The following is a 71,211-nucleotide window of genomic DNA, read 5'->3' on the forward strand; positions in this document are numbered from 1 at the left end:
TGCTGGGATTAAAGGCCTGTACGCTACACCCAGCAAACCTCATTCAATTTTTTAAATTGCATATCAGAAGTCAGTATTAATAAAGGGAATGAGTAAGCCACAAAAATAAAGAAAATATATGCGAATCACATTTCTGATAAAGAATCAACACTTAAAGGTCTTCTAAAATCCAACAACACTAATTAATGAATGGACAGACTGCTAGGTGTGGTTGTACATGCCTCTAATCCCAGGATTCTGGAGGCTGAAGCAGGAGGTTCCCGAATTCATTGCCAAGGTGCCCTACATGTGGCAAAGTATCCCGGACTAGCCTTGGGCTACAGGGGAAGCTTTGTCTCCACACAAAGGAACCTAGGGGAAGACGCACAGAGGCCTTGCCTGTTAGGTTTTCCTACTGTTTGTTTGCCAATTTTACACCAGTGAGGGACAACTAGGAAGCAGAAATACCATTTAAAATGTCTCCATCTGATTGGCCACTGGGCAATTTTGGAGAGCAGGTTTTTGACTAATGGTCTTTGTGAGTGGGCTTAGCCCACTATGATTTGTGCCACCCTTGAGAAAGACACTGGGAACAAGCCAGTAAACAACGTTCCTCCACGGCCTCTGCTTCAACCCTCCATCCAGGTTCCTGACTTGAGCTCCTCCCGTGGCTTTTCTTCACAATAAACTGTAAGCTGTGAGCTGAAATTAGCCCTCTACTCCCCAAGCTGCTTTTAGTCACGGTGCCTATCGCAGCAACAGAAGGCAAACTAGGACATTTCTCCAAAGACGATGCACTGGTGGCCAGCAAGCACATTAAAGGATGCTCAACAGCACTAACCATTAGGAAAATAGAAATCAATACGCCAGTGAGATGCTATCTGATATCCATTGTGATAGCTACTGAAAGCAAAACAGCCAAAACCTGTTGGTGAGAACGCAGAGGCTGTGGAAATCTCATGTACAGTATGTGGGTGTGCAAAATGATATGACAAGGTGGCAAACTGTGTGGCAGTTTCCCTAAAATCAAAAAAATACAATTGTCACACTGTCCAGGAAAACACATCTTCTGACCGCCCTGGCTCGTGCTCACTTCCCCACCACACATATGATAAATAAATGTAAAATAATAACAATGAGGAAGCCGCAGGAAATAGAACAACACAGTACATTTCAGGTTGCGTGTGTTTACCTGCGCTGAGGAAATCCAAGGGGAAAGAGTCTCTTCCCCACCCCCCCCAGGTAACATTTTTGAGTCTCTCCTGTCTGATATTAGCTGCATAATTTACACTACCTTCCTATTGCTTCAGAAAACAAATTGCACCAACTGAATGGCTTAAATAACAAATTTGTTACACATTGTGGAAGTCAGAAGCCCAGAAGTCCAGGGTCCTCTGGGAGACTCTGGGAAGGATCAGTTTTCTTCCCCTTTCTGACTTCTAAGACTGGTGCCTTCATCCGCTCTGGCCTCTTTCTCCACCTCGGTTCAGCACCCAGCATCTTTCCTCTCTCCTTTGCCTGATATGTCTGTCTCCCCACCCCTTCCCTTCCAACCTGTCTCCTTTGTTTTGGGTTCCGTGTCTTCTCTGTGTCTATCTCTCCTGCCCTCCTTTGAGGTCTTTTAATAATAATTCAATTTGATCAACCTTGATAATCTAGGATTATCCCTATTTTAGGGATCCTTTAGCTAATTACACCATTTTAATCAGTTTGGCATATAAAATAACATCTCCCTAGGTTCTGGGGTTCTGGGACCTTTTGGGGAGCCATTATCCAACCTACCAAAGCACTTCAGCTCTATCACAGTTCCTCTTTGTACGATATACGGGTGAATTTTGTGGTTTTATATTTTGTTAAAACATAGGATACACACACATACACACACACACACACAAACACACACACACACACACAAACACTTCTTTACTTCTTTCCCAATGAGCATAACCATTGTTCAAGTGTCAAGGTTTAGGATTTGTCATTATCCTGGTCTTCCCACTCTGCATGCCTGTGGTGGTTTGAATAGGTACGGCCCCCAGAGACGTAAATGTTTGAATGTTTGGGAATGGCACTATTAGGAGGTGTGTCCTTGTTGGAGGAAGGGTGTCACTGTGGAAGTGGGCTTTGAGGTTTCATATATGATCAAGCCACACCCAGTAGGACAGCCCTCCCCTTACTGCCTGCAGATCAAGATGTAGAGCTCTCGACTGGTCCGTCTCCAGCACCACGTCTGCCTGTATGAACACCACCATGCTTCCCACCATGATGATAATGGACCAAACCTCTGAAACTATAAGCCAGCCCCCAGTTAAATGTTCTCCTTTATAAGAATTACCATGGTCATGGTGTCTCTTCACAGCAATAGAACCCAAACTAAAACAATACCTAAAGATGTCTCAAGGGTGGGGAGGGGTTCACTGTAAATTAGTAATCTACTAATCTACTTGTTGAATACTTGCTGCCTACATTCAACAAACCTGTGAGATACGTGCTGTTTGTGTAAAGGAGAACACAGAAGCACTGGGTGTTTACAGAACCAGCCAGGATCTTACATAGGAATTCCAGACCTGAGCAGAGGGGTAGAGCCTTAGTCCTATAATGCTCATTCCATTAACTTCAAACCGACTCTGCTTTATAATGGGAAAACAAAGCACATGACTGCACAGTGAAACATTGTTTCTCTCTCTTCTCCTATAGCCTTGCCCTTGCCAGTCAATCTAAGGAGATACCAGGAACGGCATTTTACCCTGTGGGGACCATAGTTTATTTCTCAATGATGGAACATTTTTGCTTGTTTATGTTTTCTTCATTATTTGTTTTTATTTTCTTCTCCTGACTTTTTCTGATGAACATCATGATGTGTAATATTGATTATCAACTTGACAAGATACAGAATTACTTAGATCTAGATGGAAAGATCAGTGGGGGAGGGAGCTTCTAGATGGGTTAATGGGGGTAGGAAGCCCTATCCTCGATGTGGGTTGCTCCATCTCATGGGCTGGGTCCTGGAACTGAATACGAAGGACAAAGCAAGCAGTCTCTGTCTCCGCTTCCTGACTGCAGATTCAGTGTGAACTGCTGCCTCACAGCTCAGACTTTCCCCACCATCGTGGACTGCTCCCTGGAACTGTGAGTCCAGATAAATTCTCCCCTCCTTAAACTGCCTCTGTTGGGTACTTCCTTCTTCACAACAATGATACAAATTTTACACCATAAAATTCACTGAATTCATCCATCTTAGCATGTTAATGGGACTGTGAACATATCAGTCCAATCTAATTTAGGAGTACAACTGCTTAGTCTTTTAGTAAGCCTGTGCTGGACTTTTAAAGCAACTGCCAAACTGCCGCTCCATTTTATATTGGTACTTACGGTGTTTCAAGAGCTCCATGTTCTTAGCAGGACTTGTTATTGTCCGTGTGTGTGTGTGTGTGTGTGTGTGTGTGTGTGTGTGTGTGTGTGTGTGTGTCAAAGGGCAACTTCAGGTGTCATTCCTTAGCAGCTATTAGCAGCAATCGACCTTGGGTTTTTTTTTTTAAAACAGAGTCTCTCCCTTGGCTTGGAACTGGTTAATCAGGCTAGTTGGCTAACCAGCGATCCCCAGGGATCCTCCCGTTTCCACTATTCAGCACTGCGATTCCAAGTTCACATTATCATAAGGGTTCTAGACATCAGACCCAAAACCTCATGCCTGTGTGGCAAGCACTTTTACCCAATGAGCTATCACCACCCAACCTAGCCCTTTGTTAGCACGGAGCTTCTAGTTTGTGTGGGGTGGTATTTAATTATGCATTGGTTTGCAGCTCCCCGTGGTCGATGACTCTGAACGTCTTGTGTTAATTGGCAAAATGCATCACTTTTATAACCACCCACATGAGGCTGGAGATGTAATTCAGATGGTAGAGCACCCATGTAGCAAACACAGAGCCTGCACATAAGAACACTTATGATTCTGCATCCAGACCTGCAATCCTCATGCTTAGGAGGGTTAGAAATCCAAGATCATCCTTGACTGAATAGGGAGCTTAAGGTCACACATGAAACCCTGACTGGAAAACTAAAAACAAAACAACCAACCCCACTGGACAGTGGTGGCACACGCCTTTAATCCCAGCACTTGGGAGGCAGAGGCAGGAGGATTTCTGAGGTCGAGGCCAGCCTGGTCTACAGAGTGAGTCCCAGGACAGCCAGGGCTACACAGAAAAACCCTGTCTCAAAACACCAAAAACAAACAAACAAACAAAAACCAACACTAAGAAATAAAAAGATTGTGATATCCATTATTGTATATAATCATCCAGATGACCTTTGACCAGCTGTCTGCTGTAAGTGAAGCTGCCTTTGCCTGCACTCTGCATTTCACTAATGCTGTCAAAGCTTTGGGCTAACTCCTGCAGCAGCCGCATTTCATCACTGACTAAAAGGAAACTATCAGCCAACTCACTACCCTGCAATTCTGTTCTTGTCGACCACTGTGGAGCTAGTCTCTCTCATTCTCTCCTGACACAATGATTTTGTTGAATCTTAGTGCTGGAGTTAATGTTTAGCCCTACTGAATTCTATGCTGTCTGTTTAGACCCAATATTGTCACCTATAAGCCAATATGTCATCTTTTCTTGCTCAGGTAATCTACTTTTGCATGTCAGGAATATCAAGAGACGGATTTTAAAAAGTTATTTGTGTGTACATGTAAGTGCATGAGTGTGTGTGCATGTAGTGTGTGTGTGTGTGTGTGTGTGTGTGTGTGTGTGTGTGTAAATACCCTCAGAATCCAGATCTCCTGGAGCTGGAGTAACCAACAGGTGGTTGTGAGCAGGCTGGGTGGGCTCTGGGAACCTAGCTCAGGTTCTCTGGAATAGCAGCAGGAAGTCTTAACCAATGAGTCATTTCTAGCCCCTAAGGGGTAGATTTTTCACTATTATATTTTATGTCTTTTCTGAATCAAAATGAAGCTATTTTCCATAAGTTACACAAGCACTCAATTATGATACATGAAAATCTGTTTCTTTTAAAGTGTTTCAAACATTTAAGTGTTTTAAAAATTGCTGGAGGCAACTTTGTAGCCTCAGTTTCTTCAGCATAGGGGCCCAGTTTTAATACATTGAAAATTGTTTCAGGTGATCACTACCTTCAATTTGGCCTCAGAGTAAGAGCCACTTTCAATATAATATTCTGTTAATGAGGAGAGCAAGCATGTGTATAATGTGATCAAATTTAAGACATGCCCTTCTATCATTCAAAGCTAGCTTATGTTTTGTCTTTGTCAGTTTCAGTCACATACACAACACATCCTGATCATATCTACTCCCAACCCTGTCATCACATTTTGATCCCACTTTCACTCTCAGTACAGAATTCTTCTTGCAATTGTGATAACTTATTGTCACCTTTTTGCATGGATGTCTTTTTAAAAATTGTTTTAGATTTATTCATGTGTAAGGGTATTTTGCCTGTATGTATGTGCACCATATGTGTAGTACCTGTGAAGGCCAGAAGAAGGCATCAGTTTCCCCCTGGCAATGGAGTTACAGATGGTTATGCACCATCATATGGGTGCTAGGGACCAAATCCAGATCCTCTGCAAGAACAAGTGTCCCTAACCACTGACCTCTCCAGCCTCATGTGCCTGAATTTCTTTACCCATAGTTCATTCATAAGCTATCTCTTCCTTGAAGTCCCTGGGGTCTTCCTAAACTTGGAGTCATTTTATTCTTTGACATTCCTCCGCATATGCTTGTCAGTTGGTGTAGATTTCTGTTTTATTTCTACCCCTTTGTTTTCCTCAGATATCCTGGTTTGCTTTTCTGTTGCTGCAGTAAACACCATTACGAAAAGCAACATGGAGAGGAAAGGGGTTTTTTTGGCTTATGAGTTACAGTTCATCATCAAGGGAAACCAGGACAGGAACTAGACACAGGAACCTGAAGGTAGAAACTGAAGCAGAGGCTTACTTACCCCTCGATCCTGGGCTCACATTTAGCTACCTATCTGACAGATCCCAAGGCCAGCTCCCTAGAGATGGTACCACCTCTACATCAATCAGCCCTCCTACACCAATTAGCAATTTTAAAAATGCCCCCAAAGACATGCCCAAGGTCAGTCTGATGGAGACAGCTCCTCTTTGGAGTGTCAAGAGGACAACTGAAGCCAATCGTGGCACCCCCCCCCCCATCATCCTCAGTCCCTGGGGTGCTCTCTGCCTCAGCTCTGAGTCTGGTATATTCCAGTCTCCCTGCCCGGCTTTGCCTGAGTTTGCTTAGGCAAATGTGCACTCAAAAGGGACTGTGTGCATGTCTATGTTTTAAAATATGTAAATCAAATGGGGGCTATAATTCCTGTTTGATTTCTTACTCAAACATTGCTTATGAAAACTATCCATTTGCTACATGTAAATCTAATTTATATTTCTGCATGCTGAATTCTACTCCATCACTCACCAGAAGTTTTTGTCTATCAAGGCAAGAACCTTGCCTTGCTTGAAATATCACTTTGTGAACAACTCTGTGAATTCTGTATCTACGCTGCTCTAGATGGCAGAGAAATTTCCCACAAAGAGGAATGTGCAGTCTCTGCTAGTGACCAGCTCCTCTGGGGTGTGTTTACAAGAAGGTGATTACTGAATTATAGGCTCATGAAGTTGTAATTTCTGTAAAATCTGCTATGCCACTCCCTGTCTAGTAGGGTAGTGTTCAGCAGTACTCAGAGGCCTTGCTTCGTCTTCTATTCTGTAACACTTACTTCTGGCTGACTGCATAGATTTTGCCAGGCTCGTGAGGTAAAGTGGCCTCTCAGTAGTGCCCTGTGGCATTCCTCTGTGATTGCTGGTCCTGGTGAGCATCATCTGTTCATAGGATATGCAAATTATCTATGCTTGCCTACTCTTCTGAGTGTGTGTGTGTGTGTGTGTGTGTGTACATGTGGAAGCCAGAAGTCAACCCCAGGTATTATTCTTTAGGTGCTGTACACCTTGTTTTTATTGAAACAAGGCCTTACAGTGGCTAGAACTTGCCAGTTCCGCCAGGCTGTCCCACCAGCTGCTACACTGGGATTACAATCCCTCACCCCCAAGCCCAGTGTTTTCATGTGTGCTTTGCAGATCAAACTTGGGTCCTTGTGCTTACATAGAAAGCATTTCACCAAGTTCTCACCCCAGCTCTTACTGTCCTTTTAAAAAAAATTATTTTTTTTAATCTTATTGCCAATTGCCATTAATTCTCTGCACATGCTGCTACAGATACTTCAAAGGTTTCATGCCTTGTAGCTATTTCTCAGAGTGTCATCAGCCATTTGTTACTGTCCACTTTGTCTAGGATGTCCTTCATTGGACTCAAGTATTTTTGCTTTTGATTGTTGTTGAAATTCAACCATTTGTTTCTTGAAAGCTTGTAATTAGAACTTTTACTTAAGAATTTCTCTGCCATCCAAGGGCAAACAGATATCCCAGTCTTTCCTCCTATTAGCTTTAGAGTGTTCCTTTTCTATTTTAACATTAATCCATCTTGAGGTTGTTTGTGAATTGGTCAAGATAGGACTTCGACTGTGTGTTTTTCTCCACATGAGACTTTCTCCAAAGCATAGTCCAAATAGCCTCTTGGTTACTATTCTATAGCTATGATAAAACACCATCACTAAGACAACTTATAAAGGGAGGCATTTACTTGGGGACTTGCTTATAGCTTCAAAAGGTTGGCCATTATCATCACGGCAGAGAACTTGCAGCAGACAGGCAGGCAGCAGGCAGGCAGGCAGGCAGGCAGGCAGGGCACTGAAGCAATAGTTGAGCGCTTACATCCCGATCCAGGCAAGAGGCAGAAAAGGCGAGACAGGGGCCTGCTGTGGGCTTTAGAAACCTCAAAGCCCACCCCTAGTGTCACCCCTCCTCTACCAATGCCATATTTCGTTTCATAACCCTTCCTAAACAGTTCACCAACTGGGGACCAGACATTCAAATACATGGGCCTATGAGAGCCATTCTCATTTAAACTACCACACTGTCCATCTGCCATGCTTGTCAATCTGTTTCTCACTGTTTTGTCAACCCTTTCCCTAGGGAAATAGACCAATGACAAACCCAAGCTCCATCCACCAAAGTCCAACTTGGAGAGTTAACTTCATTCACTCACAGAGTCTGGGTGAGGAATTCTGTAGATGTCTATTAATGACCCCAAAGTAGCCACACAACCACTCTGAATGCCAATGATGGGTGACTTCCCCACTGCTGCATATATGGAGTCACTCCCTTCCACTAGCCTGCCACAGACTATGAGACCATGCGCAGGCGGAGCAGAACAGAATTACATACAACTGGCTGGGCGGTCCAGGAAGGCGTGTGAGCTTCCCTGTGGCCTCTCTACCTTTTCCTCCTATGAGGGGACATCAGTGGCCAACAGCCCCAGTCTTGAATGGCTACTGCTTTTCCACGGCCACAGCTGTCCGATGAAGAAGCGTGTTGAGTCATGTCAGGACTCTGCAGCCTGAACAGCTCCTTGCTTTTCGTGTGATCTTGCTTTTGGGATTCTCCATCAGTCTATTTGTTTGTTCTGCACCTAAACCTCGCAACTGACCTCACCGTATCCTTCCTTCTCCAACGTGTCATTCACTAGTTGAATGCTCCCATTCCTGTTTTCCTTTTTCAGAGATGATTACTCAAAAGCCTTTATTACTTTCATAGAAAACTTAAAATACATTTATCCCAATCCCACAGATTCCTGCTATGACTTTTATTTTGTTATGAAATCTATAAAGTAATTTAGAGACAAATGCCACCAGAGTAATACTATATTTCCCCAATCACTTGTGTAGATCTGTTTTTTCTTTCCTTTAATAAAAAATTCTGTGTTTTATTAGTATAATGCTAAAAATTTGACACTTGTTGCCAGTATAAATAATGTCTTTTATATACAATAAAAATATCATGTATGATTACACATATGTAACTTTATGAATATCATATGCTCTATTTGAACGTCTGTGTCCTCTTCAGAGTTGTATTAAATATAAGAGAAGTCACTGGGTGGTGGTGGCGCACGCTTTTAATCCTAGCACTTGGGAGGCAGAGGCAGGCAAATTTCTGAGTTTGAGGCCAGCCTGGACTACAGAGTGAGTTCCAGGACAGCCAGGGCTATACAGAGAAACCCTGTCTCGGAAAAAGAGAGGGGGGGGTCAAGATGTGAGGGATACACCCTTTTGTCTGTAATTGTATTTAATGTATGCCATGAATACTGTAAGGTTCATTTGTGACCAGTGGTCCCAATGAAACAAATCTTTACAAAGATGAATACCTGCACATTACATTTGACCTCGGTTTCCTTAAGATGTGAGTCAATGCAGTGTATAAAAACACACTGGACCACCAAACAGGCAGCATACACCAGCTGATATGAGGCCCCCAACACATATGCAACAGAGGATTGTCAAGTGTGTCTTCAATCAAAGAAGATGCACCTAACCCTCAAGAGACTGAAGGCCCCAGGAAGTTTAGAGGTCAGGTGGGGTGGGGTGGGGGTGGGGGGTAGGGCATAGGGGTGGGAGGTTAGGACATCTTCGTGGAGATACGGGATGGGGAGGAGGTATGGGATGTGGAACAAATGGAGGGTAGAAGGGGGCAGGGGGGGGGGAATCTGGAGTATAAATAAATAAATAAAAGGTAGAGAGCTTCAGCCTGCAAGGCCATGTACTAGGGTCAGAAAACTTGCCCGTGTTTCTTCCTCTACCTTTGACTTTGAGCTAGCCCCTAATCCACCTGAGCCTCTCCTTCTCTTTCCCTAACATACAGTAACAAAACCCCAAGGAGATATGTCTTACATAGTGCTTGGCAAGGAGAACCAGTAATGGCTATTTGAATCTGAAGGCAACAGATACCCACATTAGCTACAATAAAGAGATGAACTGAAAACTCCCAACCTATCTCTAATGATTAGAAATTATAACTAAGCTAGGGATCTCAAAGACATTTGATAATGGTGCATGCAGATAGCACCTGCATTCATGAATCATGACTAAAGAGCAAGGTTCTCATCGCTGTCTCGGAACTTTCTAGAACAGTCTAAGGAACTTTATTTTCTGGGAATCTGTTCTGGGTGAAGGAGGAAGCTGATGTGGGTGGTGAGATACTCTTCCTCTGCAAAGAGATAATTTCAGCAGAATCCCAAATAGTAAAATGAAGTTAGCTGTACTGAAATGTAAACCTTATGCATATTAAAAGATGCGTGCCCTCTTATCCAAGAGAATCCATTCCAAGACCCCCCCACTCCTTCACAGCGGATGCTTGAAACCCAGATAGCATCAAATCCTATATACACTCTTTTCTCCTATAAACAAAATTAATGATGAAGAATAATTTATAAAGCACACAGATTACCAGCTAATAACAAAATAGAACCTTAAAGTGATATACTATAATAAAAGTTATTTAAATTAATAAATTGCTTATATCTAGAAATTTTCCATTCAATATTTTCCCATGACGATTGACCATGCATAACTGAAATCTTAGAAAATGAAGAGGAGATTGCTGTGACTGAAGCAAATAGGAATCACTCAGTGCCAACTTCATCCTTGTGTCTGTAATGAGGGTGCCGGAATGAAGGACCATTATAGAGTGCGGGTTTATAAGCAGTAGGAGAGCATATGGCTTGCTGTGGGAGTCTCTGAGAAGCCTTCCTGGGGTCCCACAGCTGAGACGGCAGAGGAAAGGCACTAAGATCAAGTCATGGGAGCCATGATACTAAGAAATGGGCCAAGAAGAGTCAAAACACGGGCCCTAGGGACGATGTCAAATACTTCCTCAAAAGCTGCCTTCCCGACCACGGGCAGGCATATTCTCCTTGGCCCCGGGGTCCTCTGCTTTATGGTCCTCACTGGGCTAAGAGCTGTCATCACGTATTATCCTGCTCATTCATGTTTGTGTGTGTTGGGGCTGGAAACTCTGTAAGAGCAGGAACCGACCCTGTCTTGTTCCTATACCTTCCTTGTTCCGGCATCTTCATTATAGATCAGTAGTAGGGCAGAGTGGATGTTCGATCCATGTCATGTTAGTTAACGAAGAGAGCCCAGATCTAGCAGAAATGGGGTAACAACTTGGGTTGGTCACTTTCCTCTTTGCTATGACAAAATGCCTGGAGAACTTGACTCAAAAAAAGAAGTGTTTCTTTGGGCGGACAGAGGGGAAGGCGGCCAACCACAGGGCATCTGCAGTCAGAAGCAGAGAGAGACAAACGCTCACATGCTCACTCTTGCTCAGCTTAGTTTCTGCCTCTGAATCGACTCCAGCTCGCTGAAACTTCACCTCAGTGAAGCCACTCTGGAAACTTCCTTACAGACATGCCCAAAGGTTTGTGTCCTAGGTGATTCTAAAACCTACCAGACTGACAGCTAAGAATTAAGCACCACAGGGCAGTTTCTTGTTTCTTCTCATCAAACAGTGATCTCTGTGATGGAATTAAAGTCACATTTGGAGCCTGGTATCAGACACTTTGGTGGAAGAAATAACCTCTAGGTTAAGGTCTATCTCACCCCATCTTCCTGGAACTTTATTCATAAGGCATCCCTGCCCTGCCTTAACACCCTGTGAATCCACACGTTCCTGATTAATGTTTAAATAAACTACTCCTAAGAATGGAGAGATGTAAGACTCATGGTAGTGACCTTGAATGAATGAGTCATACCTCAGGATATAAAACTCCATAAAGTTCTGTTTATTGCATGTGAAGGGAGGGCTGTGGGAAAGGGATTTATCTGAAGAAATACACAAGTGTTTTGTTCTTGTTACTGCTACCTCTCAGTTGTCATTATCATTATAATAATTATTACTGACAGGTTCTTCAAATTCTCCTATAGCCCAAGCTGACCTTGAACTCAGCACCCCCCTGCCTCATCCTCTGGGGTGCTAGGATTATAGAGTTGTGCCATTAAATCAACTTCTAGCTTTATTTATTTATTTTCACGGAGAATGAAGACTCCAGGGAGTAGAAAGGTAGAAGACGACTAATAAAATTTTTTGAAAAGAACTTTAAAAAAAAAAAAGCAATAACCCTTAAATCATCAGGCAAGCCAGTAGGGGGTGTTAAAGATAAAAATCACCACTAAGAAGTCAATGGGAATGTAGTTACAGCTATTACTGCATGCTCTCGGTTTCCCTGTAAGCGAATGAACTGACCTTTAAAAAGAAAACTGCCTTGGTTTTTGCTTTAATTCTCATTTTCTGTGTTTCTGACTTTGTTTCCAACTGCTGCTTATATAAAACAACAACAACAAAAGCCAACCTGCAGCCAACTTTGGGAGCTTGCTTCCATCCCAAGCTGAGGTGGATTTCCTGTAAGTTCAAGGCTAGCCTGGTATACAGGACGAGTTCCAGGCCAGCGTGAGCTATGTAGAGAGATCGTTTCTTAACCCCCTCCCAAAGAAACAACAACAACAAAAAAATCCAACAATACTGTTATAAATAAAAGTAAACTTTGTTAAAAAGTCTTGTATTATTACTTCTCTTATATTTTAGAAAATTCATATTATAGCCCTTGTTACAAATATATAAACTATGATGTTGTAAAAAATTAAATAGTCTTGGGCCCACAAGTCTGTATGTCTTAAGCCATATTTTATAATGACATTCAGAAATGTTCACTATTAAGTTCTTCTATTTTTAATAGCCTAGGAAACTAAAGATAGAGAATGTTTTTCATTGTACTTCATTACATTTAAAATGATTATGGGCTTCTGGGTGTAATTATGGTTGAATTTTACTTCTTCTCTTTTGTAACAGCTCCTCCACTATTTCTGAATTCTGGTCAGTAAATGTCACCCTTAAAGTTCAAAAATGTTAATAAGAATGCTGAGATAGTTTTGTGGGGGAAAAATTGTGTTTAACATATCTTTTGAGGTAGGTGGGGGATCAATTTTGCCCTTCTGTTTTAAGAGGGAACTACTGAGACGTTGGGGCAGTGTAAAACTGCTCTGCCTGTGATCACAGAGTTCATTTCAAGAGCTGGAAACTGAAAGGGAAACTGTGCTCCTGCCCTGACAGTGCAGGTCTCCCAGCCCACACTCCATGCACTGGCAGGGACAGCCTGGGTGGACACTCAGCCTCTGGAAGGACTTGGTCTTTGCCCTGACTGTACCCGCAGGAAGTCAGAGGCTGGGCTTGCTGAGGTCCCTCTATGCTTCAGCCGGGGGAAGGGAAGAACCCTGAGATGTCGTCAGCTTTCAATGGTTTGTCTGGCTAGGACAATTTCAGATACAATTGCTGTTGTATCTGCAGAAGCAGAATTCCCACGCTTCCAGATTACTAGATGCCTAACTCCAGTAACACCATGCTCCTTTCCTCTTGAGACTCCTTGAGAACAGGGTCTGTGCCTATTCTTTTTCAAAGACTCTAAAGTTAGACAAACTTTAGATATCAAGGCGTATTTACCGGGACTTCTCGTGGACACACAATGACTACTCATCAACTTTGGGAACTGGTACCCAAATGCATTCAGCCTGGGACCGTGGATACGGAAAGCAATAGTTTACTCACTGTTCATCGAATGGGGTGGGATGGGTCTGACTTTCTCCCTAGAGAACCAAAATTAACTTGTCCCTTTATTTTCTCATCCAAATTGTTTTTATTTGTTGCAGTTTTTAAACATTAAATATGATGACATCAGTTTCCTCCTCCCTTGTCATTGTTTGCATGTGGCTCTTCTAATATTTTAAGTGCCAGTGACACCTTTCCCTTTGTTATCAGTTCTTAATAAATAAAGATACAATCCTCTAAAAAGAAAGAAAAAAACAAAAAAAACAAACAAACAAAAAAAAGAAAAACATGGTTACCTGGACCCACCCATGGAAATCTGGCTTCTGCTGGGTCCCAACGGAACCTAGACATCAGTATTTCTTACTCAATCTCCTTGGACAATTCTGATGCTCAGTTGAGTTTGAGAACTACTGATTTAAACTGTGAATCTTTGCCTCTGTGACATATTTAGTATCTGTGATTTATCTGATGCCAAGTCTTTGGTCAAGAATGCAGCATCCAATTATAACACAGATCCCACGGGGAAGATCAGTTTTAGGATTTTCCATGTGGCTTCCAGAAATGTATTGCGGCGAGAAGCAAGTATTGTTGGGTATTTTATATTTCCCCAATGTCTCAATGACCCCCAAAAGAAGTTCCTGAGAGAACCTCGTTTTCTGGATGTTCACGGAGGCTGTGGGATCGCACTCTGCCACAGTCACCATGAGTCTCCTACAGTAACCCAGTCTTTTATTATTGGTGGGATGCTGTGAGAAAAAGAGCAAATAAGAACACCCAAACTGAAAGGCGATGTTGAAACAGAACAGCTACATTGCTAAGAGAGCAGTTCCTGTGTCTGGGATCCTGGGACTCATGGGTCCCTCCAGCCTCCTTCTAAACTCAGTATCTCCCCCAGAACTCCCATATTCCAAAGTAAAAAGGATTTGATTTTCTGGGCACCATGCATGGATCCCAATGTGGGAAGACAGAGTCCTAGCAGTTTCCAGACCAGAGAAGAGGCCATTCTGCATAAATGAAGAGAGAGGCAAGGCTCGCTGCAGCAGGAGCATGGCCACTTGATACTGCCCACTTGGTGAGAGCATAAAGAGACAGCAGTCTCTCCCAGACTCAAAATGAGAGTGACTAGATCAGCAGTTCTCAACCTGAGGGTCGTGACCCCTTTGGGGATCCTATAATAGACATACTGCATATCAGATATTTACATTATGATTCATAACAGTAGCAAAAATTACAGTTATGAAGTAGCAATGAATAATTTTATGGTCGGGGGTCGCCACCACATGAGGAAATGCATTAGGAAGGTGGAGAAGTACTGCTTTAGATGGGTACTGAAAAAGCCGGACTGGACAAAACTCATTCTGCAAAGGAAATTTGACGCTAAAGGACAAGACACTATGGATGAAATAATATTAAGACAGCTTTCTAAATTTAAGCAAGTGACCCTTTATTAGATTAAGAAGGGAGAGCCAAGGCTTCCAGAGCACCAGAGAGCAGCTGGCTGGCAGTTGGTACTGACCAGACCCCACTCCTCAGCTAACCCACCTTCTCCATCCCAAGCTCCAGCTTGGATGTGCCAAGCATATCCCCGTCACCATGCCACTGCCCACCGTATCCTCCTCAGAGGCTCCTGTGGGCTCCTTCTTCAAGAGAAAAGAGGCTCTGATATGGAAGGGAGCAAAGGCACCCAGCAAGGTGGGGCACCTCCCTGCAGGTGTGAGGTGGGGCCCAGGGTTCTATGCTTGTAGGGAGAATCATCTTCCAAAGAAGGAAGCAGGGAGGACTCTTGCTGAGTATGTAGATCGTGAAAGTCTCAAGCTCACGCTGCCTCCAGAGTTCTAGAATTAAAGTGATGCATAACCCTGGTCCTAGTGGCTTTGGTCCCTGAACCTAGAAACCCTGCCAAGGGTTTTTTTTTGTTTGTTTGTTTGTTTGTTTTTTTGTTTTGTTTTTTTTAACTTAGTTTTACTTTGGTGTCAAGTTGAAATGAGAAAGATGCTTTTTTGAATGCTATACAGTTGAAAACTATAGTGTTCATTTATGTATGCATTTAGATATATGCATACATAACTCCATATGTGTAACAGGGAGAGAAAGAAAGGAAGGAAGGAAGGAAGGAAGGAAGGAAGGAAGGAAGGAAGGAGGAAGAGAGGAAAGAAAGAGATGGAGAGAAAGAAAGAAAAAGAAAGAAAGAAAGAAAGAAAGAAAGAAAGAAAGAAAGAAAGAAAGAAAGAAAGAAAGAAATTTCTCAATTTTTTTTTTCTTCTAGACACAGAGCCTCTCTGTGTAGCCCTGGCCACCCTGGAACTCTCTATGTAGACCAGGCTGGCCTTGAACTCAGAGATCTGTCTGCCTCCTGTGCTTGGATTAAAGGTGTGGGCCACCACACCTGGTTCACTTTTTGTTTTGTTTCCTCTTGGTTTTCTCTTTCTGAGATTAGGGTCTGGCTATTTAGCCCATGCTGGTCTTGAGCTCACCCTGCAAACCACCCCCCACCCCAATAGATGCATCTCTCCAGAGAAACAAGGCTTTTAAGATGCACTATATGAATACCCAGGCCATCATGGAAAACTCGATTTTAAAGGATTTGGGTTTTTTTAAATTGTGTGTTTTAGATAACCCTCTGTTTTCTTTTTCTTTTGTTTAGAAGCAAAGCATTTCTGCCCTCAAAGCTGATTCTTTCCTAGTTGCTCTATGGAGAAGGAAGCTGTATGGTGGCTGGACAGGGAAAGGGCAGGGAATCTTTGCAATGCAGCATGGACTCTGTGAAGGCAGCAGGGAAGCCCTTGCATTCCTCAGCCTTATCCTGTGCTCTAGAAGGAGGTGGGGCTGGTTATTTCTGCCATAATATTCTTATTCCATAAACTCCTTAGTAAAACTTCAAACTGCCTTGTAGGAAGAGCTTCATCCGATGCAGAGGCCCTCTCCCACCTGAAAACCAGATGTTGACTACACAAACCACCTGGCTGCACCCAGTTCTGCTACAGACACTTCGAGAACAGAGGAAACAGGCTGAAACACAAGTTCTTGCTCGTGACCATCCAAGTTCCCAGAAGCCCTGCTCCTTGCTCTTCCTGCCTACACCAACCCTTCCTCTGGACATCAGCAAGGTCACTCCATGTAAATACAAGACTTTCTTGGCCCAGACAGCCCTGGCTGGGAAGCCATACATTTAGCGCGCTGGTTCCTGCGCTCTCTGAGTGTGTGGTTCTGAGGTGGGAGGGGGGAGTCTGGGCTGCCACCCCCTCATGCTGCGCCTGCTGCAGAGCTAACAGGGGTGGGCAGCTCCATGGGACATAGCAGGGTAGGGGAGACTGACCCTCCTCCAGGACTGCTCACTGCTCCCCCTATTCGAAAACAGCAGACACTCAACTCCCTGACTCTTCAAGGAGAGTGAAGTGATTTAAGTCACTTTGTGTGTCTTTGACATGGATGTCCAAACAGGAAGTCAAAGGGAACTGGCTTTCCAGTTTGGGGTTTATAAAGAGAGCATGTGACCAGGAACCAACAAGGCCAACCATTTGTGCTGTAATTCTCAACTGTCTGCAGCCAGGGAAATCTCCTGCGCATCGAGGTAACATGATATAAGGCGGCTGTCACTGCTTAGAAATTAAGGTCTCTCCACTGCCCGCGGAATGTGAGCGAGCCTGTGTTTAGAAGTCAAGGCAGGGTTTGTGCAGATACTTCCATACCTGCCAAGAGCAGCTGATGTGAACCAGGTGGCCTGCTTCAAGCAGAATTCAATTACCCAGATGGCAACTGCTTCTTAACTCAAAACTTTCACAGCGCCTTTTCTTTTTTTCCATTATGAAAAATGAGAGGGCGAAGAGAATATATTGAGTTTGAGCACTTCTGGTTTATGAGATTAGAGCCATGGGAGGGAAGTGTGTCCCTGGCCTGTGCTGGCTCCCTGCAGCTCCAGCCTGCCTGCTATGGCCTGGCTGCTGGTTCCCGGAACACAAGTGACCTGCCTGGAACCCAGCTCCCTCTTGGGTCCATTCTTAGGAGGCTAGAATAGCTTTCCCCAGCTAATTAGCAATTTTATTAGCAGATGGCATCTTCTTTTGGGGAGTGGGAATAAGGAAAGGAAAAAAGAAAATAGGTTTTAAATTGCATTTGGAGACAGTTCGACAATATCTTTCTCCCTCAGGCTGTCGGCATCAGCCCCTACAGTGAGGAGCCTGGGTTTTCAGGCTTCTTACTCTGAGAGTGTCTTGTCTGGATGGCCACTGCGACATTTTGGTGGCCTTATTCTCATGGTTCTTAACAGGTTCTCTAATAACCAACCATTCAGACAAGCAGGGTGATCCGTGCCACCTGACTTGGTGGGACCGGCGGGCTGTGTGTCAGCAGCTAAGTTGCTGGTTGGATGAGAGCTGGAGATAGGGAGGAAGAGAGAGCAGGAGTAGATTCTGCTCGCACTCTCTCCTCTTTTACATCAATGTCTGTGGACCCTCATCCTTCTTGGGCCTTACATCTCCCAGGCTGACTAGGTGTTTGGAATCAAGATAGTTCTTTAAAGTTATGGACCTGTTAGTTACTGTTCCGATCGCTACCACTGTGAGCATCACCACCGTCATCTGCGTCTCTGTCACCTCCATCAGCACCTCCATTACTTTCATTATCATCTCCATCACCACCACCACCACCACCTCCATCATTATCTCACCACTATCACTGTCTCCACCACCTCTACCTCTACTGCCATGCATGTCTGCAATCAGATATCAAACGTCAAGTTGGCAGGAACCTTTCAAGAAGGAAAACAAACGCTAAGATTCATTGCCGCAAGGAACAAATACAACTTGAGCTCTTTGGGCGATTGAAGCTAAATTATTCATTAATTTGGACTCTTCTTCCTGTTTCTATCCCCTATAATGCCAATCTTTATTGTGAGATTGGTTGCCAGGTGGCTTAAATTTTCTTTAGTCACTGCAATTGCATTAAGCGCTGGTTTCTGGCAATGCCAACAACAACAGAAAGCCTCTGGTCTATTTGGGAGTTTCATTTAACAACACGAATCAGGAAACCAGAAGAAAGGCAATGCCCTGTCTTCCCAGAAAATTGAGCCATCTTTGGGTTGGGGGGGGGGGGGGGCGTTGTATGTTAATTGATTGTGAAATGTAAGCTTCAACTCTGGTCGGTTTCTCTTCCATCCTCAGCAATTTGGAAGGCGTTGTTGGGAGGAAGTAGTGAAGAATGGGGATCATGCTGGAAATTAAGAGATCTTGTATGTGCTTTAAAATAAGACGAGCAGGCCATCGCGGGAAGTATAGGGAGGAACAGATGTCTTGAGATTCTGAATTCGACAGGGCTAGAGGAGCGTTGATAAGCAGACTGGCCGTGGAAACCTAACTCACTTTCTTTCCTGCCAAAGAAATCTTTGCAAAGTCACACCCCTTCTCAAAACCCTGCCACATCTTCCTGTGGCCTCCAGCCCCTGGGTGACTTCTAAATCCTCAACAAGTTGTTTGATGTCATTTCCCCAAGCCACCCCACCTCCTCTCCCTCCTTACCCAGACTCCAACCATTATGAAGTGATAACCCATCCTTCACAGACCAGGTTTATATTCTGAAGATTTTACCCACGTGCTGTGTTTGATTTGAGTCTCCTTGATCCTCCTGATATGCCTCTGAAGGTTCCGTCAGGGATGTTTCCTGTCCTTCTGCAGAGATGGCTGCTACTCCCCACCCTCCCCACCCCACCCCCCACCCCGTGCTCTGGCATCTTAAGATCCAGCTCCTCTCACCATGGTACTAATAGTCTCTCCAGTGTCTTTCTTTCTTGCTTCATGTTCAGTTCTTCAAGGATGGAGAGAGAATTCCTCTTGGTCTTTACACATTAACACCAGGCATTGTGTCAGGCTCTGGAATAAGCCTGGAGAGCCAGTAATAGTTACTCTGGGGGCATTTGTGGTTTTAGGTTTTGCTTTGAGGGGGTGTTGTTTTTCTATAAAATGGCTCTTATCACTACTAACTAATTCAGGAGCACCAGAGTCACGGATTGGGGAAGGCTCTTTATGAGAGAGGACATACAAGAGGGAACACATCCTGGGACTTCCTTGTAGGAGTTCATACGCGGGGGTTATCCATCACTAAAATGGCAGCCTCCTGGCTAAACAGAAGCTGTTAGGAATTGAGCTGGTTACTATTTCCGAACCTGACCTACTTTTCTGTTGCTTCTATGACTACTACAAAAGCTTCCAGACTTTTATAAATGAATCAAACTACACCAAGATGGCCTTGTATTCTCTCCTCTTAAGGTAGCTCTTTCCTAAGAAAGCGTGTGCGTTCTCCGACACCCAGCTCTGGCATCTGGCATCTCTAGAAGATGTTGCTGTCAGTAGGACCAACCTCCATACAACACTTTTGATTGGTTTTGTATAGAAGATTTTCAGGTCAAGAAACAAACCATCTGGGTCAGAGATGACACTTGCGTCTGTGTGGCTTTACCCTCCTGAAGTCAGTCGCCCGTGTTGCCTGTTCTAGACTCAGAGCTTGCCGGTGCTCAGCCTGCCTGGAGCTGCAAATCTGGATGGCTGAAGATGAAACTCTAGGAACAAAGTATTTCCAAGTCCCAGACTCATTCCTTGTTGCCACTTGATTTTTCTTTGCTGTGTATTGTAGATCTATGTAAACAATGAGTTTCTCACTGCAAGGATGTTACACTGTTTCACAGTGTTTGGGGTTGAAATGAAGGGACTAGAAGTCTTAGGTGGCAAGTGCTAAAAGGTAGCTGTCTTTTTGCTACTTTGTGGGTTCTTTTTCTTTTCCACCCTTCTCTACCCCCTTTCCATCCTTTGAATACCCTAACACTAGATAGGAGAGAAAAAAGGATACAAAGAAAAGGATGTGATTACTCCCTGATGATTAGGGGCATCTAGTTTCTTGGGGACAAGTTTGATCTTCACTGCCGTCAAGATACCTAGTATCATCTCCTTCTCCTTCTCCTTCTCCTTCTTCTTTCTCCCTGTCCTCCTCCTTCTTCTCCTCCTCCTTTTCTTCTTCTTTTCTCCTCCTTTTCCTTCTTCTTCTCCTTCTTCTTTGCACAAGACTACCTAATAAACCTTAACCAAACAACAACAAACCAACAACCAACCTCCTCTGGGATCCTAGCATTTATTTTGTTTTTTGTTTTTTGGATTTGGTTTTTTCGAGACAAGGTTTCTCTGTGTAGCTCTGGCTGTCCTGAAACTCACTCTGTAGACCAAGATGGACTCAATTTCAGAAATTCGCCTGCCTCTGCCTCCCAGAGTGCTGGGATTACAGGTGTGTGCCACCACCGCCCGGCAGTCCTAGCATTTATATACCCTCTGAAAAGTACCCAAAATTTCAAACATCATACAATCACAGAAACTATATGCCACTGGCAAAATCACAAGGCAAACCCTAGTCAGCTGTTGTAGACAATCTTAAGGAGCCCCCATATCCCACACTTGGAATTAAAATAAAAAATATTCTTATAATGCTTCTGTGTTTTTAAAGAGAACAAAATTCTCCCTATACCAGAAAACAGAATCCTGATTAGTAAATTCAGGAATCAAAGTAGAACACAGAAGAAACAGCTAAAAGACCTTTATTACTGTTTTATTTTTAAATGTTGCTCTTATTGAGAGTAAATTATTTAAGTGACAGTTTCATTAAAAGAATGGTTAGTAAAGGACCTAAAATTTAGACTCTGTTGTGGTTGGCAATAATCTATGACAGTCACCAATTTTATGCTGAACCTTCAACATTCCCAGAGGTATAACTTGAAGTCATCTATAGCCATTAGTATGTGAAGGTATACCAAAGAACTTTCAAAAGATACACCAAGGGGCTTTCAAAAGGAATTAAGAGCTCAGTAGGAAATGGAATTTGGGAGGAAAGCTTACAGGAACTGGAGTTATTTCTCTGCCAATTGGGATAGCTAGCTATGTACATGGACTGTGCTTTTAAAGTACAGTAATAGGGTTGTAAAATAACTTAGTGGGTACAGGTGCTTGCTGCCAAACTTGACAACCTAAGTTCAATCCTTGGGACCCACAAAGTGGAAAGAGAACCAACTTCTGCAAGTTGTATGTTGTGGCATGCCCTGCAGCTTAAAAAAAAAAACAAAAAACAAGTAGGTGTGATTTTTAAAATTAAAAATCAAGTAGGAAACAATGTATCTGCTGTCAAAGGTGAGACAAAGAAATGGATTTTCCTTGGAGGGGTAGAAATGAGCTAGGAAGAACTTTTCAGGCGATAAAATGGTTGGTCTGAAGGAAGGAGAGGGGCTCTCCCAGGGAGCCTGGGAGAGAGCCAAACATAAAGAGGGATGTTTCTGTGTGCTCACATGCTATCTCTAGCACAAGTAAGGCCAAGGAAAATCTCATCATCCCAAATTCCCGGCTCATTGATGGCCCAAATATTTGCTTCCTATAGAAAATGCTAATTAGCTGTGGGCTCCAAGCCATCTCCTAAAGTCCTTAATTGCAACGTTGTGTTTATTCAACTCTGCAAGTGCTCTCACTCTAAGTGCTAATGTTCTTGGCTCAGAACCCTGACTTGCATCACATTTTTCAGACATCTGCTGACTCTGTTCACAGTGATTGGGTCAATCCTTCTTAGCTGGGATCAGAAGCTGCCTCCTGGAGGCAGCCACACCTGGCAGCCCTGAGGTCTGCAAATGCTGAGTCTGAGCCCAGCCATTTAACAATGCTCCAAGCTAGCAGCTTTAAAGCATTGCTAGATTAAGAAGCAGGGAGGTCTAGTGTTCATTACTCCCTGGATCTCAGTCCGGTCATCACGAAGAGAGGAGCATGTGCATCTTTGATTTCTAAGATTTCATTCAGAAATCTCTCCTAAGAATAGCAGGGAAAATCCCTTTCAAGAAGAGACCTTCAGCCTCCTTCCTCAGAAGGTGTACTTCTTATTCCTGAGACCTCCACAATTCTATCTTAACCATGCCTTGATTTTACTTGGTTCTGGTGTTTTGTTGTTACTTTGTTTTTGTTGTTGTTGTTGTTGTTGTTTTGTTTTGTTTTGTTTTATTTTTGAGACAGGATTTCATTGTATAGCCCTGGCTGTATAGCCCTTGCTCTGTAGACCAGGCTGGCCTCAAACTCAGAGATCCACCTGCTTCTACCTTCTGAGTGCTGGGATCAAAGGCATGTGCCACCACTACCTTTACTTGGTTCTCTACCACATCTATAGCTTTGCATTTCAACAAGGCAGCGAGTCTTCCCATCACTTTTTCCATGGGGAGTAGGTTCTATGTTCATATACCAAAGATGGTTTAAGTTTCCAAATTAAAGTCACCCCATACAACACGCTTGTGCACACATATAGTCACATGCGTGCACGTGTACACATGCGAGGAAGCAGCTGTGGAGATAAAACAGTATGTTGACCTATTAGGCTTGTCTTGGTGAGTGAGTGGATGAGTGAGGAGGACCACAGCTCAGGCTTTGCTTTCTATATTTTAGTTGTTGTGTTTTCCCATTTAGATCAGAACCTATCAGTAATTAATCTTAAAGTAAGGTCTTCAGCAAGCAAAACCTCCCACACAGCGGCACTGGCACAGGAATGCACTTTCTTAAGTCTAGCTAACACTGGGTGGCCTTCGGTTGAACTAACAGGGCCTGTACTGGAGCTCTGGATTTGGAGGGTCTTTCACCAGAAATTGTGAGTTTTTTGTTGTTGTTTTTTGTTGTTGTTGTTGTTGTTTTGTCTTTTTGCATTTCGAGACAGGGTTTCTCTGTGTAGCCCTGGCTGTCCTGGAACTCACTCTGTAGACCAGGCTGGCCTCGAACTCAGAAATCTGCCTGCCTCTGCCTCCTAAGTGCTGGGATTAAAGGCGTGCGCCACCGTTGCCCAGTTCAGAATTGTAATTTTAAATTTTGCTTATAGTTCCTCTTCTCTCTAAACCCGGAGCTGATTTAATCAAGTCTGTAGATCCCTGGAAGAGATAAAAGCAGCCTTCTGCTATAAGCAACAGTTGTATAGGCAACAGTTGCTTCTAAGAAGTACTGAGAATTGTTTTATGGAAGAACTGATAACACAGTGGCTAGTTGTTTGCCTGTTTCTCCTTCCTTTACCCTCCCCCGCCCCTATTTTGCAAGCTCTACATCCTACAAAGCATTGACACTTGAAGTTGATAGTCTAGATCTAAGAAGTTAATGTTTTCCTTGCTTCTCCTAGGTATTTCCAGAGATGGAAATCGAGTTTCTCCTCTGAATCCTAAGCTTTCCCAGAGTGCTTGCTTGCTTGCTTTCCTGACACTGGTAATTATATAATAATAATAATAATAATAATAATAATAATACTTTGTTGTTTCTAATGTTAAGTTTCAGCCATCACAACGGCTGCTTAGCCACTAAAATGAGAAGCCCCGCCCTACAACTCTGCCAGGCCAAGAGTGGGATGCTACTGTACTGAGTGAGACTGATGAGCCCCTCAGGGTACCCAAGAATGCTTGCTGTAGATGATGTGGGGCTCTGCTGTTGGGAAGTGCAGAGCTGCAGAGCTTTCTTCAAACCGCTTGAGACACCTCTTTTACTAAAGATGGGTGTTCTTTCGGGTTTCAGGTTTCTCTATCATAAAAAGGAGACTCTCCAACAAACAGGTTAACACCCGCCCCCTCCCCTTTTGCAAGAAGATTTCATTCATACTGTGCTGTGAATGGATTTCTTACTGGCTTATTTATTTATTTATTTATTTACTTATTATTGATAGTCATTTGGGGTCATAAGGAAAAGGGAAATGTAAATGATGCGCGCACGCGCGCGAGTGTGTGTACACGTTCTGAAGCATTTCTCTAGTGGTGGAGTGCGAAGTGGTAAGAGGACCCCAGGACCAAGGAATCAAAGGGAAGGCCCCAATCGCTGATAGGTGTCGGCCTGGATTCTGCAGAGAGAGGAATCCCTCCGAGTCGTGCAGCTGCTGTCCAGCCTCAGCCCCTGGAGACCCCAGACGCTCCAGAAAAGCTGCCCTGAGCAATTGGGCTAGCCCCGACTGCGCCACACCCACTGTGGACCTTCTGCACCCTACTCCGCAGGCTGCTCACTCAAGTCCCCAGTGTCCTGCAGGCAGGCGTGCTCCTTAGCCCTCGAGAGACCCAGAGACTCGCGTCCGGGGCCCCGGCGCCCTCCAGCCGGGAGTCCCGGGCGAGCAACAGCAAGCACGGTCAGGGCCGGGCGGGGAGGGGTTAGAGACGGAGGCGGAGCCAGCTAGAGCCGGTGTCAGGTTGCTCCGGTAACAGTGACGTGCACGCGTGGGCGGAGCCATCACGCAGGTTGCATATTTTAGGAAGTGAGGAGGAGGCACGGGCTCGAGCTGCGGCTGGGTCTGGGGCGCGGAGCCTCGGCGGGAGGAGGCGGACACGTGGCAGCGGCGGCAGCAGTGGCGGCAGCAGCGGCGGCCTCGGTCCGGGGCGCCGGCCGTCCTCCCTCTTTCCTCCCGCGGCAGCCCTAGTTCCCGCCTCTCGGCTCCCCCGGCTCCGCTCTCCCGGCCGGGAGCTGCTCTCTTTTCTTTCTAGTCTCCAGCCACAGGACCCGGCGCGGGGCCCACAACGCCGCCACCATGGGGAAGGGGGTGAGTGTCTGGCGAGCCCGGGCCGCGGGCGGGGGCGCGGAAGGAAGCGGCTTAGAGACCGGGCTCTCGGCAATGGGGCGGGTGCTGAGCGCGGGCAGCGGCCGGGGAGGAGGAGCACCCTGGGCGGCATCCCTAAGCCGGGCGTCTGCCCTGCCCGAGCCCTCCGGTCGCCTTCACCGCGCGCCTTGCGCTTCCTTTCTCCCTCCTCCCACCGTGCCCAGGGGAAGGAGCGCTCCTCCCCTTCCCCCGGGGAGCTCCGCCAGGGCCCCCTCGCGGTGGCCGTTCTCGCCACGGCCCGGCGCCGGCGAGGGCAGCCTCCGGGTCGAGACTCCTTTCTCCTGGAGGCGCTGGGGCTCGGCCAGCTCCCCGCAGAGGAGACCGCCCTCCCCCAAAGGAAAAAAAAAACTAATTTCCCCTTCGGCCGAACCAGCCCAGCGAAGCTGGTGCCAGAAAGGGTGTGACTTCACAGCCCAAAGATAGCCTTTAAGGTATACTTTTGAGAGCTTTAAAATGGGCCACTGTCCGCAACAGGATGTGCGTTTGGTAACTGGTGTTGTCGTCTTAAAGGTGGGGAGGGGTGTGTAGATTTATGTCAGGGCACGATTCTTAAAAGGGGCCAGGCTGAGCCTCCAGGGGCGCACGGTCCTGTCAATCTAACAAAGGACTGGAGCCTGGGCATTTGGCGGTGTTAGAAAAGCCATGCGGGTTTCCTGCACTGCCGTCTCACCCAAGAGCGGTTCCCGAAGAGAATGAAAGATCTGGGCATGAACAACGCAGTTCCCACCTTGGTTACTACTATCCACCTCAGAAGAGTTAGTTCCTGACCTCACAGAAGCAGATGAAAAACTTAGAAAAATAACCCCGAAAATATCAGTTCCTAGGTTGAAAATGCATCAGTCATGAGAATGTAGGTGGGAGAGTCCACTCCACCCTCTTCAGGGCTGACCAGGCAGACAAGCTGTGGACACTCTGCAGGTCCTAAAGCACCTAGGTGTTTACTGAGCCGGAGCCAAAGGGAAGCACATTCTTTGGAGACTTGAAAGAGATGATTATAAGACGTGGGTCAGGAAGAGAGAATAGGGACTCTGGCAGTACCCAGTGTGGGCTGGTCCGTTTATGTAGCATCTAAGCAAAGAACTGATTCCCTCCTGGCCTCCCCTTCGCACGATGGAAACCGGATCTTTGTGTCACACCATCCTGCGTGCCATCTAAGCCGTCCCTATAAACCATTTACTCATTAAAGCCCCATCTTCTATCTCCTGTCCCTTTTCGAAAAGTATCTTTGTCATTTGGAGACCTTGAGCGGCTTTTAGGGAGCACAAAACCTCGGAAGGTGAAATGACTTGTTCAAGGTCAAACGGTTGTTTAGTGACAACAGGTGCTGAACAACCTGTTGCCCTGGAGCATACTCATAACATCTGCCTCGGAAGCATTGTTCTGTGTGCAGAAACTCTAAAGTTGTTCTCCCGGAAGAAATCGGGGTGTTTGTAATAATAAATGACCCAGGAAGGCGTTTAAGTCAGAGTTATGCCTTTAGGCCTAGGAGATGTCACTGCAGTGCTACAATAACAGTTCCACTGAGAATTTAGACGAGCTCAACCTGACTGTTTCATGGACCCTAACAGATGTCTAGAGTACTTAGTATTTGGAGTACTCTGATAAATTGGATGTTAAGTTGCCTGCAAGCATTCATGTCTTTTTCAATGACTTACAATGGCAAACCGGTCAGAGGAATATTTCATACTGAAATGTTGGGATTTTTCCACATGGGGATTAAAATGTGGGTGGAGCGATGACTAAAGCCCTGTTGATAATTGGTTAACCAAGAATCTTAAGGGCAGCTAATTTTTAAGGTCATTGTGATCTTCTCCTCCCCCCCCCTTCTCAAGTGCCATCTAGGGTCTAGGTGTAGGTGATATTTCCAGATGATTCTTCATAGCTTTCAAAACAGGGGTCCTGAACATTTGCTAAGAAAAATGAAGGTCCAGCTTGCTGAATCATTCCTGGATAAAATAGGATTTTGTTCCTTTTTTTCTTATTGAGTGTTTTTGCCAGTGACTCGGCTTAAATCCTCATGAGGCCTACCACCCACAACTGTTTAGCTCACCAAAGGTACACATCATAATTGTTTAGAAATGCAGGAGACTTGGTTTGTTTATTTAACGTTTATAAAAGGTGGGACAAAGGAGAGTCTCTCTAGCCTTTCATTTCAGTTCTGGATTTGGTTTAATATTAACTTAGATGCTGAGAAAAGAAATCCTAGCTTATGGGTAGTGATTTAAAGACCAGGCAGGGAACGAGGCTCTAGTGGAGGTGACACAAGGTACGCGTGTCAGCAGGAATCCTGGTTGTAGGGTAACATTATCAGCTGCCCTTTTGGAGCTAAACTCGAAAGTGTGACTAAATACCCACTGGCTGCTATAAAGCTAGTACTTTAGACTCAAAACCCTGTGAGGCAGAGCCTGGACAGGAACAAGTAAGGTGCTTACAGGACACACTGGGGCTGGTTTGGAAGTCTGGGAAAACAGAAAGAGGCTGTGAGGTTGTTTGCGCCTTTTCTGTCAGTCTTACAGTGTAAGAGTGAAACAATTCCCTGCCTGGAAGGTTCTCCGCCCACCCCACCCCCTATTATAAGGCTGCATGCGCTGGCCCTGGCTGTTTGTTAATTTGTAGCGTTCTCTGCTGGCAAGTTTGTAACAATGGTGACTCACCTTGGGGTGGAAGAGTAAGAAATGGGGGGGGGCTTACCCCACCCAAAAAAACTTTATAAAGATCTAGTAGGGTGTTTATCCAGTTGAGGGCTAAAACTTAAAATCACATTTAAGAGTAAAGAGCAGGCCCAGTGTTAACGCAGAGACTTGGCACTCACCCTGATCCATCCTTGATCTCTGCAAAACCAACGCCTGAGGATTACTTAGCAACAAGTGCACAGAGAAGTGCCTTTCTCTTCTCCACAGGCTGTTCTTTGAGGGGAACCTCAATCATGAGAGGGAACCATTAACTAAACAGCCCTGAAGGACTTTGTATGAAGAACTAAGTTAAAGTTTTGCTTCATTTGAAGACAAGCAGGTTTTTTGAAAAAGCAAAGCTCTGGTTTCTGGTCTGGCCAGATGTACAGTCCTCGCCCCGAGGATCAAGTGAAGTCAGCTACGCACTGTGTGGACCTAGTGCCACATCAGTGTACTGCTTCTGGGGCTTACTAAGTCACTGGGCCTGGGAGACAACAGACCTTCAGCAACTACTGCCCTTCAGCCCCAGGCCTTTTCAAAGCTACGAAATAATTTTCCTTTCCCCTGAGAAATATTAACGATAGGGAAAAAATGAGAAATCCTGTTAACTGCTCCTCAAAGGGAAGTATTCATTGGCATGACTAGGCACTGTATCACTGCCCAACAAGCCAATCCAGTCAGCAACATCTTAGACTTTCCATCAGCATTCGCCTTTCAAATGTAGACTTTCACCATGATCAGTGGTCATTTTTAACTTCTTGAAAGTGTCATAGGGAAAGTCGGCAGTTTCTCAGCTAGAACACTGGTGCCAAGGGCCCCCTGCCAGCCAGCAGGCCTGAAGAAGAAATCCGAGTGTCAGATCAGATGGGCTCACAGTAATCAGAGTGGCTGGGTTTGGATAACAAAGCACTGGGCAGACTGCTTCGCCAGCCCTGTCTAATTCTAGATTACTCTGAGAATATGGCTGGTGGGTATTGGTGTGAAGCGGAGGGAATGTTAGAGTGCAGCAGTCTTTAAACACTCTTTCGTTTATATGTCTGTGTGGGGCGGGGACTTAACTGCAGAGTCGGGTCTGAACATTCTCACTTTGCCTTGAAATGAGAGTGTGAGAGGAAGTGTGTTCTTTGGCTGGAGTCAGAGCGAGTGCTCTCTGCATATGACTCACCTCATTAGCTGTGCTGAAATCTGGTGTCAGGAATCCATAAGACATTCTTAACATGTATTTGTTGGGTGTTTGGGGTAACAGGTTCTGTGAATTAGAAAAGAGGAACAGACATGCAGACACATATACTTTTACCCTGACTTGGTTTCATTTGGGTCCTGAGCCAAAGAATTTTTTTTTTTTAAAATCCACTAGACTTCATTCTCTAGTTGCTTTGTGACTTTATGAAATGTATCTGGGCATTGTCTCTTAGCGGGTTTTCCTCAAGCCCCACTTAGTAACAGCAATCTCATATTCTCTGCTGGTGATTTGAAAGGTTGATTGATGGTGGCTCAGCCTTTATCTTTGGGGCCTTCATTATTTGGGGACTAATAATCACTGTAACGTTTGTCATCCGTGGGCCCTAGTGTTTATCTTTCCAGTCTGTTATCCTGATGTTATTCAGAGCCTTGGGGCAGTTGGGGTGTGCAGCCTGTCTGTTTGCATGCCGCTGCCAGGCTTCCAAGGCAGCAAGCTGTGTTTCTGTAGGCCTTCAGCACTTTGCCCTCTTCAACCCAGTGCTCCGTGTGCTTCCCAGGCTATTAAAGAGCCATCGGGACTTCCTGGAAACTCACAGCCCCTCTGCAGTGCTGGTTCCAGTTTTTAAGCTATTCTCTCTCAAACCAGAGTGATGAGGCAAAAAAAAAAGGGGGGGGAGGGGGTTATGGGGGAGGACAGGTAGAGGGTGTTAAAGCAAGAGCAGAACGTTTTGAGTCATTCCGGCCTCTTAGAGAGGTCCAGTGTCCCATGGGATTAGGGCTATTTATTAAATAGAGGAACAAAATACATTTTAAAAGGAAGAAAATCTAAAATATTGTGATTCTTCACATACTTTACGATTTGTATTTTTTTCAAATGATCATGGTATATTCTGTGGTTGCAAGGTTTGGACTGGCAGAGTTGTTTAAGAATTCACCGGGGAGGCAAGTTAGATGAGGTTCCCATCAGATGAGGGGACCCAGGGGCTGGAGCTATGACTGATCTCATCCCAGTGACTGATGGATTCAGCACAAGTTTAGATACTGAACTGGGTTCACAAAGGACTCAGTGCTCTGGCTTCGTAGAGTAGATTTCTCAGCACGCATGTCTTCAGGAAGGACCTACAGCATGGTTGGAGTGCCCCTTGGTCACCTCCTCTGCAGAGAATTGCTATTCCAAAAGTTTCACTGTGGGCTGGAGAACAGCTAAAGGACCTTGTCTGTTTATCCATTGTCTTCCGTTTGTCAGTTCTCACGTAGGGCAGGCTTTGGTACAGCCCATGGGTCCCCAGCTAGAAAAGATGAATCTACACGAAGCCATTTAGACTGAGGACCAGTTGGAAATGTAGCAAGCTAGGCCAGATTGATACTTTCTATAAAAAGAAAGCTGCCTCTATAGGAAGCAAGGAATGGCAATAATGTGTATAGTGACTGGGATATCACAGTGACCTTTGTATAGCAGTGACCTTTGTATAGTGCTGTGCAGAGGACCTTTATAGACAGAGCTGAGTTTGAGGTTTTGATGTGAGAACCAGGAAAATTGGGGGACACTCCCCTACTTTATACTAACAGTTGGCCAAAACTAGGCAGAGCCTTCTGTAGCTGAATCAGGCTGTGTCTGACTTCCCTGCCAAATTAGAGTTTGCCAAATTGAGTTTGAAGGTGCCTTCTCCACAGCCCTCTTGGCCAGCTGTGAATCAGCAACATTGGAGCAGTTACTTTGCCATGTTTGTAGCCTCTCTTGCCAGTCAAAAGCTTTTGTTCTCAGCTCTGGAAACAATATGGGGGTTGTTTTGTTTTGTTAGGTGTTCTGTTTTCAGATTTTACTAACCAAAATATCAATCAGTGTGTTAGGTAAGTTAACAATTATGACAGGGCAGTGTCTAAGGCTGACCGGTCAAGGACATGTAACTGGCAAGTGACAGGGCCAGAATAAGTAATGGCACAGGTCAGAATGACAAGCACCATCTACTGACCTCACTAACTCGAGTGGGCGTCTTAAGCTTCCAAGTATGCTTTGGGCAAGTCAGGGGGGCTTTCAGAAGTCCGGAAGGGCCTCCTAAGTTCTCTGGCTGTGGAACCAGAGGTTGCTGGGGGGGGGGGAGGAGTCTTAGAAGGCACCCCTGGGTGCTGGTGGGTTCTCTGGAAGGTACAGGGCAGAGGCGGTGCTGGTGCCTGTGTAGACCTCAAGTGGCAGTCTACTGGTGAGGAGGATCCTTATTTAAATCTCACTGCAGTGTGTGTGACTATGTGTGAGTGTATTTGTATGAGGAATTGTGTGTGTGAGAATGTGTATGTGTGAGAAAGGTGTGAGAAAGAGTATGTGAGTTGTGTGTGTGAGCTGTGCGGGGGTGCGATCCTCATCATTATTGTAATTATTGGTAAATTTGCAGCTGTCTTCTACCTTCCCCAAACACATTTCTTCCTGTTAGTGATGAATTAACTGAAGAAGAGGAAGGAACATTTTCCACTCCAAAAGGTCCTGGGGATTTCTTGTTCCCTTACTGTGAGGGTCGGCATGAAGTCTACTTTGTTCTTTGTTCTTCCTGTCCAGGGTTTTCTCCTTCTATCTCCAGTGTGTCTTCCTCATGTCCCAAGCACACAGCAGCTTTGGGAATCTCTGGGAAGGTGGAGTCCAGAGAACACATAGGTTGAAATAATGACACACCCAGCCTTGAAGTGTCACATGGCATAAATAATGCCCTGCTCTAACTTCCTAGTTCTTAACTTAGAATGGAAAAGATTAATAACCTAGCCCACTCCCCTTCAGCCAGCTGCCCCGTGTGCGTGGCACGGCCTGTTGAACGCCCGCTATAAGCTCGGACACCCTCAAAGGGAGTCGCTGGACTTAGTCACTCTTGCTCTGTGGGGCTGAGTGAAGAAGCAGTCTCGTTTTTTTTTCTAACTGAAAAAGAGAAGCCCCAAGCCTGGTGCCCAGACAAGCGGGGAGGTCAGTGGAGTCCGCAGAGGAGCCTGCACCACGCCCTGCTCTGACCTTTGTTTTTAAAAGAAATAAGGAAAATGTTGTCTTACCCCACACCACAAACGCATATTTTTTCAGCTTTGAAATTACAGCTCATAGTGCCCACAGGGACCTACGGATCTCTTGACCCGCACCAGGAAGAACTAACATTAAATTACTGTTTTACTTGTGGGCAAGAACTGATCGGATAAGCTGCCTAGTTCTTTTGGGCAAACATTGCCTACTAGAAAAATTACAATTTCGAAGAAGTAGTTTTACATGTTAATACTTTCCTTGTCCCTTTTACAGATGTCCCCATTTAAAAGTGCCTTAAATGGCATGAATTTATAAAGGGGTTTGGCTATTAGGAAATGTAGATTCCTCAACTTTACTCTCCATAGCTGTGAAGGTACAGGCAACACACACACTGCCTTTGTGATGGCTGATAAAACTTTGGAAGGTGTCCAGGGAGGGCTGCTCTGTGCCAATATCTCTCTTCTCCCTTTTGTAGTGGAAAATGTGAGAAGTCTAAGAGTATCCGAAACACTCGGACAGTGAGGCTGGGGGATTCCAACACTGCTCCTCCTCATGGAAGCTGATTTCCATGAAATGGAAATCTGTTTAAGCTGGGCATGGTGGTGCACGCCTTTGATCTCAGCGCTGGGGAGGCAGAAGCCAGCCTGGTCTACAAAGGGAGTCCAGGACAGTCAGGCCTTGTTACACAGAGAAGTCATGTCTTGGGGGGAAAAAAAAGATCAGTTTAATCTGTTCACATATGTGGAGGAGCCCTGAGTTGGCGTCTGTGTAATGGCTTTACAGCATTGTGCAGAGAAAGAATGCTCATCCCTGGCCAGAGCCCTCCAGTTCAGTGCACTGAGCGGTGTCACATCCTAACTCCAGCACAGAGCCCCACTTGGAGACGCACTTTGGAGCTGTGCTGACTCCACAGCAGAGAGAGAGAATGTTAGGAATGTTGACTGTCCTCCACTCTGTGTAGCTCCACTCTGCAGATAAGATGAAGATTCAAGCGCCCTGCTCTCAAGGAAGAAGTTATTTGTCAAGTCACATGGTGTTGAATATCCACTTCTCAAAATACAAATACCCACTTCTCCAGCACCCACGAATCTGAGCAGGCTTTCTCTTTGGAAACTTCCAAAGTCAAGTGAATGCTGCTGTATTTTGTTTGCTACTTTCTAACTATAAGAGACTGAAATACATGCTTTGGGGTTTTATTTTCATTTAGGATAACAGAGCCCAATGTCGACAGGAGAGTTCCCGGGTATGGCTTGAATAGTTGTTAATATACCACTTAAAGTTAAGAGAGAGACCCACCGAATAATAGCGACAGCATCACCAAGTGTTCATTGTAAGGCAAGGGCTAGCATCAGCCTCCCCCCCGCCCCAGCCCCTCCCTGGGAGGTGGCCTGTGGGGGAGAGCCCTCTCCACAGACTGACTTTAGAGTACCAAGTTCTGGTTTCATACAGATTGGCCCAAGCCCTTTAACAGGGTGAGGGAGTGGAACGATCTAAATTTAAACTATAGAATCAACATTTTCTCTAAAGCTCCTTCCAGTTTTGAGAGGCGTAGGTGGATCCTGTGAATTATGCTATAACGCACACGCTTTTCCTGCATCCTGCTTGTGTCAAAACATTTCCAGGGGCTTTCATTTTGGAAGATTTTATTTTAGGTTACAGAATGGGGTGGAGACTCCCTTTCAGTTTCTCCTCTTCCTCCTCCTCCTCCTTCTCTTCTTCTTCGTAGCTTATTTAAAAATTTTTCGGGACTTTTAGATTGTTTTGTTTTTCTCTGAAAAAATGAAATGTGGTCAGTATCTTTATATGATCATCAATGGTGTTTAAACTGTGCATAATAGCATTGCAGTGAAAAGAATTTAATCATAACGTCAGAGCAACTGGCACCTAGATGTATCATTAAATATTCAGAAATGCTGACTGAGCTGTCTGTCCTTACCATGTTGCAGAAAGGGAAATTGGTCCTTAGGAGTTGGTGACTTCCCTCAAACTTCCAATAGGGCCCAGGACTTGAGCCTCTGCCTGATTCACAGTGCAAACTGAGGCACTGGACTGGCTTCAGATTCCGAGAGGAAACATGGTTTCACTCCTTCAGCAGGCAAGGCAGAAGACTGCAAAGCAGAGATCTTAACATTACAGCCATGTTGCCCTAGTGAGGCTGTTTGAAGCCTGTTATAACTTCCCCGTTGTTCTTAATACCCCAGGGTGGACGCAAGATGTCTGTAGTGATGGCGGCAGTAATCCACCATCGATGGCTTTGTTTAGGTGCAGCGCAGTATAAGTTCCTAGATTGTGTTGTGCTGAATATTGACCCAGTGACTGTGTCACCCACTGTGTCTCTGTAGCTTCCGTCCCTACAACACACACACACCACAAACTTGAGCTCCCAGGTGCTGCACAGAGCTCACCCTCTCCCCTCCCCTTCTCCCTTTGTAGGTTGGACGAGACAAGTATGAGCCCGCAGCTGTATCGGAGCATGGCGACAAAAAGGGCAAAAAGGCCAAGAAGGAAAGGGACATGGATGAACTCAAGAAGGAAGTGTCTATGGTAAGTGCTGGGAGGAGAACTGGCTGTGTGATTTTCCTTAAGGATTAATGGCACCTCAGCCCTGTGGGTGTGTGCTTCCGCACGGGCCTAGAGCAGAGAACCCACAGGGTCGGTGCTGAAGTCTTCATTCTAGAAGCTATGAAAGGGTTAAACAAGGTCTTTGTCTCCCCTCCATGAGCAATGGAGTGTTCTTGGTGGGTGCCACAGTCTGCTTTTCTCTGAAGTGTGCTGATATTGCAGCCTCTTTGAGCTAAGGAGACCTCTGACCTCACCCATCTATAGCCAACCTGGACAGATGAGATCCCATCTAGACAAGTGGGTCTCAACCTGTGGGTTGCGATCCATTTTGGGATCGAATGGTCCCTTGGTTGGGGTTGCATATCAGATATTTACGTTATGATTCATAATAGCAAAATTACAGTTGTGAAGCAGCAGTGAAGCAGTTGTAGCTGGGGAATGCCACAACGTGACAAACCGAATTAAAGGATCACAGTGTTAGGAAGGTTGTGAGCCATTACCCTAGACATCCAAGAGGTGTTGGGTTTCTCTGACTCAATTCAGCAAGTGATAAAGAACCTGTGTCGCCCAGCCTTGGCTCTCCCTGAGGAAGCTCTCTCAGGAGACAGTCATGAGGTGATGCTTAGCCTGGGCAGTTGTGGGAAGAAAGTTTCAATAGGGATGAGTAGTTTGGATGCTTTTTTCCTTTTGATTTAGAGTGTATAATTCTTTTTTTTTTTTCTTTTCTTTTTTTCCCTGTTTTCCTTAGGATGACCATAAACTCAGCCTGGATGAACTCCATCGTAAATACGGAACGGACTTGAGCCGAGTAGGTTCTCATCTGAAGCCTGCTGTAGCAAACTCTGGTTTTCTCTGTGGTATTTTGTTCAGTCTTACAAGTCTGACCTTACTAGGATTGTTGTACTGACAGCGGCCATTGGCTGTGTGACCTGCACAGAACTTGGGCTTGTATGTTGCCATTTCTTCCCTGAAACCTTGTTAGAGTGGACATTAGCTTCTCTGTTTTTTGAGCACTCGGTTTTGAAGGCGGCTCCAAAGCTGGGCTTCTTTACTTTGTCTGCATTTGTTTTTGTTTGTTTGTTTGTTTTTGTTTTTGTTTTTCGAGACAGGGTTTCTCTGTATAGCCCTGGCTGTCCTGTAGACCAGGCTGGCCTTGAACTTAGAAATCCACCTGTCTCTGCCTCCCAAGTGCTGGGATTAAAGGCATGCGCCACCACCACCCGGCTGCTTGTCTGCATTTGTAAAACTTGAGAGACATACGGCAGCTACCCGGGTAGTTAGCAGTTAGCATCTTTGTACTTCTATCGGCCTGGTTCACAGTGGTGTGTCAGAACTTTCGTTACCATGTGGTACGACTTGTGTACAAAACTCAAAACACACTTTCCCCCCAAAATGTGTTTTGTATCTTTAAGTTTTGTACCACCTCTATGAAAAATTGTCTGAGAAAAGAGGGTATTTGCTGTTACAGTCACAATCAGTACTTGAATAGATGTCACTATTCCTGTGAATAGTCTGAGGCCTTTGGAACAACTGCTTGTGATCAGAGAAGGCCTTAGCTCTACCCGGACCCTCTGTTCGCTGTGGGCTAGGCCGCCCTCTCTAAGCATTTCATCTAGTATTTATTGTTTTTATTAGAGTCTTATCTGGGACTCCAAGTCAGTCAACTCGGATACTGTGGGCCCTTTACATTTTAAACTGGATTTAGTAACCTGAAAGAGAAGGTCATTAAATTAGGCAGGCTCCAACCCAGTGCTCAGGGTGTAGATGGGGCTCAGATGTTAGATCCTTGTTTCATTGAGCTAACAGTGGGTACCACAGCAGGCATGTGACACAGATGAGGATGCTGAAGAATTCACTGGTTTTCTCTCGTTGTTTCTTTTTACCTCATACTTAAGAGGTAGCACCAACGTTAAAAATAACAGACACCAAGACCATAAAAGCACACTTTAGACAGAAATGTGTTCTGTCTCTTTTTAACCTGATATTTTAGTAGTACAAGAGTAATCCTGTTTTCTCCTCTTACTGTGAGTCTTGTGTCTGCCACTGAGACAGGTTTTAAGGCCCAGTAGACCATGCAGACTGCTGGGCAGTGGCCTTGCCAGTGAGCACTGCTAAACTGACAGGTCGCCCAGGAGTTAGCTGAAGTGTGCATGTGGGTGAGCTCTTCGCTGCCGGCAGTGTTTTCATTACCATTGTGAGAATGAAGTTCTGTACTTACAGCTTGGCTGTTAACTCAGTAAGACTTGGATTCCTGCAGAAAAAATGTTCCTGCTCTCCTGTTTTTAAGATATCCCCCTCCCCCTTATAGAATCAATGTACAGAAAACTTTCAAAGCTCCTAACTTGCAAAACTGAACCAGTTAGTTAAAATCAAGATATTTTCCAAATAAAACTTAGGGGGAAAAAAATCAACCTGATTCAGATTTTCCACAGTTCCTTTTAAAAGGAGTTTTAAATGAGGTCTTAGGGTATTATGGGTTCCTAAGGGAATGAGGTCTGTTTGTCTTTTGAAATTCCCTGCTTATTTTGGGGGAGTTAGCCAGGCTTCACCTGGCTCTGTGGTTGGTCCGGTCAAGAGCCTGTTTCTTGTTGTTGGAAGAGCGTGATGGCTTCTGAATGCTGGTGTGCTCTGTCTGATGTGGCCTCTCCACTCCCCAGGGATTAACACCTGCAAGGGCCGCTGAGATCCTGGCCCGGGATGGCCCCAACGCCCTCACACCCCCTCCCACTACTCCCGAATGGGTCAAATTCTGTCGGCAGCTATTTGGAGGCTTTTCCATGTTACTGTGGATTGGAGCCATCCTTTGTTTCCTGGCTTACGGCATCCGAAGTGCTACAGAAGAGGAACCACCAAACGATGATGTGAGTTGTGTAGTTACAGTTGGGTCACGCTGTCGTCCCCTGTGGTCCTCCCTGCTCGCGTGTATCTCGTCCTCTTCCACTCCGGGTCATTCCACAGGGTGCTTGCCTGCCTGCCTGTGGGTGGACAGCAGCTCCGCCGAGGTCTCTGCCCGGCTGTGGCTGCCATTAGTGACGACACAGCTCAGCTCTGCACTTGGCCAGGCATACCTGGACTTGCCTAGAAAAGTTTGTTCTTTAGAAGTTCTTGGGAAGATATCACTGTTTTCATGAGGCAGGAGAAATAGACTTACCTAGGATATTTGAAAAGGCTCATTAAGTTAATGGCCAGGGATCTATAACTGATTCTGTGTCTGAGCCTCCTACCCGCAGGCCCTAGAGACATAAATGTAAAGACATGAGCTCCCTATTCTGAAGCTGTGACCCCTCCAGATGTGGTTTCTATTCCGTCTGAGCTACCTGACTATTCCCTCTGGGGCCTAACTTGTCTGCTTCCTTCTAGCTGTACCTCGGGGTGGTGCTGTCTGCTGTCGTCATCATAACTGGCTGTTTCTCCTATTATCAAGAGGCGAAAAGTTCCAAGATCATGGAATCCTTCAAAAACATGGTCCCACAGGTACACGCTGCTTCATCCTTGCCTTTTGAGAGATTGACAGCTTTCACAACATAAGTTCCTGTGACATTAAGATAGTCCAAGCAGTAAGTGATGTTGTCTAGGCGGTCTCTGAGAGCAAGGGCAGTCTCTAGGGGGAACAGCTCTAGGGTAACTAACTGTTGAGCTGCAGTGTTCTGTATAAGCAGGAGTGATGTCTTTACTGTAGGCCAGGTAACCTGGGATACGCGCATTTGTAACTTGGTTTTCTTATTTCTGAGCTTCGCCCTTGCTTTGTTGGGCTCCCTCTAACGGTGTCCACCGTCTTCCCTTCTGAAGCAAGCCCTTGTGATTCGAAATGGAGAGAAAATGAGCATCAACGCCGAGGATGTCGTCGTCGGGGATCTGGTGGAGGTGAAAGGAGGAGACCGGATCCCTGCTGACCTCAGAATCATATCTGCAAACGGCTGCAAGGTAGGTGAACCAGGAAACCTCTCTTGGCTAGCTCAGCTCAGTAGACCTGGGCACAGTGGCCCATGGTGGGACTGGGGAATCACCTGATGCTATTTTCGTCACATACAGGTGGACAACTCCTCACTCACTGGTGAATCAGAACCCCAGACTCGGTCCCCAGATTTCACAAACGAGAACCCCTTGGAGACAAGGAACATTGCCTTCTTCTCAACCAACTGTGTGGAAGGTGGGGTATTTCAGGCACTCTTTAGCATATCTTAGTATTATTGTGGGTGTTTACACAGGAGAGAGAGGGCCAGGCACAGTTCTTCATCATTGGCTCTGTTCTGTCAGCTTTCCGAAGCAGAGCAGAGAGGCTTCACCTGCTGCCAGGAAAACCCGGAAGTTTCTCTTGTATCCGCACAACGGTCTGTGCTGAGAGCAGTAGGCCAGTTGCCTTCTCCCTGGCAGTGTGTGCCAGTCCCTTCGCCAGACTGCTTTAAACAGACGGCGAGTTACCCAGAACGCTGGTTCTGTTTAAATAAAGGACAGGAATCTGCATGTGTGTGTTCTTTGAAACCAAGCACATTTCTGTCCTCTGACTGACAGTCCCCCACACCCTTTCCTCAAGGGACTGCACGTGGCATTGTCGTGTACACGGGGGATCGCACCGTGATGGGCAGAATTGCCACGCTTGCTTCTGGACTGGAGGGCGGCCAGACCCCCATTGCTGAAGAGATCGAACATTTCATCCACCTCATCACGGGTGTGGCCGTGTTCCTAGGGGTGTCTTTCTTCATTCTCTCTCTGATCCTTGAGTACACCTGGCTTGAAGCTGTCATCTTCCTCATTGGTATCATCGTAGCCAACGTGCCAGAAGGTTTGCTGGCCACTGTCACGGTAAGATGCCTGGGGACAGCGGCAGTTGCCTTCCTCAGATCAGCTTGTGTGGGTGCAGGGCTCAACCGTGAGCCCCTTAGAGGGAGCTGCCCACTTCTATATTTATGTCTGTGCAGTCTTTGGTTCTACATCACATGGTAAACTTTGACAGAGAAAACCTTAGCACAGGTTTATCAGAAACCCCCAAAGCATATCATTCTTGTTTTTAAATTATCATGTAACTCAGCTCAGGGTAATGGAGAAAAATAGTAACTTGGAGGTCAGTATGGAGGATAGACTTGATAAATTCTGTTTTGCTTTATTTTTTATTACATTGCTTATTGGAGATGAGAAGAAGTCCCTTCCATCTTCATGACATCATGACTTTGGGAGGAGGTTGGAGATAATGAATTTTAAACAGATTTCTTCTGTATTAAGATGTAGTGGTGTTTGTATGGTACTCCAGCCTGGGTGAGTGATATCCCTCTCTTGCCTGCCCTGTCTGCAGGTGTGTCTGACGCTCACTGCCAAGCGCATGGCCAGGAAGAACTGCCTGGTGAAGAACTTGGAAGCTGTGGAGACCTTGGGGTCCACATCTACCATCTGCTCAGACAAGACTGGAACTCTGACTCAGAACCGGATGACGGTGGCCCACATGTGGTTTGACAATCAGATCCATGAAGCTGACACCACAGAGAACCAGAGTGGTAATGTTGGAGCCCTCCTTACACCGAAGCTCCTGCTCACCTTGGCCTGTTTATCTTGACCATATGCGGGCACAGGCATGCCATTGCAATCACGTGGAGGTCAGAGGGCGGCTTGCTGGGGTCTGTTCTCTCCTGCCGTGGGGATTCCTAGCCTTCACTCCCTGAGCCATCCTGCCCACCCTCTTTGCTTTTTCTTCAAGCCCATGACACTGCTTTGGTTTTTGGTTTAATACTTATTGTCGGATGGAGAGAGACGGAGAGTAGAAGAGTGAGTCTGCCCTATGCACATGGTTAAGAATCACTGGAAGCGATTTCTTTAATTAGGAAGTGGGATGTATTATTTCAGATTTTTATGGGGCTGTAATAGAACTCATAATATGGCACAGTCTACAAAGTGAGCAAGCCTTGGGGCAGGAGAGATGGTTCAGCAGTTAAGAGTGCTTGCTGATCTTGTAGAGGACCTGGGTTTGATTCCTCCAACCTGTGGCAGGCTGCTCATAAGTGCCTGTAACTCCAGTCACTGGAGAATTGATGCTTTCTTGTCTCTCTGAGCCCCTGCATGCATATGACACATGAATTCATTCAAGTATGCACGTGTGCATGCACACACATATAAATAAATGTTTAAAAAGTGAATACATCATGCTTCTGTCATGTGTTCTTGCTTCCTTCCTTCAGGTGTCTCCTTTGACAAGACGTCTGCCACCTGGTTTGCTCTGTCCAGAATTGCCGGTCTCTGTAACAGGGCAGTGTTTCAGGCTAACCAAGAAAACCTGCCTATTCTTAAGGTATGCATGCCTCTGAGAAGTGCTGTAGCCTGTTTGGTTGTTTGGGGTGGGGGTGGGGTAAGGGTGTGGCTAGCACATAAGAATGCACATAAGAAGCCACCATGCTTCCCAAACAGCACCTTGTCTTTGCATGTAGAAAAACAGCTTCATTGCAGAATGTTTGAGATCTTTGTGGGAACCTTCGCTCCTTATAGCAAAGGTTGTGTTTCTAGAGTTCCTGGTGCTTTCAGTGGCCTCAGTCCACACTGATGCGAAAGACAACAGAAAGTGAAAATCAGACCTGAGAAAGTCTTTCTTGATGAAAAGCCTCAGTAGACCAGGTTACCCCTATCCCTCGGACAGCACCTAACCAAGGGGACAGTGAGACTGCCCTACTGGTTCTAATTGTGTTTGCATGTTCAGATACACTAGATTCCAGTAAATCCCTTAAGCCATTTATGTTCTTAAAATAGCTTAGCTATTTCCCTTATCTTACTCACTCTTAGTTTACTTACTAATGATGCAAAAATAAGATCAAGGCACAGTCTCAGCCTCCTGGAACACTCAACGCAGTTTGGCATGGCTGGGATTTTACTGTGTTGCTCAAGTGCCACTGGAGTCCCACAAGACCCACAAGTTACAGATGTCCAGGTGCCCTGTGAGGCTCTCGGGCCCCATCTGTCCTCTGTGACGCTACTCCCCTGTGGGAATTCTCTGTATAAACCCAGTCACCGAAGCGAGTATGGCTCAGACAGAACTGAAGTGGCTTCACTTGTGAAGTTGGGCTTTGTTATTCTTTGAAGGCAGTTTGCTTCGTGTTGGGTTGGAGATGGTTAAGAGATGATGCTTATCTTGGGAGTTGCACTGAATATGGCTGCTTTGAGTTTTGCCTTACCTCAGAGTGGGACATTGTCTATCTTTCTTGACCCCAAAAAAAAAAAAAAAAAAAAAAAAGGAGGTGGGATTATCGCTGCCCCTCCCTGGGCAAGGGTTCTGAGAGTAATTCTATTCTGATCGACAATTGGCTTTTCTTTCTTTTTCCTTTCCCATTTTTTCTTTGGTTTGGTTTGGTTTGGTTTGGTTTGGTTTGGTTTGGTTTGGTTTTGGTTTTTGTTTTCCAGACAGGGTTTCTCTGTATAGCCTGGCTGTCCTGGAACTCATTCTGTAGACCAGGCTGATCTCAAACTCAGAAATCTGCCTACCTCTGCCTCCCAGAGTGCTGGGATTACAGGCGTGCGCCACCACCACCACCTGGCTCCTTTCCCCTTTTCCAATCAATGCTCACCACCACCACCCTTCACCCAGGCTGCTGTCCTTGGGAGAATTCATTTGCTCGCCTGTGTGTCCAGACTTGCATGTCAGAGCTCTAAAATATTCACCTGGATAAAAATTGTTTACAGGAGACGGGCTTAGTAGGTCAAAATAGTTGTGTGGCTGTGTGAATAAGTAGATCATAGAAAACTTAGTCCCCAAAGCAAAAACAGTGACTAAAAATCCAGCTGGTTCTACTGCTGTCAGAGCTGGTAACAACTTCCGGCTCACGATGGTCAAGCCCAGATGGTGTTGCACGACTGGATTAGGGTTAGAGCCTGGGGCCCTTTGCTCTGAACCCTAAGCCATTTCACTTTAAAGGCGGGGCCAGTGAGTGATACCAGAAATCTTTGGGTTTTTTGGTTTTGGGTGGTTTTTTTCCCCCAGACGTATAACCAGAAGTGTTCAGTTGTAAATGGTGTTGAGTGGGGGGCTTTTTAGCAGCCCTGGGGAAGGTAAAAAACAGACTATAGTGGGTAGGGAGGTGTGTTGGTGCACCCCCAGGCACCCTTTCCCCTGAAGCTGGCATGGATGGGGAAGGTTAGCCCAGAGCCCAGGGCTCTGTGAACAGCCTGGTCCGGGTCACTTCTCACCTGTTTCTCTGCCGCTGACAAGATTGGAGATCATCCAGAGCTTTCTATTTCCCAGTGATGCCTTGTGAATCAGCCTTTCCAGGTCATTAACAGACGATGTCTCTGTTCCCAGCGGGCAGTAGCCGGAGATGCCTCTGAGTCTGCGCTCTTAAAGTGCATTGAAGTCTGCTGCGGCTCCGTCATGGAGATGAGGGAGAAATACACCAAGATAGTGGAGATTCCCTTCAACTCCACCAACAAGTACCAGGTGTGCCAATCAGGGACGCCCACACAGGGCAAGGGGGCCCTGGGGGACATGAGCGAGAAGAAGGGACATTCCAAACTCAATTCCACAAGGTCTGGCTTTAAATTTGGGAGTCTTTTATTTGAATATCAGTAGGAGAAACGAAACCTCTCTCAGAAGGAGTTGGGGACCTTGGAGTTGGGGTCTGGAAGAGGAGGGAGGAGATAGTGTATACGTAAGCGTTGACCAGCCTCTTGCTTCTCCGAGAGTTCATGATTGTCTGTGTGAGTGTGCACGTGTAAGATAGGTGATCACACATGAACTTAGGTATATAGTAAGAGCTTGTACCTGCTTAGCATGCAGCGTGTATCATGGGACTTTTAGAGGTTCCGGAAGGAGATCTTGGTTTGTCGTGTAGTAAATCTTGACTAGTCAGGAAAGCCTCCTTTTCTCCCTGAATTGCCGCATGCAGCGACCTAAGGTTTCCTTCTCGATAATCCTCACAGTTGTCCATCCACAAGAACCCAAATACATCTGAGCCGAAACACCTGCTAGTGATGAAGGGCGCCCCAGAAAGGATCCTGGACCGCTGCAGCTCCATCCTCCTCCACGGCAAGGAGCAGCCGCTGGACGAAGAGCTGAAAGACGCCTTTCAGAACGCCTACCTGGAGCTGGGAGGCCTGGGGGAGCGTGTGCTAGGTACGCGGGAGACGGCCATGGCTGCCAAGTGCGGCTGTGTCGGACAGCCGTGGCAATTTCTGTGTCCTCTGGGTGCTGCTCTTAAGTTTGAGGGGAGCTACCCTGCTTATTTTATATGACTTACACTGTTAAAAGCAGTAGGTGGTGGAGAAATAATGGTTATTTTGGCAAACAGTCTTCATGGTTTACTGACCCGTGGCTTCATGATACTCAGTTCGGTATAGCCAGAGGTGGGTGGCAGTTTGTTACCTAACCTCCACGGCCTGTAAGCTTCATTGAAACTTGCTAGTTTTTGGTGTGCCTGAGTAATACCTGGGATAACTGTTCTTGATTTGTGGAAAGTGACCACTGTACTCATGAAACCAGCAGCAAACCAAAAAGCCAGGATGCTGATCGCCTGTCATAACCTGGCAGCTCAGAAGGTTATTTTGCTCTCTGTCCAGTTTATTTGGGCAAGTGGCACTAACAATATTTTGTATATTGATAGGTACAAACCCATTATTTGATTATTCCTGGTGAGATCACTGAGAACCAATCACTTGGTCTAGTTCTCTGAGTCAGGCACATTTTCTTGCAAAACTAACGCACACATAGGCAGTGTTTCTCCCACGTCTGCCCAACCGAAGGACTACTGTCTTCTCCAAGGTCATTTTGCCTTTTCGCTTTCCCTAACCCCAAGTAACAAGGATCTACTCTCCTTAAGCCTGCATGGTGTCTTCTATCCCACTGAACAGACTGTTGTGACTGTCACACAGTTCTGAAGGCGAAGTCTGGGATGTCTTCTGTCTTAGAATGATGCTGCCGTGTGATGGTTACCGCAGAATTTCTGTTCTGCTTTCGGCTTCAGAGAAGTGTCCATGAATGCCCACACTGGTGAATGCCCACACTGGTGAATGCCCACACTGGTGAATGCTCACACTGGTGAATGCCCACACTGGTGAATGCCCACACTGGTGCTCAGTAACAGTGACTAGATAGGAGGAGATGCCCTGTTTTCCAGATAAGGTACCAAGACCTAATTGATCTTAGGGAGCAGCTAGTGACCCAATGCTAACAGCTAGTGCTGTTGGTCCAGTGTCCCCGCACTGAGAATCCCTGTCCCTGGTAATTCTTTCTTGCGGTGTCTGTCCTGCCAGTTTGTTCTTCACTGACTCTGTATTGGCCTGCGCTTTGACCTGTAACATGTAGCCGAGGCAGTCCTGGGCTTGAGGGGCTGCCACTACCCCTCACCGCCCTCCCACAGCGCTGGGAACTAACAGGTACCTGTCCTCTGTAGGCTTCTGCCACCTCCTCCTACCTGACGAACAGTTTCCCGAAGGCTTCCAGTTTGACACCGACGAGGTCAATTTCCCCGTGGATAACCTCTGCTTCGTGGGTCTTATCTCCATGATTGACCCTCCCCGAGCTGCTGTCCCCGACGCAGTGGGCAAATGCCGCAGCGCTGGGATTAAGGTAGGGCCTGTGCGGCTGCCCCGGGCCAGGCGGGCCCTCTCTCTCTCTCTCTCTCAGAGCATCTATCATCTCTCCATCTCTCACTTCCAAAGCCTCAGGTGCACACTCCCCCTGTTTTGGGCTGGGCTGACTTCTCAGTGATTGGCTCTCTGTCTCTTTTCTGAGGGGCTCGGTACTGCGCCGCCTTCACCCTGCCTCTTCCGCTGCCCTCATACTTGCGAGGGTACCTCAGTGAGCAGCTTGATATTAATTATCTTTCCAGTACTTTGTTTCTTTTAAAGGATATTTTTCTAAATATTAAAAAAAAAAAAAAATTAGGAACTTGGGCTGGGGACATGGCTTAGTGGTTTAGGAACCTGAGCTGGGTTCCCAGCACCCACCTCATGCAGCTCACTACCACCCGAGACTCAGGCTCAGGGTCTGCCGCCTCCAAGGACTCCTGCACTTGGTGCGCTGTCCCCCACACCTCGACACAAACTCATACACAAAATAAAACGTATAGTTGTCCTTCAGAACTAGGCAAGTGTGAAAGTGCTAACCAGCAATATACCTGTCATTATATATAATTTATTTATATATATATATATAAATTAATGTATATATATTAAATATATATTGTTGGTTAATCATAGATTTTCTTTCTTCTTTTAATGGCTTTAGTAAAATGTAATTTTTATGTTTCTGTGAAGAGATACGCTATATGCAGTATGGATATGGTCATGTGTCATAAAGTCTTGGTGCTGGCCTGTGGTTTCTTTCCTGTAAATACATGTCTATATTTTTGATGAGTTGATGTATATCATAATTTCCTGTTTCAGGTCATCATGGTCACAGGAGACCATCCGATTACAGCCAAAGCCATTGCCAAGGGGGTGGGCATTATCTCAGAAGGCAACGAGACCGTGGAAGACATTGCTGCCCGCCTCAACATTCCCGTGAGCCAGGTGAACCCCAGGTATGCAGGAAGCTTAAGTAGACCTTCTGGGCTCGGAGCCATAGGTTTGTTTCTTGGCTTGCACCAAGGGAGGAGTGAATGCACCTGCACTACCAGCACGTGGCCTTGTCCCTGTTCACAGGGACAAGCCACACTAGGCCACATGGTGCTAGCTGTTCTGAGCTCCTGCTGTGATGACGGAAGAGGCTGGGAGGGAATCCTACTTGCTGAATGGTAGAAGTGGAGGCTTAGAGATGCTCAGAGTGCTTGGAACCGGAGAAGTCACACGATAAATAGTCTGAGCTATCCACGGGACTGTTCGTGCCTAGTCAGTTTCCACAGTGAAGACATAAATGAGAAAGGACAATTGTTCAAGTAGCTCAGGCAATAAAGAAGGGAGAAGCCATTAAAGTGGAACGTGGATAATAGAAGGCAGTGAGGTGCTCGGGTGGGGGAGGTGCTCATGAAGGTGCTCGGGTGGGGGAGGTGCTCATGAAGGTGCTCGGGTGGGGGAGGTGCTCGGGTGGGGGAGGTGCTCATGAAGGTGCTCAGGTGGGGGAGGTGCTCGGGTGGGGGAGGTGCTCATGAAGGTGCTTGCCATGTGTGGGAGCCTCATAGCCTGAGTGATCCGTGATCCCTGGAGCACATCTGATAGTAGAAGAGAAATGACTCCACTAAGTTGTCCTCTGCCATACCGTGTTTGGTATGCTTTCATGTATACACACATCATTCACATGTAATGCGCACACACACACAATTAAAAAGTATATTGTGGAGACATCAGTTTTGGTTTTGTTCTATTGTGGTCCAGGGCTTCCTCGCCCTAATTTGGGTTTAGGAAAGGGTTTTTCTAGCTCTGCCATTTCTAAAAGTGTGTCTGTTCTTCCAGTCCATCTGATAGAGTAGGGGACAGGAAGCAGGCCTCCCACAAGTGGCTGTGAGCCTTGAATGAGGTGATCTGTGTGACAGTCTATAAATCCTGAACAGGACCAGCCCTTAAGTGACAGGGAAGTGCTTTGGGTCTTGGCTCTGTTTTGGAAGTGCTGGGGAATGGGCAGGTGACCTTTCTTACTTTCCTGGTCCCAATTCTAGAGATGCCAAGGCCTGTGTGGTCCACGGCAGTGACCTGAAGGACATGACCTCTGAGGAGCTGGATGACATCTTGCGGTACCACACAGAGATTGTCTTTGCCAGGACCTCTCCTCAGCAGAAGCTCATCATCGTGGAGGGCTGCCAGCGGCAGGTCAGTGAGCTGCAAGGGCCACAGGGCATCAGGCTCTGGGGCCCAGTGAAAGCAGAGAACGGGCTCTGTGGTGGGGAGTTTCAGGCATAGGAAGAGGGATTCGGCCAAACTGTAGCCCAGAGCTAAGCCCCAGTGAAGTCTTGTGGAACAACAGAATGGGTCCTCCTGACTTCAGTGGAAGCGGAGGTTGCCAGAGGACTGTCCCCTAATTTTGAACCATTGCTGTGCCTACAGGGACAGACTTACCACAATGTCATTCCTGGGTTAAATGGGGGGAGAATATGCTTGTTGTCATTTTTTCCTGTTGTCATTATGGATGGGGTCCATGTGAGTACTTGGCCAAGATGGTCTCAAGCCTCTGTCCTTCCATGAAGCCTCAGTAGGAGAGAAGGACAGCTATAACCTGCTGGCTGTGTCTCCCTTCATTTTTATCCCTGCAAAGAAATGGGCTTTATTAACCACTCCTTCCTCCTTCCCTGGACAGGGAGCCATCGTGGCCGTCACAGGGGATGGTGTCAACGATTCTCCGGCTTTGAAAAAGGCAGATATTGGGGTTGCCATGGGAATTGTTGGCTCGGATGTGTCCAAGCAAGCGGCTGACATGATTCTTCTGGACGACAACTTTGCCTCCATTGTGACTGGAGTAGAGGAAGGTGAGAACACCTAAGAGGCTCACGACTGCTCATCACAGTGGGCAGTTAGCGAGCTGTGTTCCATTCCTCGTCTGCCTGTCTCTTCAAGCCCTGCAATAAAAACAATCTTGCTTTTCTAGGTCGTCTGATATTTGATAACTTGAAGAAATCCATTGCTTATACTCTAACCAGTAACATTCCGGAAATCACCCCCTTCTTAATATTTATTATTGCAAACATTCCACTGCCCCTGGGCACCGTGACCATCCTCTGCATTGACTTGGGCACTGACATGGTACGTGAGTGTGATAACCTTGCAAGTAGTGGTAACATGTCCCTGTACGCTGTTACCAGGGCATGTACCAGGACCTGAGTCTGGAATGTGAAAAGAAGTTCTCAGTGAATGACCAGGTTTCCTTCCGGCCTCAGCATCATGTTAGCTCTCCTGGGGCAGCTGTCCACATTCACTTACCAGAAAGGAATTCTCACTTTCATATAATTTACTTTAAAAAACATTGGATTCCCTAATATTATTCCATGTACCAAAAAGAAATACATTCAGCCAAAAAGAAGCCAAGGGGCTAGAGAGGTGGCTCAGTAGTGACGAACCTGCCGGGCCTCCCATTCACTGCACGCACACACATACAGAAATAAAATCTGCTTTGTTAAAGGGGGAGCAAGAGTTGTATAGTAAAAAGTTCCTAATACCCACTCCTGTTTCCCCTCCCCTAGGTTCCCGCCATCTCCCTGGCCTATGAACAGGCTGAAAGCGACATCATGAAGAGACAGCCCAGAAACCCCAAAACAGACAAACTGGTGAACGAGCGTCTGATCAGCATGGCCTATGGACAGATAGGTGAGTCTTGTCCCAGTGTGACGCAGGTGCTAGGAAGGGCTTGGAGGAGGGGTAAGCTGTGACAGGGTTCAGGCTGGAGAGAGACAGATGAGGAGAGAGATCAGCCTTGGAGTGAGGAGGCTCTGGGTTCAGTTCTCAGTGTACCATAGAGGGAGATGGGGGCCAGACTGGAGTGTCAAGTCCTCAGCTGCCTGACTGGTGTGGTTTTGTGAAAACTATAGTTCTTTAAGCAGTGATAGTAATCATCCTCACTGAGCCCTGTGCGATAGCAGTGCCTGGGTTCACGCTTGTCAACTCAGGCACTTTCCCTGGGATTAGGGGACTGGAGGGGCACATCCATCCCTCTGTCTCATGAGATGGAGACTTTGACATCATAAAACCCTATCAGTTTGACAGTTCGCTCAATGGGTCCTCTCCAAATGATGGTTCTCCCAACACCCATCTCCCACTGGTTTCTGCTCAGGCAGACTGACCAGTCCACAGGACAGCTAGGAGACAGGAAACCCAAATGCCCTTTTCTTAATTCCTGTCTCCTTCAAGAGAACCAGGTAAAAGCCACCAGGAGTGACTGGATCTGGCCAGCAGTTAGGTCTGTGAGCAGTTGCTAGAGAAGGCATGGGTTAGCATCGTACACAAACCATGACCGACCAGTGTTTATTAGTCGACCCCTGGCAGCAAGGCCCCACATCTTTGAGGAAAACCTAGTTTTGAGACAATGATGGCTCTGTCCTGGGAAACTTGGGGTGTTCTGGCTGGATTGGATGGCAAGAGAAAAGGAGTGGCTGTAAGGTATCATAGCTCACTGACTGGCAAGATGGCAGTGTGTGGAAGTCTTGAAGTAGAAAAGAAATCATAATTTTTTTTAAATTAAATAGTAGGAAAACTGATTTTCTATTGGGTTTGTGCCCTGACAGAAACAGTTGATAGAGATAAGTATTTTAAAAGGAAGTTCTTTGTATATTACTCCCAAGAGCAGAGCAGCTTTGAGCCCACTGTGTCCCGTATGCTCCCTCCCATCTCTTAACTCATAAGGAGCAATCAGTGGCTGGCATGTCTTCCTGTGCCTTCATCAGTTGGTGATCAAGGAAGCCCACCCATTTCTGTCCCCAGTTCCAGAATTCTCTGGGGCTGCTGAGGTGATGACGTGAAGAGGCCTGGGTGAGGCTAGCACTCAGAGGGGTTTTCCAACCTAGGTATGATCCAGGCCCTGGGGGGCTTCTTCACATACTTTGTGATTCTGGCTGAGAACGGTTTCCTGCCCTTTCACCTGCTGGGCATTCGAGAGACCTGGGATGACCGCTGGGTCAACGATGTGGAGGACAGCTACGGGCAGCAGTGGGTACGTAACCGCGTACTGGGGGATGGGAGTCCGTGCTCCTCCGACCCGGAGGACCGGCAGCATTGCCACTCGCTGCAAGCTGGGGAAGACGGGGCTGAGGTGTCTGCTTCACCTTTCAGACCTACGAGCAGAGGAAGATCGTGGAGTTCACCTGCCATACCGCGTTCTTCGTCAGTATTGTGGTTGTGCAATGGGCCGACTTGGTCATCTGCAAGACCAGAAGGAATTCTGTCTTCCAGCAGGGAATGAAGTAAGTTGTGAAGGATCTGGTAATTTTACACAAACCTTCAGAATAGATTCAGCATCCAACATCCATGACCTAGTTCCTGGAATCTCCACCACCCTGCACCCTGAAGGCGCCATCATGTCAGGATACCTGCGAATAGAGCCCAGCATAAAGTTTTAAGCATAAGGGGTCGTTTGGGTTTGCTTGTTCGCACCTACGTTCCTAGTCTCTCCGCCGCCTGCAGTTCTGAAGCCTGTACTTTGTAGATGTCGGGGTGTTACAGTGCCCAAATGCTTTCCACTCCTGCAGAGAAGGATGCTCACCGCCCGCCCCTCCACCCCCATCCTGCCTCTCAGGATCTTGCTGACAGCTTACCCACCACCTAACACACGGCGTGAGGAGAGAAGTCTGCATCTGCAGCTTGCAAACGTTTGTCTCCCTTGACTTTCAGGAACAAGATCTTAATATTTGGCCTCTTTGAAGAGACGGCTCTTGCTGCTTTCCTGTCCTACTGCCCTGGGATGGGCGCAGCCCTTAGGATGTATCCCCTCAAGTAAGTGAGCCTCTTGCATTCCAAAAGGTGTGGACAGAGTTTGTGTGACTTTTCCCTTCGTGCCGTGTGTAAGTCTCCTGGCTTCCTGGTGGTGTGTGCCCTAGTTCCTCTGCACTAGAAGATAGGAAAGCCAAACCTTCCAATAAACCAGACTGGCCAATCTAGACCTGACAGGCCAAGGAGTTGGCCCAAGGTGAGGCTGCACAGCCTCTGCTTCCTTGGATTGCACAACAGCAGACTGTTGAGCCCCCGGGTCCTCTGCCGTAAAGTCCAGCTATCCTTAGAGCCACCTAGAGCTGTTCTGGGCCTTGGAGGCCCAGGCCCAAGTCCTGTTTGCGTCTCCTAGTCACATCTCCACCTTTCTGGAGACTCCAAAGGAGTTTGGAGAGGGTCCGTGGTTCCTTTGACCTCACAGTCATTTGTAAGTGGAACTGCGCAGTTTAGAAACTAGATTCCCAAGTTGTTCTGTGTTCAGAAGCAGCCTGGCCTCAAACATAGCAAATGACTTTGTGCTTTTCCTTAGGCCTCAGTTTTTATGTGCAGTGCTCACCATAAAGTCTGGCAGCCAGTGGAAACTTGCACGTAGATTGCTGCTGCTGCCCAGTAACTGGTTGAGAGAGACCGAGCAGCTACAACTTGATTAAACATGTTGAGCTGCGGAACAGGATGCTCTTCCAACATAAGATCCTTTGAGGGCATCGGCATCAGTCTCTTGAATTCCAGCAGGCCCTGCCACCGCTCAGACTCATCTGGACCATCTCTCTTCCTGGCTTCTTGCCAACACTTCCATGCTCTGATCTCATCTTAGAATTAAAACGCACTGGCCTCATCAAGTGCAGAGTCCCTGGTGCAAGGTGGGGCAGGCATCCAGGGTGTGTCTCACAGACTGTCCAAGGCCATAGTAGGTCAGTTCACTGCTACCCTCTCTACCTAGGTAAGGTGTCCCCACCCAGCCCATCAACCTTGATACTCCCCTTGGGCTGAAGTCCTTGTCGCATCTTTTTGTTGGCATAGCTATTTCTGCTCTCCCGATAATAATCTTTATGGCTTTTCTTGGTCACAGTGTCAGGTTCCATAGTACCCTGCATTGAGTTCAGGATGCAAGAAGCGTCCAAGTTGGATTATATTGGCCTGAGCCTTGTTGAATGAGATAGGGACACAGAGGTCACAGGCTACCACACAGCCTCTGGAAAGTCCGAGTGAGGAAGAGCGGAGTCTCAGGACATTGCTATTTTCTGGGCACCTTGACTCTTCTGTGACCTGACTTGCTCCTGGCAGCTTCTCCTCCATTTGGTCGGGGTTTCTGTTCCTGGCTGAGGCACTGAGGTCACCTTCCCACTGCTGTTCAGAGCCCATAGGAAGGGCGGAGACTGCGGACGGATGGAGCTGGAAGGGCATCCTTCCTCCTTTGTTTATCCAGGAGCCCATAGTAGTCAAGGAAGCCTGGTGCCTGCGGGAGGCCACCCGGAGCCTGGGTCTCTACTGGGGACCATGTGGCAGCCTCTCCAGGCTTCCCAGCTGAGGACCTTTGTCATCTGTCAGGGCTCAGCTGGTCCTCCCCATTCCGTAGTCAGAGACCAAGTTCAGGGTCTGGATAAACTGGCTTTGACCCACACTGGCAGTGCTTTGTCTGCAAATGCCAAGGCGGAGACAAAGTGCTCGGAAGCTTAGGCACTTAGGAAAGGAAGAAGGAAAATGTTCAGGCACTCTCAGGTGGCCCGCAGAAGGTGCAGCCTGATTGCCAGGAGAGCTCAAGGTGAACGAGCAGGCTTCCTGCGTGACACACGGGCTGGCCGCTGTAGACTGGGGCTGGCAGTGGAATGAATCCAGAGTTCAGGATGCCTGTGGTCAGCTGCCTGATGGTCTCCTCCTGGTCACTTTGGAGATGCACGCTTTTTCTGTCTGTCTTTGAATTGTTCCGTGTGTGTCTGACTTAGTGCTGATTTCATTTCCAGACCTACTTGGTGGTTCTGCGCCTTCCCCTACTCCCTTCTCATCTTTGTGTATGACGAGGTGCGGAAGCTCATCATCAGGCGACGCCCTGGCGGTAAGTGGGCCGGCGGGCAGGTGTGGGCCTCCTCCCTGTCAGGTTACAGATATGGCTTCCACAGATGGAACTCATCCAAGGGAGAAACACAGCGTGGTTTTTAAGACCTTAATAAGTGCAAAACAAATGTAAAGAAAGCCTTGACGAAAACCTAATAATATCAACAGTATTCTTAGAGCTAATTAGCTACATCTGAGGTCTCAGGTACACACATGCATACACACACACACACACACACACACACACACACACACACACACGGTTATCCCTTAGGGAATCACTGTCCTGATTTTTCCCAGAAGAGGACTCACTACATATGACCCTCTCTCCCTCTCTCTCAGGCTGGGTGGAGAAGGAAACCTACTACTAGCCCGCTGCCCTGCACGCCGCGGGCGGAGCCTTGTGCCACACACTGCACCCACCCCCCACCCCACCCCCTTGTGTACTTCAAGTCTTGGAGCTCGGAATTCTACCCTGGTAGGAAAGCACCAAAGCATGTGGGGATCCAGACGTCCTGGAATGAAGCATGTAGCTGTAATGGGGGGCGGGGGGAGGGCTGCCTGAAAACCACCGTGACGGGAACGACTGCGGGGAAGGTTTATATGTGCCTTTTTGTTTTTGTAAAAAAGGAAAACCTGGAAAGACTGAAAGATTACGTTTTATATCTGGATTTTTACAAATAAAGATGGCTATTATAATGGAATTTGCTCCGAGTCCTTGTCGCTTCTTGTGGCAGAGGTTGAATGTGAGGAGTGAGCGCTGTTTCCACAGGTGCATCCCCAGGCCATCGGCCCTGGAGCCTCTCCTGGGCCTTGTTAGGAAGGCAGCCCAGCCCTGACAAGGCTGTCAGCAGTGTGTTTAATAAGCTCCCAGGTGACTGACGCCCACATCTGAGAGCCAGGGGCCAAGAGGAAACTCTTCCTATTCTTCAGGTCCGTGAGCTTCCCTGACCCATTTTCCTGGACACTGCCCTGGTTACCACAGCCACAGCCACACCTGTTCTTTGGCTCATGGCTTCTTAGTGAAGAACATTTCACCTGGGTGAGTTCCTGACCTCAGCCAAGGCCTATGCAAATCTCAGCCCCTTGGGCCTTCCTGCTTGCTCTCCCAAGTACCTCAGCCAGTTTGTCTAAATGGGAAACTCTGCATGGCTTGCAGGCCCGTGTGGTCTGGTACTCTGTCCATAAAACCCTCCACCAGCAGCAGTTCCAGGAAATGGTTACATGCCAGGAAGCCTTGAGGAAAGGGTGAAAGGTCCCTTTGCTTCCGGGTCACACAGAGGTGCATGGACTGTATTCAGGGGGCCTTCAGTGCTAAGCAAGCTGTTAACAATGGCTCTCATCCACTCCCGGGGGAATATAACACACTGTTCGCCACTGGTTCCAAATAGTGACCTTCACCAGATCAGGGTATTTGAGAAGTCTGGTCCATCAATCCTATTCCTGTACAGCTCTGAAGTGTGCATGGGGGAGCAAATGTCGCATGCCCGCCCGCCCCCCCTCCCCCCACCGTTACAGCCACCAGAACTTCAAGCCTGGGATGGGCATCTTCGTCCATGTCCTGCCTTGGGCTCTTTACTGATCAATGCTTGCAAACAAGTCATCTACAAGAGGGGTCTCTCAAAGCAACATAGAAACTGGGCTGAAAGAAGAGACCCTAGGATTAGAAGGCTCCCCAGCCAGGCTGAGGAGATACTCTAGGATGTCCTCCAGGGGAGACTGCCCCCAAGCCTGCTCCAACCTAAACACTTGGTATGTTCATTTTCTGTCACTCCAGGGTGTTGGCCAGTGAGAGTACACTATGATGAAGGTCAGGGGTATTTGCAGACTTAAGGATTTGACTCAGCCTGACCGTAGGCTCTCCCTGGACAGACAGCTTGCTGCCAGTCAGAGCCCCTCCACTGTTCTAATCTGGGAAGTACCTTGGAGAAGGGCTTCTGAGCCTCCACCCCTTGTCCACCAGGATGTGTTTGCCCTTTTCTATTTAGTGATTATTCATCATTGGATAAGTTGTAGTCAAATATCGGATGTAGAAAAAGAAGCTAAGTAGCCTGCGGTTCAGGGCAAGCTATTGCCAAAACCAAGTCTCCTTGTGGCTGGGGCTTCCCACGCTTGTGAAACTGAGTACTGGGCCATCAACTCCACTCTCAGGCTGCACGAGCTTATGAGGAATCCCAGGCACCTCGGAGTAACAGCTCCTAAGGATGACGTCAGTGATCAGCCAGCTTGCCCGACCGATGCGCATCTGAGCCTTCCCTGACCACACCCTCTGGAGTGGTCCCCAAGGCTTGGCCTGTATACTGTTTGCATTTCTGCTCCTTTCAGCATTTGAATGTGAGTCTTGTTGGCCTTGTACATCCTCACTCCCACCCCTTCCTGTGACCACTGCACACTTCTTCTGGGCCACAAACGAGAGAGTACAAACCAAGCTCCTTGTTGGTTTCCCAATGGGAACGGGGGACGCTGCTTCCCCCATCTCCCCTGGACAGCAGCCCACTGAAACCATGTGACAGAATTCACATTGAGCAGACTGTCCAACCACGGACATTCCCTTAGTCCTCCCTGGCCTCAGCAGCACACATGCCAGCTGCCCGTGTACCACTTCAAGAACACCTCCTGTCGGGCAGACACTTGGCTTACCCAAGCCTTTTCCTCACAGCTCCTTGCTCCCTGGTCCTCACGGAGCTAGCCTCTGCCCTTCTCTCTCCTGGCTCTGTATTCCTGCTGGGGTGCTCCCCACCTCTGATCATTCCTCCCTAAATCCACTTGCACCTCAGGCATCTTAGTGTATTCCGGAATTAGACAGTTTACCTAAAAGGCAAACCTATTCGAGTAGCTGCAAAATGAACATACTCTGGGCAGTTGCACTTGTTGCCCAAGCCAAAAACTTGGAGCAATAGAGACCTCTTCCCATACTGAGGCCATCACCAGGCTGTGAACACCAACAAGGCAGCAGGGGACATAGGCTTTGTGCTTTCTAATAACCCAGATTCAAGATTCAAGTATGACTGTTTAGTAATTGAGTGACTTCTCATTTATGTATCTATATGTGTGAGTGTGTGTGTATGTGTGTGTGTGTGTATCACATATATACACCATATATCATATATGTAATTACAGTATATAACATAGAAAAGTGCACCCATATATTATTTAATTTGGATGCTCACTGGTGCCACTGTTTATCAAAGGGAAGAGTTCAGCCTATCTGATCTGTGCCCAGGTTGCCACCAGCCTGTAATTTAGGGTCCCTCCCTCTCAACACTGGAGTTTGAAATCAGAGTTTAAGAATGAGCAGGTGTCTAGAACTAGATATGGAATTAGAGATGGGGGAGCGTGTCAAAGTCATGAAGACAAGATCTTCTAAGAGGTGCAGAGCCAACACTAAGGACCCTGGACTGGCCTGGGTTTCAAAGCATTGTAGTTGATCTGAGTATCACAGGATCTTCTAAGAATCCCTCCCTCCCCAGTGAGGAGAAGACCCCATCAGATGGCTAACTTGTGCCTCATACCCAATTCTAACTATACTTTCCAATGTGTTCTGTAGTCACCTACCGCTGTGAACTCTGCTCAGCTCAGTACCTCACAAAGAGCGCGTCCTACAATGGCTACTCAACTTTCTACTCAAAGAGAAGGGCAAAGCGACCTTGCCCAGAGTGCCATGTAGCTCAGAAGGGAAGACAAAGGGCAAACCTGGAGAGGGGCCACCCTTTCCTCAAAGCCACTCTGACTCCCCTGAGGTGCAAATACAGCATGCTGTGCTGTGATGTTCACAGGGACAGGGCCTCCTGTTGGACACACACACACACACACACACACACACACACACACACACACGCCCCTATGGGAAGTTCTCTAAGTGCTAGGTTCCCGGGGTACCTCTGGGTAGGCATCAAGATATTGGCTCCCCTCATCTGTCCATCTAGTCAAGCCACTGCCTCTACAAGGCTCTCTACCTGTGAAGAGCCACGGCCATTATTCACTCCTCACAAGGTTGCTGCAAAGAGCAAATAAACTGCAGAAAGGGCTTGGCAAGTGCCTGGGCCTTCCTAAAAGTTAGATAAACGTTCCCCCAACCCCATTTTACTAAAGATAAAACTAGGGGCAAAGTTTGGTGTTCCCACTTAGTGGAACTCAATACTTACGCACCACATTTATCACAGGCCAGACAATGTTCTGAGTAATAACCATTTGCTACCAAAACAACGACCTGAAGTTCAGAGATGTGAGGTGACTTGCCCAGTGCCATGCCACTAACAAGTGACAGAAGGTGACACACCCACCTCCCCAACCCATACCCAGGACACTTGGGCATGACATGTGGGATGCTAATGCTTTGTCTCTGGCATACGAGATGCTTGGGAAGTTTTGACTGTGTGGCGGAGAGCAAGGGTTGAAGCCAAGGACCAGAGAAGGGCAGAGCTTTATGAGGAACAAAGAACGGGGGAGGTTACAGTTGGCTTTAAAACCAGAGCACGGAAAAGTTTCTTGGAAACTGAGCACAGCCTGTTGAACAGTTACTCAAATGAATTTGCCCCCAGGACCTGAGTAATCAGGCTGCAACTTGTGTAACGGGAAGCACAAAGGCAGGCAGCTATAATCCGGAGGCTCAGCCTGCCTCTCCCACTGGGCCCCAGGGCAGTCTGTCTGGGACAGGCCTTCCCAGGGAAGGTGGCATTTCTGGTTCCTCCCACAGGTTGCAGAGGATAGCTTCTGACTTCAGCGTTGCTAACTGGTCCCTAGCAGTCAGGGCTTTACATTTTTGTTCTGCTGTTGCTGAGGCTCGTAATTGTGGGTTTTGGTTTTTGGGGGTTTTTTTTGTTTTTTTTTTTTTTTTGTGGCTTTCGGTCCAGCTTTTCTGAAAGGCAGAGGTCCCTTCCTCTTCCCTCATGCCTGTTCCCTCTGCCCTCCCTTCTCTTCCCTTTCTACATACCGGGCTCTGACTCAATGTAGTTAATCTGTGTGTAGGAAAGCAGAAATGTCTGAAGAGTCTGCTCAATATGCGAAGAATCCTTTTATAGTATGAATAATGGCTCCATTAAAAACCAACAGCAAGGTTTAAAACTTTTCCAGGAGTGACAGATAGGAAGGGCATGGGTGCCAACTGTTGCCCTGGAGACATACACTCTCCCTTTACTACAGTAAGAGTCTTCTCTGGTGTGTCTCCCCAACCAAAGCAGACAGCGAAAGCCTCCAAGCCGGCCGTCTGCTTCTATTCCATCGCTCTGGTGCCCACAGGATGGGGGTGGGGGTGGGGGAGTGGGAGGTGGGAGGTGGGGGGGGGGGGGGCAGAGGGTGGGGGGGAGAAGCATCCAGTGAGCAGCTGCTCCTGCCTGCAGCACTGCCTGCAGTGGTTTATCACGTTGAATCCCATGAAACAGATGCAAGTAGACTCTTCTTCACAGTGGGAAACTGAAGTCTGGAAAAGCTAGTGTCTTGAATGGATAGGAAGAATTGAGCGGTGTCTATAGAACATGGTTTTGACATAGGCTCCATCTGGGCATGGATATAAAAACATCTCATATCTCCATTAGTTGTATTACCCAAACATGCGCACCCTACAACTGAACTCTCCCACACTCTAACACAGCACAAATATTTGTAGCTTCCCCCATCTGGAGATCTGCCTGAGGTGTACTTGTTCCCAGAACAGCGGTGATGCTGGCAACCAGATAGTTGCTTAGTAATCCGCATCCCTGGTCTTCTGTCGCATTGATTTCCCAACCTCCTGGAGGTTAGTCAAGTCTTAGAGGCCATGGCATATAAGTTAGCCTAACACACACATCACTCACAACCACAAGCCCTTTGTGTTGGTTTGAATGAAAACAAGCACCATAGGGAGTGGCATTATTAGGAGGTGTGGCCTTGGTGTAAGTGTGGCTTTGTTGAAGGAAGTATGTCACTGGGAGAAGGGGTCAGACTTTGAGGTTTCAAATGCTCAAGCCACGCCCAGCTGCTGACTCTTCCGGCTGCCTGCCGATTCAGATAAAGAACTCTCAGCTGCCTCTCCAGCTCGTCTGCCGCATGCCGCATGCCAGGCACGCCACCGTGCTTCTCACCATAATAATAATGGACTAAACCTGAGAACCTGTAAGCCAGCCCCAATGATGTGCCTTACTTTATAAGAGTTGCTATGGTCATGGTGTTTTTTCACAGCAATAGAAACCCTACCTAAGATGCCCGTTCACACAAAACTATCATCTCCCTCTGTCCTGATAGTCATCTTTCTATGTACCTATGACAAAACACCTGACATGATGGAGGGAGGGTTTATTGTGGCTCATGGTCTCATGGTTTCAATTCCATCTGACTCCATCGCTGTGGGACAGAGGTCAATGTGTGTTCTTGTCACACAGAGGGAAGCACTTAATACCAAACCAGCCTTCCTCTGCTGACAAGATACAGATTGAGGAAGACGAAAAGCAACATACATCCCCTGAGAATACACCCTCTGTCAACTATGTCTTCAATTAGGTCCCATGTCTTCCATTTTCACCACCTCTCCGTAACACCACCATATTCCAAATCTATCCACAGATTAGTTCACTGATGAAGGCAGAGTTCTTGGAACTGGATCCACCACCCTCGATGTCTGGATCCACCCCCCCCTCGATGTCTGGATCCACCCCCTCAATGACTAGATCCATCAGCTATGGGCCTCATATTCAATACCTGTGCCTTTTAGAGCAATGCTTACATCACAAAATCCAACAGCTTCATGGTGGGGGAACAGTGGTGCTCCTTCACACAGACTCCTCTTTGAGGGCACCCTGAAACCACACAGAGAAATTCAGCCCTGGAAAGTGGAAGCCACACATCAAAACCTGTTAAAATTCCCATCAACCAATTCAAAGCCAATGTTAAGAGCCTTTGCCTTAAGGTAATGTTCTCAAAACTGTATCTAGTCTGCCAGTATCAGCAACGCCCGTGGACTTGCTAGAAAATATACATTCTTAGCCATGTGCGGTGGTGAACACCTGCAGTTCCAGAACTGCAGCTGAGGCAGGAGGATGGCATATTCAAGGCCATCTATCATCGGCTACATAGGAAGTTCAAGATACAGCCTGTGCCATATACTGAGACCTTGGCTAGGAAGGGAAGAAGACGGTGGGGAACAGGAAGGAAGGGGAGGGGAGGGGTTAGGAGAGGGGGGAGGAAGGCAGGGAGGCAGGGAGGGAAGCTTCTTTTAAGCTCTCCAAGTGATTCCAGCACCTCTGGAAGTCTGCCTTGGAGGAGGGGAACCACACAACAGACTGAGTCCTAGATGGGAGTGGGGTTGCGCTGGGGGTGTGAGAGTTCCCAGAGCAGCATGAAGAGTCAACTTTGATTTCACCAAGCCATTGGCTCATGAGATGAAGCTTTCTTTCATATGGCTGAAGAGAGAATGCAGAAGATTAAGCACTCGGGGACTAAACAGTGGGGTGGGGGAGCTAGCGTGCACTGGTAGCAGCTCATTTGTTTATTTAGTTTTATGAATTTTGCAAGCCAGCAAACTTCACCTTGGTAACGCAAAATTGGCAAAGGTTGGAATAGTTACACCATGGAAATTGTCAAATACCACAGACTGGGCAAAATGGGCTTTCCCCCAGAGCAGCCATAAAATACCAACTAGCACACCGATGGGGCTGAGCACCAGAAAGTGGAAACGCAGTGGGGTGGCTGTGACAAGCTATCAAATAAATGCCATTGCATGAGACTGCCCAGCCCAGCACTCGGGAACCACTTGACAGCAGCCTGTGTGTGCCAAGTCCTGGTACTCGGAGCCTCTGGAAGCTGAGAGACTGGCACTCGGGAAGCAGAGCGGGTGAAATTTCAGGAGCCTATTCCATGTACAGAATGGTTTAAGGGGGAGCTGTGGAGATGACTCAGCCATTAAGAACACTTGTGGCTCTTGCAGAGGACCCAGTTCAGTCCTTAGCACTCAGGATAGTTCATAATCATCTGTAACTTTGGTTCCAGATCTCCAGATCTGATGCCCTCTTGTAACCTCTGAGGCACCTGGCATGCACACTATGTGCCGTAGCACACAGTGTACATGCACGCCTACTCATAAACAAATTTATTTTTTAAAAATTAGACTTATTTCTGGGCATGGTAGCACATTTAATCCCAGCCCTTGGAAGACAAAGGCAAATCTTTATGAGTTTGAGTTCAGATTGATCTACATAATGAGTTTTAGGATAGCCACATTGCATCTCCCGCCCTACTCCCTGTAAAATCCATGACCTCTCCTTCTATAATTATTTTTACATATATGCATATGAAATATGGGGGTGTGCGAGTGAACAACTTGTCGAATCTGTTTGTTGTTGCTTGTGCCTATCTTCATGTGTCCTTAGGCCTGACCACTTATGATGACACTCATCTCTGGAGAACGCTGATTCTCCCTCTCTCTGCAGCCATTGGTAGCCCATAGCTTGTTATGTGGAGTGAAGTGAAGATGTCTAGTTTCTTTGGAAAGTCAGTTATGTCAAGTGATGTTTTGCTGGGCCACACAGGTGAAAGGATGTTGTACTGGGGCAGACACGAGAGAAAGGATATTTTGCTATAGCAAGCACATGAAAGGACCTGTGATGGAGTATGACTATGACCCCATGGACAGTGGGGGACAAAGATTGAGCATCGGTGTGGTTTGTTCCACCTCGCTATTCTTCTATAATAATGACACACATGTATTGGTTCGCCTTACATAGAGTTGTTGAGCTCAACTTGTAGTAATGTCACTATTGAGAGAGACTTGCCAAAGAACTGCTTGTGAGGTGTCTACCTGCCTAGAGGACTGGTCTGCAGCTGCTGGGCCACAGCTGGTGTTTGCTATAGAACTGATCTGCTGAGAAAGAAGACCAAGAAACCCCCAAAGAACAGGTTCAACCCCCCCATATCCTAATAACTTTTCTCTTCCACTACCTCTGGTGGGTGGTAGGCAAAAAGGAAAGGTTGAATGTTTATTAAAAGTAGGTTACAGAAGATTTATGCTTACAGTGGATCTTGTGAAAATTTCCCATTCCATTAGCAACTGGACTTGGCATTTTGCAGTCTCACAAATGGTTTATGTGACTATATTATAAACGAAGAAGGTAAGAAATAAATGGAGAGAAAATAGCAAGCCAGCTTTACATAAACCAAAATGCTTACTAAGACGGGTCTGATTGTACAGTAATGCACTACCCAGAATTTGAACACATGGCAATCTAAGCTACCTTAAGGCATAATTAACTACCTGAGTTCTATTTAAATATTTCTCCCCAAAGAGAGAAAGGGTCTCCTGGTCTTGTTTAAATCTCTACCACTGGGACCGTTGCCAATTATTCATCAAGTGATTTAGAAGGCAAAATATTATTATACCATGAAAATGGCTCCATTAAGATATTGTCTTGGGCTGGAGAGATGACTCAGTGGTTAAGAGCACTGACTGCTCTTCCAGAGGTCCTGAGCTCAGTTCCCAGCAACCACATGGAGGTTCACAATCATCTGCAATGAGATCTGACGTCCTCTTCTGGTGTGTCTGAAGACAGCAACAGCGTACTCACATACATAGAATAAATAAGTAAGTAAGTAAATAAATAAATAAATAAATAAATAAATATTTTTTAAAAAGATATTCTCTTAACAATGTAAATGTGTATGAAATGAAAAGGTATAATCATTTGTTTCATTCCATTATGGTGTGTGTTACCTATAAATACTGCATTTTACATATCTCAAATCCAATGGTACCTAATGTGATAGCCTTCATTTAAGAATTAGTCGCCTTGATCATAACACACTCAGTAAGTAAAGATTAATATGCAATAAATACTGCCAGTGTCTTTGTCATGCTACCGCTAAAGTCCTATTTTCAATAGGCATAGTTTCCAAAAATTAAAACAGACAAACAAAACATAAGACCAAACAAACAAACAAGAAAGAATGGTTTGAGGCTTTTTCAGCCTTGGCCTTGCTAACAATTTGGAAAAATTTGTATCCCATGCCATGTTTACCATACTCCTGTGAGAAAGAGAGGAGAGACAGAGACAGAGACAGAGAGACAGAAAGACAAAGAGAGACAGAGAGAGAGGAGAGAGGAGAGAGGAGAGACAGAGAGAGAGAGAGAGAGAAAAGAAGAAGAAGAAGAAGAAGAAGAAGAAGAAGAAGAAGAAGAAGAAGAAGAAGAAGAAGAAGAAGAAGAAGAAGAAGAAGAAAGAGAGAGAGAGAGAGATTCACTCTGGCTCACTGTTTCAGAGATCCTGGCCCTCAGGGAGCCGGCTCCATGCTTCTCAGCTGTAGTGAGGCAGTGCTCTGATCAGGAAAAGCATGGGAGAGGAAACCTGTCCCACCCGTGGCCTCATGGCCACCAAGTCATAAAGACAGCAGCATGCTGTGTTATGGGGCCTCTTCCTCCTTCCTCTTTTATTCCACCTGGGTCGCCAGCTTCGGGAATGATGCCACCCACATTTAGAGCAGGCCCCCCTCTACCCACTGGTAACAGCCTCACAGACACCCAGAGGTGTCTACCCGTGTCTCCAAGCAGTCCAGTTAAGGCTGACCAGCACATAACCTCATCCACGCTGTGACTGTGAAAACTATCTCTAGACATGACGAGATGTGTTAACATCACCAGATGTGTGCTTGAGAACAAAATCACCCAATCGCCCTTAGCTGAGAACCAGTGATTAAGAGGAGTTTAAAAACTGCAGGCGCTGGCGTACAACTGTGACAGGAGCACTTGAGACACAGAGGCAGAAGCATCTTGAGTTCAAGATCATCCTTAAAGGTTGAAGGCCAACCTGGGCTACAGGAGATCCTGTCTCAAAATGGAAAAGAAATTGGTGGGGAGATTGAAGGGAAGAGACCTTTATGATTCTCCTGAGAGGGGATTGAGCCTCAGCCAACCAGCCCCTTAACAGTTTAGGGAAGCTGTTTGGGTTGGACCACAATCTGTGACTATTTGTACTACACTCATCTCTTTCGTTGTCAATGTCTCTGATCATGGCCTCCCTTCTCAGCCACACAATACCTACATCATCAAGTTCGCCACTTGGCTTGGGAATCTCCAGGGCCTCTTAACTCCAGCGGCTTCCATCCCTCCCTCAAGACAATACAGCGCAGTGACTGAGAATACTGACTCTATGAATGGACTGGATCCTAGCTCTACTTCCATTTGATAGTGTGACTTTAAGATAACTGGCCTCCCTGGGCCTCTGTTCTGTTGGTCAAATGGAGAAATGCTCCCCCACCCCACCCCCCGCCGCCCCTTTAAGAGCACTATAAGGCAACATAGATAACAAGCGACCATCACTAGACAGCCCTTACAGAGTACACTTGTGTGACAGGCTGTGGACACAGAGGCACAAACCCTGCTACTCAGTATGGTGGGCAAGACAGAACCATGATCATGCCTCAAGATGATGTTGTTAATTGCATGAAGAACTGGACCACACCCCGGGACTGGAAGGAGGCTTCTTGAGAGAAAAAAAATGGTGGATTCTGGGAAGCCCCTGCTGGCTAGCTGCCAAATGCACCTTGGTCCCTTAGTTCTGATCTCACCTGTATCCCCTGGATGAATGCTAGACTGAGTGACGAGGGCAGGAGTGGGGGCAGTGTTGATGGAACTAGGAAGGTGTCTTCAGACACCAGAAGAGGGCATCCAATCTCATTACGGATGGAGCCACCATGTGGTTGCCGGGATTTGAACACAGGACCTTCGGAAGAGCAGTCCGTGCCCTTATGCCCTAAGCCATCTCTCCAGCCCCCTTTTGCTATTTTTCTCTATATTGCCAAACTCCCAGTCTTTTCTTATAACTTAGAGGTAATCTTCCCCATCCCCACGGGGAGAGCTTTTGCTTGGGATCAAATCCAGGACTGCACAGGTGCTAAGAGAGTGCTCTAGTGCTGTGCTATGTGCCCCATCTTAACAGGTAGCCAACTTGTGTGTGCCTGTTTGAGGCTATGTGCACCACATACGTGTCGATACCCATGGCAGCCAGGCAGCCAGATGAGAGCATCAGATCCGAACTTACAGGCCCGTGTGGTTTGTTGTCTCCTCCCTCCTTCTCTCCCTCCTTCTCTCTCTCCTTCTCTCCCTCCTTCTCTCTCCCTCCTTCTCTCCCTCCTTCTCTCCCTCCTTCTCTCTCCCTCCTTCTCTCCCTCCTCTCTCGCTCTCTCCCTCTCCCTCTGTTTATTTTTTATTGTATGTGGATGAGTGTTTTGCCTCAATGTATGTCTGTGTTCCCCTTGTATGCAGAGTCACTGAGGCTAGAAGAGGACATTGAATCCTCTGGAACTGGTGATGAACTTCTATGTGAGTCTGGGAGCCCAGGTGGGTCCTCTGTAAGCTCAGTAACACCCTTAACCACTGATATATATATATATATATATATATATATATATATATATGTGTGTGTGTGTGTGTGTGTGTGTGTGTATTTTTGCAACGTGAACATTTTTCTGTGTTTGTGTGTGGTTTACATTTTTTTGTTTTGTTTTGTTTTTTGAGACAGGGTTTCTCTGTGTAGCCCTGGCTGTCCTGGAACTCACTCTGTAGACCCGGCTGGCCTCGAACTCAGAAATCTGCCTGTCTCTGCCTCCCAAGTGCGGGGATTAAAGGCGTGTGCCACCACCGCCCGGCTGGTTTACATTTTTTAATGAAAAACATTTTTGATGGGACACAGAAACACAGATGGTCATACAACAGATATGGAGAGGTTATCATTTGCTCTGAATGACTGCTGGCATCATGTCTATCTGGCTTCATCTAGTTATGTCTTTCTATCATGATTTCTTTCTGACTTTGTCATTTCACCTATAAACATTTCCATATGCTTCTTCTGTTCACATAGTAGAGTGTTTTCCTAGCCTGCCTCGAGGCCCCAGGTTCAATCCGTAGCACTGAAAGGAAAAACAGAAAATTGCTTTTTAGCTCACGAAGCAGCATTCACAGGACTGTAACAGGCACCACGCTTACTTTCATTTATCTCTCATGCCCTCTGTCACGCCCCTATTCCAGTCTAGTCTAATCTAATTTCTCTCCGTATTTTTAACATGATGCATATCACCCAATAAACCAAATACATATGCGACTAGCGACTCATGATCCATTGTTTTAAAAATTAAACTTTAAGTCCCAGATCTCTGTACTGGGGCCTTAGTCAAGTTAGAGAGAGCAGCAAAGGAGGTTAACGAGGGAGGGTTTTCTAGGGAAGAATGCTGCAGAGGCCCACCATGGGTCTGCAGCAATCAGATACCTCCCTCTGTGGAGGGCCAGCACACAGGGAGCCCTTGATAAGCTCTGTGCCTGGCTATGTTGCCTCCCATGGCTCTCCTCCCAGAAAACCTTTCTGCTTCTCTTCTCCCGGGATGCCTTTCTGGGGTACTATTCTGGGAGTGGGGAGACTAGAACTCTTGCTTATCTCCCCTCTGCCTGGACTGTGTGACCCTGGGGGCACAGAGCCTGCTAATTAGAGATGGCTGGGAAGATTGCTGGCAGCAGTGCCCAGCTCTAAACTCCATACCCAGTGCCTCGGAGAGGGCCAGGGTTCACCTTGATAAGTCCCCAAGACAAAGCAAGGGGACAGATTGCTTTCAACAGAGCACTCAACCTCTGAATACCGTTGTTGTTTAAAGCCTGAGGCTGGGAACATTCCAGGGGCTGGCAAGCTAGTTCTCCTCAAGGTCAGGCCTTCCTCGGCATTTCTCATTAGAGATATGCTCCACGGCTGGCCTGATCCTGCCCTCTTGGCTTTGGGGATGTTTATATAATTATTAGGAAGACCTAGAAATGCAAACATATGGTGCCCTTGATTTCCAACACAGATGAAGTGCTTGATAGCTACTTTTAGCTGGCACTGAGAGACAGCTTCTACATGTAAATACATAGGTGCACACCCACACTCACATATGCACGCACACGTACACACACCTGACATATGGCCACATTTAAGCTGCAGTGTTTCACCTCTTAAAGTTAAATACAACATCTGGGGCCACATGGGAAAGCATAGACAAGAGTTAGTGCATTCTTTAAGCTGGCCACCTTTGGGGCAGGACACAGGCGTGGGTACTATACCACTGCAGAGCCAGGCCTGCCTGTGCTCCCAGCCTTGGCTTTGAGGGTTTGGGTAGTGTGCCATGTATTCTTGAATTCACTTACCAAAGCCAACCAAACACAGTTCTGTGCACATAACAGCATCTATTTTATACATATAGTGAATAAAGGGTTAGGGAAGGCTAGAGATGCCTTGGTAGGTAAAGGCACTTGCTGGGTAAGCCTGGTGACCTGGGACAAAGATGGATACAGTGGTGCACATCTGTAGGCCTAGCAGTTGTCCAGTGAGATGGGATACAGAGGCAGGAGACTGTCTAGCTTGAAGCACATAGCATGGTGGAAACACCAAAGAGAAACTCTGCCATAAGAGAGAAGAAAAGAACTGAGTCCAGTAAGCTGGCCTCTGATGTCCACGTACGTCCCATGGCACAAGCACGGGCAAACAAGCACCCCACCCCCATAAACATAACATTCTTAAAGAGCAGAGTTCCCTTCTGTTCTGGGGGGAAATGGAGAAAATAAAAAGGCTAGGAAAAAGCTCAACTCGGGAAGAATGGGTGGATCTAGAATATATGCTCCCCAAAAGTTTGATTAGAGACCCCGGAAATGAAGGTCTCTGAAAGCACTTTACAGCAAGAAGAAACCGCATCTGTTACAGAGGAGCACCGCTGCTGGGAGCACACTGTCCAGATGGAATCAGGCTCACACTTGGCCCCGCTGCTTACTCCCTGTGACCCACAACAGCCTTCTCTTCACTTCTGCATCTTTCTTTCCCAATACATAAAGTGGACAGAACCCTGAGGGTTAAATAAGGATTAAGTGAGATTACAGGGCAGGCACCATGGCTACCACACAAAGGGCTTTCTGCACGAAGGTGCCCTTTAACACAAGGCAAACACTCTTCCTCTGCACAGCGGCATCGATGTGTGTCGGTGTTTCCTTCTCTTACTCTAAAGTCTGGTGTACTGGAGAAGGGAGCAATTGGCTAAGCAGGCCCCCAAGTCAGCTGTTGACAGGAAGCTAACCCAGAGCTGCCCCCATCCCCCACTCCTTACCTAGAGACTGCAGGGCTCCCCTGGCTAGCAAGGTGGGCTTACAGAGACACCACTGTTGGCTTGTGCTAGGCTTCTTTTGATATCTGAACAGCATCTAGATTGGCATGTGTAGTTTCTTGGGTATACCAACTTAGGAGTGGACAAGCACAAATGACAGACAGGGCAGAGGGTAGGGGCACCCGAGAGGCCCTGGCACAGTCCCTACTGTGTTTGCTGGATGCCTGGCTTGGTTGGCTCCTTTCTGCTCCCTGCTCAGCCTTCTGTTTCCTTACATTTATAAAAGGAAACAAATACCTGTCAACTACAGTGCAGCCTACGTACTATCCCGGGAAAGCAGGACTGGATGCCATCAGCCAAGTCCTGGGCAAATGCTCAATTCTGTATGCTTAGTCTCTCTTTATATTTACAGCACATCTGTTAATTCCACTTTACAAACAATGAGGCCCACAAGCAGGCTGTTGATGTCCAGTCGCCAAGAGCAGAAAAGGTAGAGAAAATGATGTATTTTAATACCTGCTACTGTATAGTAATGCATCCAGACACCAATCCTTTCAACAAAGATCTGGTTCCTTGTCCCCCCTCAAAGCTTCAAATGGAGTCTTCCCTGAGACTGCTTTACAACCCATTCTCTCTCCCTCTTCCTCTCCCCCTCCCTCTCCCTCTCCCCTCCCCCTCCCCCTCCCACCTCTCTCCAGCCATTTCCAGCTTTCCTTTCCTTCCCATTGTGTAGAGCCCAAGGGGGTGCCCCTGAGGAGTGCTTTGCATGCACAGTACAGATGACAGCGCCTTCTCTGTACACACCTCTGGAGACCCATGATATTAACCCTACAGCACACACTCGCTTGCTGCTCTCTGGTCCCTTGTCTACTAAACAATGTGAAAAGGTCACAACTCAGGCGAAGCTAGTTTATGACTGATCTCTCTCATATCTCCTCCCACCCCTGATTTTCACAAGCCCTGACACACTGGGACTTCTATTTTTAGGATCGACAGAAACAGTGGTGACATCCAAAGATGTCTGTGTTCTAACAGACCCCATGAATACAAGGATTACATAGCTATGGGGATTAAAGTAGTAAAGTTGATAATCAGATGATCCCCACATGGGAAGGTTATATTAGCTATAAAGATGTCAAGGTCACTGTGAGGATCCTCTGAGGGGAGGAGGGAGGCAAAGATAGTCAGAGAGCAATGTGACTATCGCAGGTCAGGGAGAAGCAGCACTCTGCCTTGACAGTGGAGAAAGAGACCATACACAGAAAATGCAGATGGCCTTCCAACGCCGCTGATGAAGACAGGGTGCTTTTCCATTAAAAAAAAAAAAGAAAGAAAGAAAGAAAGAAAAAAGAAAAAAAAAGCAAGTCTGCTGGCACCTCCACTTTAGCCCAGTGAGACACATGGTGGAGTTCCAGCCTACAAAACTGCAAACTGATATGTTTGTGTTGTTTTAAGTCATTAAATGTGTGATCATTTATTACATCTGTAATGGGAAACTCATACACAGCCAAAGCCCCTGTGACTTCAAGCCTTTCTCCCCATCAAGATGTTTATCATCCTACCAGGGGGGCACTGCAGCATCGCCTGAAGGAGACTCCCTTCAAAATTCAAATACACTTCATGAACCTGAGATGCACATTGTGTCATACCGAAAATGTTCTTAAAATCAAGCCCTAACAAATGCTCTGCATTCTTGCAATCCTGTACCTGCACTCGGTCCCCTATAAGGCATGTAGGTTCATGCAATCGTGTTATCTTAGACTTGAAGAAATACAGAATGTGACTTGAAAGGATCAGAAGCAAGTTAACTCCTCTGCACCATTGGAGACTGGAGCAGAGATCAGATACCACACGGAACTGAAAACTTGAAAGGAGAAGTTCAAAGAGGAGACAGTGGGGAAAGGGCATCTGCCTTAGAAGCTGAGAGCACTGGCCACCAACAGAGGACCCTGTCTCCATTCTCAGCACCCACGTGGTGGCTCACACCTGTCTATAATTCCAGTTCCAGAAGATATGACACCCTTTTCTAGCATGCTGCACATGATGTAAGACATACAGGCAGGCAGAATCCCATACACATAAACTAAAAGTAAATAAAAAAGAGAGAGAGGGGAGATAGCAGGGGAGGTTTGCAGATAGGAGAGGAGAAGAGAGAGGAAGGGAGGGAGGGAGGAGGGAGAGGGGAGAAAGGAAGGGAGGGAGAGAGAGAGAGAGAGAGAGAGAGAGAGAGAGAGAGAGAGAGAGAGAGAGAGAGAGAGAGAGAGAGAGAGAGCCAACAATAAGCCCGAGAGGAGAGAGTCATGGGAGGATTGTACTAGGGCCTTACAACATTTATATTCTGGCATAAAAATTGAATTAAGATCTTCATTTGTTTTCTGAAGCAAATGAGAATCCAAGAAGTTTTACAGGATATGTCTTACAATGACAATCTTCTCTGCAGCGTCAGTAATTCATCAGGAAAACAAATAAAATACATAGTTTCAAGCATAAACAGCTTCACTTTACAGAATGGATACACTTACCATCTCTGTGTCAACTAAGGATCGGATGGCAGCTAAGGGGAGACATAAAGTAACAAGTTACCAACTGAGCAGGACGGATTCCCTCCTACCTTGTAGGGCCTGGGGATCGAACTCAGGTCGACAGACCTGGCAGTAAGCACCTCTACCCACTGAACCATCCTATCAGCCCCGACCAAAGGTAAACAATCAAAAGGTACTTGACAAATCCTGGGAGGACACTGAAGATCTAAAAGATGAAGCTATTTCTTCAAAATACAGGAAGCACTTCACTAACCCATAAATAAGCCAGGAATTCTTCATTCCATTTTATTTGAGAACAGTCAGACAAGTAGACACTGCGATCTAAGGACTTCTTATTTCATTTTCCTTTCTACAAAAAAATTAGCTCTCACCTGGTGTCCAGCCAAGGGCCTGGAGTCCCACTCCATGTGCCTTTCACTACAAAGGTGGAGATGTGTCCCTTTGAAAAACAAACTGCCACTGCCCCCACAGACCTCTGGGTAAAAGGACAGCAGACCTTTGAAAGTTACATACAAGAAAAGCGGTTTTCTGCTCAAAGACCCATCTTTACTCTTGGCAGCTTACCAATATAGCTATTAAGGACTGGGGGGGATTTTATGTTGAGCAGAAAAGCAAGAAGATCTAAAGAAGAAAGCTCACCGAGGGCTCAGCTGAACAGAACGTAGGCGCTGAGGACTCTGGGCTCCCCTCACTCCTGCCCTCGCAGTCCTTAGGCAC

The 71,211-nt window shown here is 46.7% G+C and overlaps 1 protein-coding gene and 1 long non-coding RNA gene across 2 annotated transcripts in view; one reads left to right on the top strand and one right to left on the bottom strand.

Annotated features, from left to right (window-relative positions):
• Positions 1 to 24,758: 24,758 nt before the first annotated feature.
• Atp1a1 (ATPase Na+/K+ transporting subunit alpha 1) lies at positions 24,759 to 53,580 on the top strand. The gene is made up of 23 exons (XM_052179629.1): positions 24,759 to 25,045; positions 34,385 to 34,495; positions 35,262 to 35,321; positions 37,171 to 37,374; positions 37,874 to 37,987; positions 38,303 to 38,437; positions 38,546 to 38,663; positions 39,048 to 39,316; positions 39,804 to 40,002; positions 40,681 to 40,790; positions 42,786 to 42,920; positions 43,403 to 43,595; positions 44,872 to 45,047; positions 45,866 to 46,002; positions 47,074 to 47,224; positions 47,709 to 47,877; positions 47,997 to 48,151; positions 48,589 to 48,712; positions 49,906 to 50,051; positions 50,171 to 50,301; positions 50,729 to 50,830; positions 52,786 to 52,877; positions 53,219 to 53,580. The coding sequence occupies exons 1-23, from the start codon at positions 25,034 to 25,036 to the stop codon at positions 53,245 to 53,247; spliced, it is 3,072 nt and encodes a 1,023-aa protein (XP_052035589.1). The 5' UTR covers positions 24,759 to 25,033; the 3' UTR covers positions 53,248 to 53,580.
• Positions 53,581 to 65,486: 11,906 nt separating this feature from the next.
• The window catches only part of LOC127682161 (uncharacterized), a 5,784-nt gene continuing 59 nt past the window's right edge, over positions 65,487 to 71,211 (bottom strand). Inside the window, exons 1-3 of the long non-coding RNA XR_007977361.1 lie at positions 71,134 to 71,211; positions 70,474 to 70,505; positions 65,487 to 65,743 (exon numbers count right to left, since the gene is read on the bottom strand). The exon at positions 71,134 to 71,211 is cut by the window's right edge and continues 59 nt beyond it. This is a non-coding gene — a long non-coding RNA (uncharacterized LOC127682161). The remainder of the gene's footprint in view (positions 65,744 to 70,473; positions 70,506 to 71,133) is intronic.

The sequence above is a fragment of the Apodemus sylvaticus genome, chromosome 4 (genome assembly GCF_947179515.1).
Source record: "Apodemus sylvaticus chromosome 4, mApoSyl1.1, whole genome shotgun sequence".
NCBI classification, from domain to species: Eukaryota; Metazoa; Chordata; class Mammalia; order Rodentia; family Muridae; genus Apodemus; species Apodemus sylvaticus.

Excerpts from the sequence above, each read along its gene's own strand:
- Atp1a1 (XM_052179629.1), top strand. Across the intron at positions 45,048-45,865 it reads GCCGCAGCGCTGGGATTAAG|GTCATCATGGTCACAGGAGA; the intron begins GTAGGGCCTGTG and ends TTCCTGTTTCAG. Across the intron at positions 50,302-50,728 it reads GTCTTCCAGCAGGGAATGAA|GAACAAGATCTTAATATTTG; the intron begins GTAAGTTGTGAA and ends CTTGACTTTCAG.